This window comes from Pelodiscus sinensis, chromosome 24 (genome assembly GCF_052426305.1).
Source record: "Pelodiscus sinensis isolate ZL-2025 chromosome 24, ASM5242630v1, whole genome shotgun sequence".
In the NCBI taxonomy this organism is placed as follows: Eukaryota; Metazoa; Chordata; order Testudines; family Trionychidae; genus Pelodiscus; species Pelodiscus sinensis.
In genome coordinates this window covers 12,851,838-12,907,458 of record NC_143075.1, presented here as the reverse complement: position 1 = coordinate 12,907,458, position 55,621 = coordinate 12,851,838, and the positions used below count along the sequence as shown (strand labels likewise).

The window sequence follows — 55,621 nt, the reverse complement described above, 5'->3', positions numbered from 1 at the left end:
TTTGGCACAAAATGACTCTGCAGCTCATAGAACTCTCCCTCTATGCTAGTGGTGAATCCAGCATAGAGGAAAAAGGTGAACGTGTCCTTTCTTATACATTCCAATGGCTTAAAGGCGTGGGGAATCTAAGGCCTGGGGGCTAAATGTGCCCCCCCCCCAGCTTCCCTGGATCCAGTCCCTGAGGCTCAGGGCTTCCTCCCTCCAGCACTGGGGAGGCTGGGCTGGTGCTCCAGCCCTCCACTGCTCCCCCTGTCCCCGGAGGGCTGGAGTACACAATCTACTACTCTGGGGCCCCCTCGGTTCTGGTTTAAGAGGGGAATGTGAGGTGTCTCTTTCTCCTTGTCAGTTGGGGGGCTACATCCATGAGGGTTTGTTTGGGGGTTTTTTTGCTTCTCCCTCGTGTGCGGCCCCCGACTGATTTTTCTGGGGTCAGTGACGGGCTAGTCAAGGAGAGAGATGGACTATCCTGTCCAGCCAAGCAGAATCGAATGCACAATGGGTAGAAAATGGCCCACGGATCAGGAGCGAAGGGGGCCCAGAGTCCTTGCACAGGCCTGATTTTGCCTTTGTTTGGCAAGAGGCACCTCTCCAGGGGAGACCATCCAGCAGGGAATCAACTCGAGCCTTTACCTGGCCAGAAAATGAGGGAGGGAGGGAGCGAGTGCTTCTTAGGTGCCTTCCTATAGGGCCAGCGTTCCTGCAAGGTCAGGGATTTCAAATGCTTTTTTTACCCACCCCGCCCCCTCGCTTGCTTGTCAGAACAGCTCAGGGCTCTCCCGGTCTCATTGCAGCGCCAGGGCCCATCTGACACCGCTCCCTGAGTCCTGCCTCCCCTCCGGCAGCAGCAGGCTGCAACTTCTGCCGCTCCCGACGGGGACCCGTCTGCGGGAAGGGCGCCGCGCGGAGAGAGGTAACTTTCCGGGGCAATGCAGAACTCGGCTGGATTCGTGGCTTTGCCTCCCCGCCGGGTAGCCACGAGCCCTGTGAAAGGAGGGATCACGGTTCCTTCCCGCGGGGCGGGGGATTTCACGCAATTTGCAGAAATCAGTCGGATTTGGGACCATTCTCCTCCCCCTCCCCCCCCCCAACTTTCCCTGAGCGCTTCCTAATTCACTGCCCCGGCTCAGTTCTTTCCTGCCTGGAGCCCTCAGCGCTGGGACGGATCAGCCAGGACCGTCCAGACAGGGATTGTCCTGGCTTGGAAAGCCAGCTTCGTAGCGTGGGTAGAAGCCGTCGGGCTGCCTGTCTCCCAGGTTGCAGTGTCTTCGCTGTTGAGTTTTTCTGGGCAGGGGGGTGCCTTGAGTGTTGATCTCCGCCCTCCCCCAGTGTCTGGTGCAGTCCTGCTGCAGTCCCAGCTCCCTGGCTAACTGCAGAGACCTGGCTGCAGGACGGGGTGCATCCAAGACAGGCATTGCCTTCCCACGAAGGAAGCCGCGTGGGGGGAGGTCTCCTGGGATCCCTCCTTCCCCCACGGCCTCCCCCCAGGTACCCCTACCTGCGAGCGCTTGCAGGTTGCGCTGCAGGAGCCTGAGGGAGAAATTGGACACTGCAGCTTTAAGAGTGCCGTAATGCGAAAGCCTTTCTCCTTCAAGTGCTCTGCAGAGGAGCAGCCGGCAGGCTCAGCCAGGGGATTTCCCCCTTCCGTGGCGCTGGGCTTTCTGAGCCCTCCACGGCTACCGCCAGCCAACGGCAGCGCTGCAGTCAGGCCTTTGCATGAGCAGCCTCCAGCTTCTTCGCGTTTGCTTTTAATCGTTTTAGAAATATAAAAGGGGGGGGGGGGTAGGTCCTGTGACAGATGCAAGTTTGGACGCAGCTTCTGCCTCCAGCCCCGGGAAATTTTCATTTCTGTGTATCTGAGTTGTTGGGTTTTTGTAAGTGTTTGATTTGTGAAAGCAGGGGCTACAGAGCCCCTTGACCTTTGGGTATCAGGGCCTTGCCCCTGGCTGCAAAAGTTGAATTTACCTTGGGACCATGCTGGTACAGTCCTGGATCATCTACAGGGATGTGAGCGCCGGACCAAATCTGCTAATGGAGTGAGGTTTGGAGGATGATTTATAGTCTGTTTAAAAAAAATAAATAAACCACAATGGCCTGGCATTAGGGATGTGAGTCTTTTTTTTTCTTAACTCGTTCAGGGTTTTCTCCCCCCCAGCACAAAAATACAGCTACAGACACGCCATTAAAACTAAATGCACGTTTTGTCCGGTGCCAGTTCTGTGGGATCAATAGGCATGTGAATGGATGGGGATGGGGCACAGGGTTGAACTGGGAGCAATTGTTAATTCCAGTGAAATGTAATAACAGCAAAGTCAGCTGGTTGAAATCTTTCTAGATAAATATTTCACACGCTCCCTTAGCCCATCTAAGGGGAGAAAAGCTGCTCTGAACAGTTTTTAGAACTAACATCAAGTTAGTTTTCTGCTGCTGTAGGAAAAAGTCCTTGGTGACATTTAATGGGGCCTGCTATGGCCACATTTTTGTCTGCATTTTTGGTGATGTCATTTGGCACCAGTGGGGACGTTTCTGCAAAGAGAATCCACTGAGGGTCGAGTGAGTTGGCTGTAACTACTTCTAAAGCAGGGGTGTGTCTTTACTTGTCTTTGATCAATAATAGCACTATCTGGAAATTGTACCGCTGTCTTTCATTGAGGATTGCACGATGATTTACATATGCCTGTCCAGATCTGTGGAAAAGGTAGGTATTAGTCCCATTTTACAGAGGAGTAAACTGAGGATCAGAGGCAGAATTCCCAAGGTTGTGCAACCAGTCAGTGACAGAAGCTGGGCTAGAACCAAGGTGTCCTGAGTTTGATGCTCCTGCTTCAGTCATAACGGGTCAGATTCATAAGTGCTGGAACTATAATTGGGGATGGGGGAGGGCTGCAGCATCTCTTGGCTTAAAGTAGCTTCCATTATATACAGAGTATACAGTTTGAGTCACCAGCTCTCAGAGCCCCCACTATAAACTCTGTGCTAGCACCACTGCTCAAATTCACAGATGTTATGTTATATTAGAATTTAATTTGTCTTCATGTCTGCTCTGTCTCTCTGAGTTCTAGATGGGATGCAAAGATCCTGCTAAGCTTTTGTGCTGTGAAAAATCAAAAGTTAAAGTACCTAAAACATTAAATGACAGTAAATAACTCAGAATTGCATTGGCTTGTAGTGCATGACTTGAATGTCCCTGTGTGCTCTTATAGTTACCAAGAATTAAGCCTGGTCTCTTAAATATTAATGCACTGATATGTTTGTGTGGTTCCTTGTCAGTGGCACTGTGTAATTCATACAGATAAAGTACCATATACTAGTAATCAGATGTGTGACTAACATAAAGGCTGATGGTTATTAATAGGGGAGAGATTATTGTAGGATGAATGACTTTCCTAGCAGGCCAGATCTGCTGCAGAGTTCCAAAGCAAGGGCTGCATTGCAGAATCTGTAGGACCAGATGCTGCTGCCTTATTAAATAAGATACCTTTATAAAGAGTGGGGGGGGGGTGGAGGATTTCATCAGGAGGAGGAAAAAAATGTCCATCTGCTCAAAGCACATGAGAGCCGGGGGGATACAGAAAGAAAACAGCTTCCATGTGCCCAGGAGTTTGGCTTTATTGAAGAATATATCTACTTGGAGCTGTTCCTTCCTGCCTCCCAGCAGTGAGGGCAAGATGACCCTGCATCAGATGCTAGAGAAAAGCAGGGTGGTTTATAGAGGACAACGTGGGCCACATTTGGAACTGATGTAAGCAGATTCAACTCACACTGGAGTCTCTGGACCAACTTTGGAGGGGAAGAATAGGGTGACGTGAGTAACACTTAATCATTTATGCCTCCTGGTTAATGTGCACTAATATGGGAATGTGGCATAGGTGCAGAAGAGAAAGGAAGGAAACTAAGAGGAAGAGTGTAAGATAACTTAGCAGAAATTGCTTTATCTGACACCCCACGGTTACCCTTTCCCTGCTGGTAGAAGTCATGCTTGCTTTGATGCCGTCCTTAGCGTTAGACATCTTACCCAAGCGCACTCCACATGTCAGTTGCAGCACTTTGAGTCACCTTGGATTTTGGCTCACTCTAGCTATTATATAGAACAAACCACATGCAAGAGACATGACTATAAAGCAAGCCAGGGTATTGAATATTCTAAGCACAAACATAAATTCTGTTCCTCTCACCTGGAATTATAACCTAATAATTTCTACCCGTAGGAGACTATTGCCCCCTGCATCGCAAGCCAACACGGCTAGTCTCATGAGAGAGAGTTTTGTGAGCTATGTTATTTTGGACTAGTATGGTATTTCATTTACCCATGCAGTCATCTCTATCTTTTAGCTATGAATAAGTTTCTTTTCTGTAAGTCCTAACATGAAGTGCTAACCAAGATTCAGTGCACTATGAACCCTCTTTGCCCCGTCTGGGCTGGTGAACTTCAGCAGTGAGAGATCAGACTCCTGTCTTCATGGTCCTAGCAGCCCTGGCTGCTGGCACAGCCCCAGATGTGTTGGTTTGCATGTTTTACGAGTGGAATTTGCAGCAGATTGTGCTTGGCTGGGTTTGGAAATGGACAAGGGAGATTTTTTTTTTAAGTGGCAGCGACCTGTGCTGTTTGTGGAGTTGAAGGTCATGGATTCTATTCCTGGTCCCTCATTCACAGAAGTGTGGCCCTTAATTTATAAACTATAGAATATTTATCTCGCACACATACATCACTGCTGCTGCTGACACTTGTGTGGTGTGGTGTAAATAGAGGCAATTCACAGGCTTTTGGGATCTCGTTTATTTTGAAGTTATTGGGCTGCCCTTTACCACTCTCCCCCCCCCCCCCCCCCACCGAAACATGCATGGCAAGTTCTCCAGGCACTGTCCAGCACTGCAGCAAATGTACATTTCTGTAAATCGGTTGTTTCCACGAGTGCTGGTTGAAAGAGGTGAGAGGTGAAAGCAACCACGAAAAGGGGAGGCTCTTTGTCTAGTTCAAGAGGCGATTATAAAATGCTCTCCAAAAGCAAAGGTCTATTGGCAGTGCAGTTTCCCAGGAAGAATCTAAATGGTGCTTATGCATCCAGCACTTAGACTTGCCTGTTCTCCCGCAAACCTGGAAGGCTTGGAGCAGGGCCTGGGAGTGGGGGAGTTGAACTTTTAGTGCCGCTTCTCTCAAAACCTCTGCAGAGTCTTCGGGTTGGCTGTTTTGCTGCAGAATCCAGAGTGATCTCAGCCTCTCTCTCCCTCCCACTCCCTTGCATCTGTCTCGGTTGTGCAGTGTAATGCACCAATGTTTAAATTTTAAAAAAGTACGTCAGCAGCTACTGTAAGTTGTTTGATTTCCAGGCTTGGGTCTAACTGTCCTTCAGAGGTAACTTTTCCATTTCAGCTCTTGGAATCTCTGATTGTGCTGTGAGTGCTAAGCGATGGCAGGTATACCATCCAGTTACTCTTCTCTAGCATTTCCCCTCATCTTCTGCCAAGAGAGAGGGCCCATTTATCAGACAGAACTACTGAGATTAGGCAAATGGTATTTTTAGCCACATCAACAATCTGCAACCAGAAGTGTGTGCGTATGGAACTGGGACAAAGAACTTCTGACTACAAACTTGCTTTACTGTAATAAATGTAAAGTCATCCACTCTTGCTGCGTTTATATGTAGCTAAAGGAAAAAAAATGCATTAAGGGGATATTTCTTGGGTACAGATTTACCCCGCCCTTTGGTTAGAACCAGAAAGTGAAACTAATTAAAAACAGAAATGAAACTGACCAGTCTGTTTTTTATAGTTTGATAGCACCTAAAGGCCCCAGCCAAGGTTGCTTTGGGTCCCTTGGGAGCAGGGTAGAAGATTGGCAGTCTGGTGGTTTTAGGCAGTAAACTTTTGAGGGCAGGGACAAACAGGTATAGGCAGATTACTCTCTTTGTTGTTAAAAGCACAGCGCTAACCTACAATACAGCTTCCATATTTCACAAATTGAGATGGAAAGGAATAGTGGATTAAAAATGTTCATGGTTTTTAATTTACCAACCTTCAGTATTTTCCTTCTAACAACCCGCTCTTTAAAAACCAACCAGTCGTTATGGAGCAGACCCAGCACCTAGTGGTCATGTTTGGACTAGGGATGTTAAAAAGCCGTTAATTAGATAATCGTGTAACTGATGAAAATCTTAGTGGTTACGTGCTGCGGGTTCTGCAGTATAAAGCTTGTACTGTAGAACCCGCAGCACTGCCGGCTCCCCAGGAGCAGGGCCAGCAGCCAGTGTGTGCTGGGAGCTGGCTCCCTGCCCCACTCCCAGGAACCAGCTGTGCCGTGGGCTCTGCAGTATAAGCTTTATAACCCAGAGGCCGGTTCACATAAGCTCCTGTCTGCCCCCCTAGTCCCGGGGAGCCGGCTGCAGTGCAGGGTGGCAACTGGTTCCCCACGAGCCGGGGCCAGGAGCCGCTATGTAACCTTTAACAGTAACTGATAAGCTCATGCTTATCAGTTAACCATTTAAACAGTTATACTATTACATCCCTAGACTGAACCACAGTATATCCTCTGTAAGGGATGATACAGACTGTTCTTGGTCCTGCCGTGAGGGCAGGGGACTGGACTTGATCTCTCAACGTCCCTTCCAGTTCTAGTGTTCTATGATTCTGTGTATGTGCAGGACATAAAACAAATCTTCACAAATGGGCAGTTACCTGTGGCCTCCGGGGAAGCTGCCAGATTTGGGGTCAGCTGAGGGCTGTGGAAGCAATTGGATTTTTTTTTTAAATGTTGCATGCTGGCAAGCCCCTGCAGGAGATCCACATGTAATTTTCAAGGGTTGAGCAGTCATGCCCACTGGACGTGTTTCAGCGAAGCATGAAGTGCGCATGAGGTGGGAAGCTCTATCTTGATCAGCTGACCTTGATTTCCTCATGCAACAGCATTGTTAGTGCGAGAGCAAGGAATGACACTACTGCCCCCAAAACTGATAGTGTGCTTCTCTAGAGCGAGTGCTACACTCCAGCGAGAGGCACGTGAAATGCTGCAGCCAAAGAGACCAGCGTGAAGCAAATCTTGGCTCCAAATGCCCTTGAACTTGGGGGGACAGTTTATTTCCAAATTTAGAAGCCGAAGCCCACCTCTACAGTTTCTTTGGCTATTGCAGCGGTGCAAAGATGGTATCCCATTGCTCCTATCAAAAAGAGGTGATCATAGCTTGAATATCAAGAAAAAAGTCCTAATGCTAAGATCTACCTGCTTGAGGAAATCAAGGGAAAAGACTGAAGTCCCAATGAAACAGCCAGACAAGGTATAATGGGCCAGAGTATATCGTCCTTTATATTTGGGTCCCTTTATGCCACCCTGACAGCATAAAGTGAATGTAAAATGACCAACAACACTTACATTCATGGTAAGAGGTAGACAGGAGCTTTAGAGTAAGACTCCGGCAACTACCAGGTCAGTTATTTTGGTTTCTTTTACCACATGTCACCAGCTAGGGGAAGAGGAGGGGGAAAAGTGATGAAGTGCAAACGCTTCTCCTTTTCAAACACCCAGCTGGCCAGCAAAGCATGATCCCCCTTTGATGCCCGGCACTGCTGCAGGAACCTGTCTGGAGAACCTTTGGGAAAGGCAACATGATGGGAGGTCATGGGGGTGGGGGAGAGGGTTAATGGCTAAAATGACCTGCCCCAATCCTTCTACATCCACGGAGCAGTCTCATGCCAAGTGTCCTTGGCGTGTCAGGACAGGTGTGCTGGGCTGTGGAGAAGTGGAAGGTGCCTATAGAAAGGAGGCATTATACATGTGGCTCACAATGGCTCGGCATACAGCAGCCGTCCCTTGGGGCGCTGTTACTGCAGACCACATGGGCTTGCACCAGGCTATTGTGGTAGAACTAGTGTTACAGAGATAAGGGCTGCTGCATTCCACTTGTGCATTACCCTGCCCCCCTTCTGGTCTGTCCCTTCAGGTGCCTCCTCCACCCCTTGGTTTGCTGAAGTGTGAGCTTCTCCCTCGCTGAGCATCCACTCCCTTGGAGTGAGCTGACACCTGCCACATCTGCCCCCGACTTCCCCCGGGGTTGCAGTGTTGGGCTGCAGAGGAAACCAGCCTAGGATTACCAGATGGGTTTCAAAAAAATACTGGACACATGTGATCTCAGAAGTGTGGGGTGGAGCTGGCTGGGGAAGGTCGGAGGGGGGAACCAGCTGGTGGGAAGCAGGGCTGGCCGGGAGGGTGTCGGGGGGAGCGGGGCTGGCTGGGGGATATTTGGGGGGGGACCGGCTGGTAGGAAGCAGGGTTGGCCAGGAGGGGGTCAGGGGGAGCAGGGCTGGCCGGGGGAGATTGGGGGGGAGGACCAGCTGACAGGAAGCAGGGTTGGCTGGGAGGATGTTGGGGGGAGTAGGGCTGGCCAGGGGAGATCGGGGATGGGGACTGGCTGGCGAGAAGCAGAGTTGGCTGGGAGGGCGTCGGGGAAATTGAGAGGGGACCAGCTGGCAGGAAGCAGGGTTGGCCGGGAGGGGGTTGAGGGGAGCAGGGCTGGCCTGGGCGCATGCAGATCCTGGGGCGCTGCCTGTCCCACGCACGGTCCCAGCGAAGCGCGTGGGCAAGTCCGGCCCCGGGGATTCCATCCTGCCCCTCCCCCGTCCCCCTCCTTTCTGCTGCGTACTGCCCGCCTGGTAGACATGCTCATGCAGTACGCAACTACATACTGATACTCCTGATAATATTAGAACTTACCTAATTAGAAAATACCGGACATTTATATGTCCGGTATTTTCTCAATTTGTTTCCCAGACAGAAAGCTCAAATACCAGACTGTCTGGTTCAAAACCGGACACCTGGCAACCCTAAACCAGCCTCTGCAGAGCCCCCTTCTCCAAGCCTTTTGTCTTTGCTCTTGTACTGTCCTCGCAGCCCCGGAGGTGGAGGACCGAGAGCTCTAGAAGCAAGGGGCCTCCATGGATCCAGGGCCCAGATGCTGCAACACGGGGCCTGCTTTCTACATTCTGAGAACGTCCTCGCTCAGAGACATCCCGGCGCACTGGGTCCAGGCCAGCCCTCTTGGCAGCGCAGCAGCATATGGCCTGACTGCTGCATCAGGAGGGAAATGTGCTGAGACCACTGTGTTCATTTCACAGGGTAACCGTGTCCCTCCTCCTGAGTAGGCAGCTCAGGCTGGTGCAGTGTCACTGGATGAAGAACAAGCAATGTTGGTTGAGTTCCCTTTGCAGAGATGGCATCTGCAGCGCAGGCCAGTGACTCAGTATGGGGACCTCATCAAAGAAAGCCATGAATAAGGGAGCTGTGGCTCTCATGACATGAGGCTTGTAGAAGGGCCTCCTGTGAGCTGGAGCCAGCTCTGTGCCCTATCCTGGGGTCAGGAATGATGAGATGCATCTCAGAGGGGTAAGGAGTTGGGAGTTAGCTATCGGTTAATTGAACGGTCGACTATCCTCATGAATTCTTAGCCCTCTGGGGGCAGGGCTGGCAGCCAGTGCAATCTAGCCCATTCCCAGGGAGCCCCCCTGTGACTCTGTGCTGCTGCCTCTGTTTCAGAGGCAGCAGCATGGGGTGCCAGGCAGGAACTGGTCAATGAGGGGAGCCAGTTTGAAAACCAGCTCCCTTCATGGACTGGCTGTCTGCAGCCCCATACTGCTGCCTCTGATACAGAGGCAGCAGCACAGGATGGCAGCAGTCCCTGTATGCAGAGGTCCAAGCTCCCTATGGACAGAGGCTGCGGGGGGCAGAGGGGGTGAGGGAGAAAAAGAGAGCTGAGAAATCAAATGCCGTGGGAGGCATGTGTGTATGCAGATGAGTTTCATGGCATTCAGCATATTACCATGTAGCTGATATTTATTTGGTAACTTTCTGTTTTACGAAATTGACCCAGCGTACTGGATCAGCACATTTCTGGGACATGAACACTAAATCAGAGCTAAGCAACTGGAGATCACGCACTGTGAGTGGCTCTATGAACTACTTAATGGGCCTAGTGTATAAAGCAAGCCACTCCAGTTGTGGACACAGAACTGGGATAAACAGTACCACCTCTGAGTTACAAACACCTCAGGAGTGGAGGTTGTTGGTCACGCTGAACAAAATGTTGTGGCTGTTCTTCCAAAGGTTTATAACCGAACATTGACTCCATGCAGCTTTGAAACTTTACTAAGCCAAAGAAATATGCTGCTTTTAATCATCTTTATTTAATTGAAACAAGCACAGAAATAGCTCCTACCTTGTCTAATGTACTTTTTAAACTTCCCCTTTATTTTTTTTTTAGCAGTTTACATTTAACATGGTCCTGTGCTGTATTTTTGGAGCTGTCTCTGCTGCTGTCAGATTGTGTATTTCCAGTTCAGAATGAGATGCATGGTGCACGGGTCAGTCGGTACCACTACCATTCATAACTCCGAGGTGCTGCTGACGTGCTCTGGCGGCTGTTTGAAAGTCAGGCATCCTGTGTCCATGTTTGTTTCTCTTCTTTCACTGTCCTGCAGACCCTAAACCGCAGCAAGTGATGTGCCCGTGAAAAGCAGCAAGTACTGGAATGTGAGTGGGTCCTGATGTCCTCCAGCCTTGCAGGATTGCCTTGGGGTCCAGAGTCCCACTAAGACTGGAAGGGATGAGACAGGATTATGGTGAGGGTAACATGTTCCACCCCTCTGCTAGGGTTTGGGGGTTCTAGAAAGTAAAGCAGGTGGGGGCCAGTATAGCATGTCGGGGTAGAAGCGAAGGGGGGATAAGGGATGAATGTTGGAGACCCTCCCTCCTGGCTCCCTTTTTCCTAGGGCTACGTCAACATTGCATCCCTCTTGCGCAAAAGCCTATGCAAATGAAGCATTGATTAGCATATTGCTGCACTTCATTTGCATAATTAATTAGGGGCCATTTTTGTGCAAAAGCTTCTTGTGCAAAAAGGAGCTGTCGCCTCACTTTTTTTTTCAGGAAGAACGGCTCTTGTGCAGGAGGGGAGTTTGCGCAATAAGGAGCTGGGTAGACAGCTCCTTTTTTGCGCAAAATCCTCTTGCGCAAAAACGGCCCCTAATTAATTATGCAAACGAAGTGCGGCAATATACTAAATCCACGCTTCATTTGCATAGGCTTTTGCTCAAGAGGGAGGCAATGGAGATGTAGCCTCTGTGTGTAAATCAGCCTGCCTCTCTACATCAATGCACCGGCCCTGCAGAGATGCGCACGTGTCTGCACCTTGGCGTGGATAACCATGTGCGCACACAGGGAAACAGAATCCTTACCCCTCTTTCTGGGCAAACTCTTCTGCTTCCACCAGCGCTGTGCAGAAAAGCCTGCAGCCTCTGTGGTTACTGGGCCTGGCCACCTGGGAGCACTCAGTCCAGATTAGTCTGCAACGGGGTGCACCATAAAATGAGAAGCATGTGATGGTGATCCTCTGTCAGAGTCCCAGCCAGGGAAGTGCTGTGACAGCTGCCAGCTTTAGAAGGAAGGGGCTATGACCATGAGGGCCTGTTAACTCTGTTTCCAAAGGAGGTCAGTGTAGTTGCCTACTTCCTGCTGCAGCCCAGTCATCTAAGTACATGCTGGAGCAAGGACATAAGGTCTTGCCTGTGCCTAATAACTCTTAGGCTGAAGAGAGGGAAAACTGCTTGTTCAGAAGGAATTGGCCTCAATTATATGGTGCCATTTGGGCATCTCCCAGCAGAGGGAGCCTACAGGACTGTAAATGTCACACTGGCTTTTGGCAAAGTGCTGCTGGTGGGAAGGGGAGCGGATGCTTTTCAGTCTTTTGAGACTAGAGCAGGGTTTCCCAAACTTTCTCAGCCGCGGAGCCCCTATGGGGTCCTGAAATTTTGACAAAATAGAATGATTTTTAATTCAATAGGTACCCAAATAAATAGATAATGGTTTGGAATTCTATTTGAAAAATGACCCTTAATTAATTATGCAAATGACGTGTGGCAATATACTAAATTCACGCTTCATTTGCATAGGCTTTTGCTCAAGAGGGGTGCAATGTAGACGTAGCCTCTGTGTGTAACTGAAAACTTCCACGCAGTGTGCAGCGGTGGTCAAAAAGGCAAATAGGATGTTAGGAATTATTAAGAAAGGGATAGAAAATAAGACACAGAATATCGTACTGCCCCTGTATAAAACTATGGTACGCCCACATCTTGAATACTGTGTACAGATGTGGTCTCCTCACCTCAAAAAAGATATTTTGGCCTTGGAAAGGGTTCAGAAAAGGGCAACTAAAATGATTAGGGGTTTGGAACGGGTCCCATATGAAGAGAGGGTAAAATGACTGGGACTCTTCAGTTTAGAAAAGAGGAGACTGAGGGGGGGATATGATAGAGGTATATAAAATCATGAGTGGTGTGGAGAGGGCGGATAAAGAAAAGTTATTTATTAGTTCCCATAATAGAAGAACTGGAGGACACCAAATGAAGTTAATGCGTAGCAGGTTTAAAACTAATAAAAGAAATAGTTGTTCACACAGCATGTAGTCAACCTGTGGAACTCCTTGCCAGAGGAAGCTGTGAAGGCTAGAACTAAAACAGAGTTTAAAGAGAAACTAGATCATTTCATGGAGGTTAGGTCCATAAAAGGCTATTAGCCAGGGGATAGAATTGGTGTCCCTGGCCTCTGTTTGTCAGAGGCTGAAGAAGGATGGCAGGAGACAAATCGCTTGATCATTGTCTTCGGTCCACCCTCTCTGGGGCACCTGGTGCTGGCCACTGTTGGCAGACAGACTACTGGGCTAGATGGACCTTTGGTCTGACCCAGTACGGCCATTCTTATGTTCTTGTATTTCTTGTATATTTCTTTTTTTTTTTTTCCAAGAGAACGATCAGAAAATTAGTGCCCAAATATCAGGGTCCTACGACTGTCATTAATATTTTCTCGCAGAGCCCCTAGACCCATTGTGTGGAGTCCCTGGGCTCTACGGCGCACACTTTGGGAAACCAAAGACACTGTGCTGTGTACTTTAAGGGATAAAGAAATTACATTCAGATGCACGCGACAAGAAAGTGTCTCCTCTGTGTAGGAAGAAAATCAGTGTCTCGTCCGGTCTCTCACACTTTTACCCCCTCCAGGGAGACCTGTTAAATGGGGGTGGAGTCCACTCCCAAGGAGAATAGTAGAAATGGCACCTCTTGAGGCATTGAAACAAGGCTGGTTGGTAAGTGAGATGGGGAATAATCCTGGATGGACAAAGGAACAGACAAGGTGGCCCATAGGGTTTTCCACGGTCTCTTAATGACCACGAGACCTAGTGCAAAAATCTCATGTCCGCTCACCTGACTGGCGTGCCTGACGCCAAGTCTCCAGCAGCTAGCCAACAGCCCTGTGCGTGTGAGCCTTGTTGTCCTTGTGAGTGACACACTGGCAAGAGGATCAGTGTCCCCATGTGGTCCTGGAGGAATGCAGACTGCAGAGAGCTCTCTCCTCAGCTGGAAAGCACCGGGTGGCTATGTCCTTCCTTCCCTGGGGCTGCAAGGGCAAGCTCCTGTACTGCAGAGAGCAGATGGGGACACAGCCAGAGTGCTATCTCTATTCCCTGTCTGCAGGTCATGCAGATCATTGCTTGGTGCCTCAGAATGACCAGTCCATGACAGAAATAGAGGGGGAAGGAAGCCAGAGACAGGGGCAGGGATGAGACATCCCCCGTCCCTCCTCTACCACGTACCAGTTCACCATGGGCAATATCTTGCCCTGCAGTTATTTATTTTCTGGCCAGAGTGGCTCACAATGGCTGCGCCCAGATGCACAGCACTGTGGCAAGGAGTTGGTCAGCAGCACAGCACTGAGCATTGGCAGTTCCATGCCACTGTCGCATACCTGTCCCCCAGCCCTGAAGTATCTGTGTGCCTGGCCGTTGTGAACTATGAGCTATGTGTGACTGTGTAGACATAGCCTGTGACTTCCCGAGATCTCCCAGGGGGTCTGTGGCGGAGCCCGGAACTGCCATCCCTGATCTTTTGACTCCCACAGCCCCCATCCAGTAGATCTCCCCACCACTGGATGCCCTTAGGAATGGAAGTGAAGGTCTTTATGGTCCACATGTATCCTAAGAACAGCCAAAGGGCCATCTACTGCAGTATCCTGTGTTCCGACAGTGGCCGATGTCCAGTGCCCCCAGTAGAAATGAACAGAACAGGGAATCCTCAAGCGATCTACCCATTGCCTATTCTCAGCTTCTGACAGACAGAGGCTAGGGACACCATTCCTGCCCATCTTGGCTAATAGCCACTGATGGACCTGTTCTCCATGAATGTATCTAGTTCTTTTTTGAGCCCTGTTATTATCTTGGGCTTCACAATACCTTATGGCAAAGAGTTCCACAAGTTGACTATGCGTGGTACGAAGAAGTACTTTCTTTTGTTTGTTTTAAACATGCTACCTATTAATTTCATTTGGTGACCCCTAATTCTTATGTTATGGGAACAAGTACATAATTTTTCCTTATTCACTTTCTCTACACCAGTCATGATTTTATAGACCCCATCATATCCCCCCTTAGTCTCCTCTTTTCTAAGCTAAAAAGTGCCAGTCTTTTAAATCTCTCTTCATATGGCAGCTGTTCCAAACCCCTAATCATTGTTGCCCTTTTCTGAACATTTTTCCAATGCTAAGATAAACTCTGAACATCAACACCTGCCCCCCCCCATTCCAATCAATTGGCACTTAGGGTGCTCAGTGCCTTATGGGATTTGGTCCCATTTAGGGAACCCTTCACTACCTAGTGTCTATATTAGCCTGCTAGCGAATTCCTCCTCTTCACCTTGCTGCTGGCTTTCTCCTGTGTACTGTCCCTCCTGGCATACAGCCAATGGGGATGGCTGACAGTCCCTCCTGTGTACTGTCCCTGACTGTCATACAGCCAATGGGGATGGCTGTGCTTGCATTGATCAGTGTATGATGTACCCTCTATGGCAATTGATAGAAAAGAGATTCATAGCAAGCAGCAAAACGACTGAGACCAGTGCTTCCTGCAAACTGAGTGCTTGGGCAGTCACCCTAGAGAGATTCAAATGCTGCCCAGCTTCATATGCCTTGGTGCACATAACAATATTTATTTTGTGCAGATGGAAAAATAGAGGGAACATTGGCTGAGACATGGTGAGATTCCCTCCTTGTCTGCTGGGTAGTAAATGTACCTGGGTGAGGACAGTAACTTTGTTCTGCACTGAGCAATGTGGGGTCCTGACCCCTGACTAGGGCTACGTCTACACTACAGATTTTGCCACAACAGTCTATGCAAATGAAGCGCGGATTCGCATTTTCTCGCACTTCATTTGCATACTCTCTTCCGATCCGTTTTTGCTCTAGGGGTTTTTGCGCAAGATCAGTATACCTCCTTTTTTGAGACATAAGGATATTGCACAAAAAGGGGGGGTTGTGCAAAAAGAAAACATCCACACTGCTTGTTTTGCGCAAAAGCCCCTAGTGCAAAAACAGATCAGAAGACAGTATGCCAATGAAACATGAGAAAATGCTAATCAATGCTTCATTTGCATATGCTCTTGCAGCAAAATTTGTAGTGTAGATATAGCCTAGGATGCATATAGTACCACTAATAAAGCACTTTCTTCACATAACATAAGCAGCTTTATTTGGATCTTCTCTGCTTCTTTCTATGCTGGCTTGGTAGGGGCAAAAACTGCCCCAGGCAAGGATGCAAAGTCTAGCTTCTTCAGCCTTTTACTCATTGGAGCCTCTCCAGTGTTAGCCATACCAAAGGGACTGCTCACCTCAGCCTCTTACAGGCTCTAATGTGTTGTTCATTTGGGGTACGTCTAGACTACAGGCTTTTGGCGACAGAAGTTTTGTCGACAGATACTGTCAACAAAGAGCGTCTAGACTACATCCAGTTCTGTTGACAAAGCAAGTCGCTTTGTCGACATGACAGTGTAGATGCAAAGGACAGTGTAGATGCAATAACTTCTTCTGTCAACAGAACTCTGTCGACAAAAAGCGTTATTCCTCGTAGAATGAGGTTTACACTCGTCGACAAAACTGCTGAGTTATGTTGTTATGGGTATGTCTACGCTACCACCCTAGTTCGAACTAGGGTGGTTAATGTAGTCATACGAACTTGCAAATGAAGCCCGGGATTTGAATTTCCCGGGCTTCATTTGCATGTTGCCGGGCGCCGCCATTTTTAAATGTCCGCTAGTGCGGACTCCGTGCCCGCAGCTACACGCGGCACGAACTAGATAGTTCGGATTAGTTCGGAATAGGAAGCCTATCTAGTTCGTGCCGCGTGTAGCTGCGGGCACGGAGTCCGCACTAGCGGACATTTAAAAATGGCAGCGCCCGGCAACATGCAAATGAAGCCCGGGAAATTCAAATCCCGGGCTTCATTTGCAAGTTCGTATGACTACCTTTACCACCCTAGTTCGAACTAGGGTGGTAGTGTAGACATACCCTATGACAACAGAACTCAGTGATAGTGTAGACGCAGGTATCGTTTCGTCAACAAAAGTCCACTTTTGTTGACAAAACCCTGTAGTTTAGACACACCCTTGCAGCCATTGGAAGCATGATCTAGTGGCTAGAGCAGGGCTCTTATCTGCTAGCTCTGGCTCCAATACTGACTCCAATACTGACTTTTTCCTTTCTAGAAAATAATTGTCCCATTCCTAATTTTGATAAGGATGCACTGACAGGTGAAATACAAGAGCTGGCTTTGCTTGACCAATTATTTTAGTATGATTTTACTAACCAATCATAACACCTTTTTCTTAAGAAAGGCACTGAACTTCTCTGCCCTTCATACTACCCATCTGTAAAATGGGGATAAAACCCACCAGATGCTCTGTTGCCTAACTAGCTAGATAGTCATGTTGGAGGGGAGACACCATAGATCAGCAGGGCTGTAACAGAGATCCAAGAGCTAACGAAAGACCATTTTTCTCTGCTAATATTAAACAGGCTCTTTGGAAATGAAATTTTGCAGTGATGGGATTAGAAACTGTATCTGAGTAGTTGCTTATTGACCCAGGTTTAATTACAGCTGAGTGACTAGAAGCGAGTGGTAGCAATTATCTGGGAGATGCTAACCATTTCCCTATGTTCGGAGATCTTTATTTCCACTCTTCTCCTTGGTTAAAGTGTGGCTTAAGAATCACAAAGGATGATGTAGTTATTTTCCAGCCCCATCACCCTTGATTTTATTTATTTTTAAGCATTTGTGTTTAGCTCGATGGCCTTTAGGGAGCACAAAGCAAATCTTTCCGCATTTGTAGCGCGGCAAGAAGGAACAAGAATCTGCATGCAGCCACATTTGTCAGAGCATTGTCAGGCAGATTCTATCATTTATCAGGCCCGAGGAGCAGGGATATGGACTTTTGTTGCCCCCCAAAACCAGCTGCTTGAGTCTGTCTCCCTTCCTAGTGCTGGCATAGCCTGTATCTGCTTAGCTTGGAGACATGCAGCTTGAAGCACTGTGGCTATACCATGTAGTTCACCAACATTGTGCTGAGATGCTTGTCAGTTTCACACCAGCTTTGGGCTGGTCTATTCAATAAGAAGTCAAGTCCCTCCTGGATCTAACCATTTCTGATGCCAATTGAAATTGAACCAGGGCTAATTTTGGCCTAGGAAATCTCTGGCACTTTGTTTGGCTCATTTGTACCCAGTGGTTTGAGTCTTACAGCAGATGCCTGTCTGGAACCTGCAAGCAGCTGCTCTGCTGAGACAGCTTTATGCAGGGCTTAGCTCAGTTCCCCAGGCTCTCCAGAATGCATATTTCCTACTCACCCATCCCCTGAGGCCAAGGGTGTTACAAGAAGGAGGGAGAAAAATTGTTCTCTTTGACCTCTGATGATAGGACAAGAAACAATGGGCTTAAATTGCAGCAAGGGAGGTTTAGGTTGGACATTAGGAAAAACTTCCTATCGGGGTGGTTGAACACTGGAATAAATTGCCTAGGAAGGTTGTGGAATCTCCATCTCTGGAGACGAGCAGGTTAGATGGACATCTATTAGGGATGATCTAGATGGTGCTTGATCCTGCCGGGAGGGCAGGGGACTGGACTCGATGACCTCTCAAGGTCCCTTCCAATTCTAAAGTTCTATGATTCTATGTCTCTACACACAGTGCCCTGGATTTTCCAGAGCAACCATAGCGAAGCCTTGATTTCCAGAAAGAAACATTCCCCCAGCAAGCCCATGGTTAATGACTTTGCAGCAAAGAGTGAATGCTTTTGCCCCTTACGGGAATAGATTATTCCACGGTTTGTCAAACTTTGGGTTGCGGCTGCCACTAGCTGGCTGCGAGATGCTTTGTGTACCTGAGCTTCCTCGGGTATGGCCTCTGCTAGCTCCCAGTGGCTGTGATTTGCTATTCTTGGCCAATGGGAGCTGCAGGAAGTGGTGGTCCAGCCCAAACCAATTCCTATGGCTTCAATTGGCCAGGAAAAGTGTACTGCAACCACTGGGAACTGCGAACGGCCACGTCTGTGGATGCTCAGTTTTTAAAGTGTCTTGTGGCCAGCTAACGGCTTACCCTTACAAGCCGCCACTCCAGGATTGAAAACCCCTGGCTTACTCTATAGCCACTCTGCTCTCTGCCAGTATAACTTTGGAGTACCCAGGGCTACCTCGTTGGAAGAGAGATTGCTGGGACTGGCTTGTGTTCCCACTTTGCTGGCTCCATTTCTAATGTTCCAAGTGATGGGGGTTCCACCCACCAGGTTCCTGGGGGAGCCTCTTTCAGCCTCATTACTGATTCAATGCAGGCTATCCCTCTGCCCTGCTCCCTGAAGGGAGTCTCTTCCCAGGAGCTACCAAAAAGGTCCCCCCTCAGTGCTTAGTGGTTGACAGAATCCTACAGTCTGCAGGACTTGCAAGCAGGTTGGTTGTGAGACGGATGGGGAGGCCTAAGCTGACTTCATTCACCGGTTGGTGTTATGCCCTCAGAGAGGGGGCCGGCCCCGCTGTTGAGGAAAAAGTAAAACAAATGGCTGAAGTCTGTCTCGTTTGCACTAACGATTTGAGAGCCTTGTTAGTTTTCCAGAAGTGAAAGTAGCTTACCCGTGACCATGACACTCGGATGAAAGAGTCCATTCAGCCTGTTTGTTTGGCCATTTCACCACCGCACATATGGCTACTTGTGTTGGGGCAGCAGATGTTCTAAGACATGCAACACTCGAGGATGTGTTTCTGCCTCCCCATCTTCATCCAGCGCTGCACAGTGCACCTCTGTTGGCGGTGCAATCTGAGTTAGAGAGAATTCTACGAGCTGCTTTATAATGGAAGCTTGCTGCTGTTCAACACTCTCCTTTGCACAAGGCAGTTGAATCTGGTTTTACCACAGACCTGTCTACAGTGATTGAACTGATAGCAAGGGTGAGGATTTGGAAATAGGACAGCATCGGTAAAAGAAAAACATAAGACACAAATTAGAGCCACAGTCAGTGTTCCCTGTAAGCTGAGTCCTTGGGTGGCCACCCAGCAGAGATTCAAATGTTGCCCAGATGATTAGCACAGAGCCCACAGCCGGCAGTATATGTTTCTACTGGTGGGGGTGGTGCACATCTGCACATGTGTTGGCGCATATAACAACATTTATTCTGTACATGGATATGTAGTCGTGCCCAAACAGAGGCTAGTGACACCATTCCTACCCATCCGGATAATAAGTATTGATGGACCTAACCTCTATGATTTTATCTCGTTCTTTTTTGAACGCTGTTAAAGTTCTGGTCTTCACAACTTCCTCTGGCAAGGAGTTCCACAGGTTAACTGTGCACTCTGCATGAAGAAAAACATCCTTTTGTTTGTTTTAAACTTGATACCTATTAAGACATGTCCGGGCATGTCTTTGTCACATCTGCTGCAGGTATGGGGACAATCTGAGTGCTGAGCTCTCTGCCCCTGCCTACACTGTTTCAAACCTGCAGCTAGAACAGAGTTGCAGGCAGATGCTATTCCTGCTCATCTTTCAGCAAAACTCGTCTGGACTGAGCTCTGGATTTTCATTGCGAGCCCAACTGTGATGCTGTTGCTACCCACAGGGATTAAAAGAATCTATTGCCCGTAGCATGGCAGGGTGCCAGTTTTCCTGCCGGGAATTGTGCCTATGTGGTGGCGGGCTGCCAGGATGCCTATGGGGAGCCTGGGTTTGCTTGCGTTAAAATGGGAGCAGTTTAAAGAGATCATTTAGCTTAATCTCCCGCAGCTGTGAAATAAATCAAGTGGCGCAGTACTAACAAGTTTCTGGGCAGTGACCCAGAGTTCTCTCGTCCCTGCCCAGATACAGCCGCGTTTGCAGCTCAGAAGCGAAGTCGAGTGGCATCCCCTGCTATTGAAAGCAGATTGAGGACGTCTTAGACCGATCCCCACTTAGCCCTGCTCAGTCTCAAGCATTTGGTCCTTCCCTGAGTTCTCCTCATTTCTGGTGATGCCAGAGGAAGCACGTCCCAAATCCACGTGCTGCACAGCTGGGTACCAAGAAGGCTAAAGCGGTCGCAGAGTCGTCATGTGAGGATGCCCATTCCTGCTGCAGCCTGTGCACCAGAATAACTCCTCGGCCGTCCAGTGCAATGTTGGTGCTTGTCTAGGAAGCTGCATCTGGGCTGGGAGAGAGAGCGGCATGGGATCTCCGATCACGGAGGAAAGGAAAGCAACAGGTGATCCGGTATCTAAGGATACCTGAGGACCAAAGCAGGGATTCATCCCATCTCCCTCCTGACAGATAGTTCCTAACAGGCCACATTATAATTTTCTGATTTGTGCTGTTAATTCTTCAGAGGCAGAGCAGGAGCTAAGAGGAGGCAACCGACCTTCAGGGCAGAAACAGGCTCCTCGGAGAGTTATGGTGGAGGGCACACGTGGGAGGAAATGGGGCTAGGAGCCAACCCTATCTCAAAGGGAAGGAATGCTTCAGTGCAGAAAACTGATGCCCCAAATCTGGTGAGGGGCTCTCTGTGGGAGCAAGGATCAGTGAGTCACCCTCTCTCCTTCCATGCTCTCCTTTCAAAATGGGTCTTGTTAGGGGAGGGTCCAAGTTTTTGATCCTGAGACAGGAAGGATGAATCACAAGCTGCCTGTAATTGCGGCGTGAATAGCCCAGCAAAAGTCCCCTTCTGGGTCTCTGCATCTCACAAAAGTTTCATGCCTTAAAAAAGGCTGGAATTATTTGTGACTATCTTGGGGTGAGTTCTTCGATACGTGTCGTGTCTCTGCTGAAGTCAGTGGGGTTGCACTGGATGGCAGGGGGCAATTTGACCCAATATGCCGGGGTGAGAAACCTAAGGCCGGGGGGCCCGATGCAATGCCCAGCTTGCCTGCATCCAGCCCCCAAGGCTCAGGCCCCTCCCCCAGCATTGGGGAGCCTGTGCTGGCACTCCAGCATTGGGGAACACACAAAATCTACTAGGCTGGGCCCCCCCTAGGCTCTGGTGTGCAAGGGGAACGTGAGGAGTATCTTTCTCCTTCTCAGGCGGGGCCACGTCAGCCAGGGGTTTGGAGGGTTTTTTTGTTTTGTTTTGTTTTTTGCTTCTCACTTGTGTGTGGCTCCCAACTGATCTTCCTTTGAGTCAGCAACCCTCAACCCAAAAAAGGCTCTTCACCCTTGCAATATGTAATATATCGATGGCCTAGAATTTTTGAAAGTAACGTCACTTGGGGGTTTTCTTTTCTTTCTTTCTTTCTTTCTCCTTCTCCTTCTCCTTCTCCTTCTCCTTCTCCTTCTCCTTCTCCTTCTCCTTCTCCTTCTCCCTCCCCAAATGTTTTAAAGGGGCCTGATTGTCAGAGGGTGGGTACTCAGCACTCAATATCGGCTTCTTTTTAAGCAGATTGGAAATTCAAAACCCATAGCAGCTTTGGCAAATCTAAGTAGAAAAAAAAACGCTGTTAGCTTTGAGTCCCGGTTACTAGATTGTGTGTCACCCCCCGCAAACCATAACAAGCAAGGGAAGAAGTAATTGAGAACTGGACTACTCATCCCCTCGTCAGTTCCCCTTCTCAACCTCAGTTCTTATCCTTCCGCTGCCCCCCAGAACCACATTTCCGCCCTTATGCTGGGAGCCCAGTAAGCCCCCTTGAACTCTGACTGTGGTTGTGGATGACTTGTTCCTTGACCAGGTGACTAATCCAGGGATGGCGTGACTTTCGCAGATGACAACACCGGTAACCCACAGGTGACTCTTGCAATGTGTCCTGTGGTGCCTGGGGGAGGGAAAAGTGTGAATGGAGATCAAAATTAGAAAGTATTCAAAGTCTGGTATGAATTTTTTCTAAATGAGGCAAAATCCCTGTTTTTGTCTGCAGTGTTGTACTGATATTTCATGGCATAGTGAAGGCTGTGCACTTGAGTGGGAAAGAAGCAGGTGGTAGGAGGGAAGATTTGGGGAGCTAACGTAGAAATTCTATTGCTGTTTTGACACAGCAGTACTGGACTCCCTAAGCTGCCTGCACATAAGCATCACCTCTCTTCTAAGCCCCTCCTGCTACCTACTTCCAAGCCAGATGTCACCCCCTCAGTCCCAGCTGGCCAGCCTCCCTCCATGCCTTGCTGGAGGCATTCACAGGACATTCCAGGTAGGGATGTTTGTGGGTAAATGACTAACCGTTTAACCTATAAGTGGAGGCTTATTGGTTAACGGTGTTGGTTACAGTCAGCAAAGCCTCCTCCCCGGAAACTGGGCAGACTAGGACTGCCAGCTCCACTCCTGGGGAGCCTTCCCTGCGGGCTCGGCTGTATAAAACAAAGCTTTGTAGTGCAGAGCCCACAGCGCATGTAACTACAAAAGATTTTCAGCGGTTACACGGTTACCCTAATACACAATTTTTAACCTCCCTAATTCCAGTGAGACAAAGATCTGACCAGGGAAAAGCAAAGTATCAAACTTGGACAAAAAATGAAAATGTCTGTGAATTCCCACCCACACATGCCCATTCCCCTGCTGCCGAACTGTAGTCAAGAACTCCCAAGTGGCAACATTGGAAACCGGAGAAGCCAATGGACTTTGGCTAATCTCAGTTAGTTGCCCTGAATAAGAGGAGCTTCCCCGAGAATGTTCAGTGTTTTCCCCATGGATCAGTGCTTAGGAAAAGGGGAATGGGTCATTGGAAGCTGTTTTGACACCTCCAAACAAGGCTCTTTCAGAGTGCCAAGTTGGCTCCCTAAAAATGGCCCTGGGGGAATCATGGTGTGAAAGGGAAGGAAGGGGACAAAGAATTCAAAGGCACTTCACATTGATCCTTTTTGAGGCCTTGGGGGTGGGGAAAGGGGAGTCCTTAGCTAAGAGCAGTTTGCATAGACACCTGTCAGAGGTGATCAAGATCAGTGGTTCCCAAACTTTTTGGCATCACACCTCCTTTTTGATTTTTGAAAAACCCTCACCTCCCCCCAAAAAATAGCAAAAAAAGGGGGGGGGAACTGTCCGGGGTAGCAAAACTTGATTGGGTGGGGGGGGGGAGCTGGTCTCCTTGAGCCCCCCCTGGACTTTGTTCACGCCCCCCAGGGGGGCACGTCCTCCAGTTTGGGAACCCATGATAGATGGTGCTTGGTTCTGCTGGGAGGGCAGGGACTGGACTTGACGACCTCTCGAAGTCCCTTCCAGTTCTAGTGTTCTATGATTCTATGATTCTCTTTGTAACAAGTTTTTAACAGTGGACTGAGTGGAGTTTGCAGAGAACGGAATCTCCAAGGCACAGGGACTGGGAAAGGAGGCAAAGTTGGTTGTTTTTTTAAGATAAGGGTAAATTTTATGTTTTCTGAAAATAATTTCAAGAGACAATTCAGCTGCCTTCTGAATTAAATCACCAGATGTAGCACACACACTCACTCTTATTAATATGTAAAAAAAGAGGGGGGGAGAAACTTTTATCTTTAAGTAGAAAGTACAGGGCACCCTTATATCTGAAGTCACTACTAACTATGGGTATGTCTACACTACCCCGCTAGTTCGAACTAGCGGGGTAATGTATGCATACCGCACTTGCTAATGAAGCCCGGGATTTGAATTTCCCGGGCTTCATTAGCATAAGCGGGGAGCCGCCATTTTTAAATCCCCGCTGCTTCGAACCCCGTGAAACGAGGTGTACCGGTAGTTCGGAATAGGCACCCTAGTCCGAACTACCTAGTTCGAGCCCCGTGTAGCCGCGCTGCACGGGGTTCGAAGCAGCGGGGATTTAAAAATGGCGGCTCCCCGCATATGCTAATGAAGCCCGGGAAATTCAAATCCCGGGCTTCATTAGCAAGTGCGGTATGCATACATTACCCTCCTAGTTCGAACTAGGAGGGTAGTGTAGACATACCCTAAGTGTGTGTGTGTGTTTCTTCTCTCCTTCATTGATGCACTACAGCTGATTGGGAAAAGGTGGGGGTGGTTGGTATGTCAGATTGTCCCTACTGAAGAACTTAGTCTGTTCAAAAAAACACCCCGAAAATCAAGTCAAAATATTTTCAGCAACTGAAAACATTTCCCAAAAAACTTTTCTTCTAATAAAGAAACTTTTTGAGGACAGTGGACATTTTACCTGAAAAAAATTAATATGTCAAAAACCCCATTTTTGCATCTGAGAAAAAGTTTTCATGGAAAAGTATTGACCAGCCCTAATAGGTACCCAACTCCTAAAGCAACTATCCATAATAGAAGCCGAGGGTGTGACACTAAATCCTAGCATCCAGGATTTGGACCAGGCAAGATCAGGTCTCTTGCTCCACTTGCTCTGAGTCCCCTGGAATTTTGTACATCTTCATTGGTTGCATTGTGCCAAATTCTGCCTCTGGCGGTGCTCATGGTACCTCTCGCAAATCAAGGTGGGCTTCCCAGGAATAACAGACGATATAATTATTCCATGTGGCCACTTCTATTCTGTATTTCACTGGCTTCCATCACGGTACCTCCATGTCCTTGAAGAGTCTGTCAGGCTGCCCAATTGCTCTGAATTTTAATATATTCCTAATGTCTAGCGAAAGTTCTCCTTCCTTCACTTCATCCATTATTGCTTGTTCTGCTCTCTTCGGAGAATCTGAATAATTCCCTTCTTTCCTTTAGGCTGTTACCTTGGTGGTATTTATAGACTGTGTGTGCGCATGTCTCTCTCTGTTCTGCATTCTTCTCTTTACTGGAGCCTGTGTCACTGTAACGAACTGGATAAATATCCTAGATCTTGTGATTGCAGACTGTGCTTTCTTTTCATATGCACTTCTTGATGGCTTGTTCCATGTTTATAATAAATAGGGGACTTCCAGCTGATGGATTTTGTTCTGATTTTTTTTTGGCAGCTTAGTCTTTAGCACATTATGGATCTATTTTAGAGGATTTAGCGGAAGTTGAGCTAATGTTGTAGGGTTTGTTTTTAAAGTGGGGATTTTAAAATACGTTTCCTCCAATTATATCAAAATACCCCCCTCCCTTAGGCTCAACTCCCAGCAAGCTGCAGAGATCCCTCTGGGGCCAACTTTCAATCTTTCAGTGCTGAGAAAATGCAAACCTTTGGGTGTATGTGTGTGTGATCTTCAGTATAAGCTGCCTCTATGAAACTCACAGTAGGACAAGCTGCAGTTCTGAGAGTGAGGCACGGGGAGGTGGAAAATATTGGGATCAGCCCCCGCAACTGCAAAGATTCTCCGCTGTGCCAGGGTTTGCAGTGGGAAGGGGCAGCTCTATGGGAGGAGGTTTCTTTTTTATTGAGCCCATGGAGTCGTGCCTGTCTGCATTGGGGGAAAGAAGGGAAATGCTAGTTCCTGAGATTAACTGTTTCCATGATGGGGCTCTTCATAGCTTAACGGTCATTTTATAAATCTGTTCTTGCAAGGGGAATTGTAAATGTTAGAGATGGAGGATCCCTAATCGGTGAGAGGCCAGTGCTGGACTGCCTCTATTGTATATCTCCTACTATGTCCTGTCTACCTACAAAACGTCTCCCATGAGACTCTCTGTGCACTGACTCCGTGATCTATACCAGTGGTTTTCATACTACGGGTCACGACCTAGTACTAGGTGGTGGAATGTCAGGCACCGGGTCACCTTGCTGCAGGGGGATCAGGTGACCAGTGGGGGTGCTAATGCCTGTCCTGGCACTGCAGACTGTGCAGAGCCCCAGAAGCTGCCGGCAACAGGCCCGGCTGCTTGGTGTGTGTATGGAGGGGAAGAATACAGGGCTCTATGCATGGGCCCTACTCCGAACATTAACTCCGCACTCCCACTGGCTGCGAACCTGCTGCTGGCTGCTTCTGGGGCGCAGCATGGTCTGCGGTGCCAGCAGAGGCAGGAAACCTGCCTTAGCGCCCCTGCTGCACCACTGACCAGCAGCCACTCAAGGTAAGCCCCTCCTGCCTCAGACCTGACCCCCTCTCCCCAAGCCAGAGCTTCCTCTTATACCCCAACGCTCCTCCTCAGCCCCGCCCTGGAGCCCACACTCTAGTCAAATTGTGTTGGGTGGTAGCATCAATAGTGGGTCATGAGAAGAAAAGTGTGAAACCCCAGCTAGTAAAGGGAAAGATCAGGGTAGGCTCAAGCCCTCACATTGCAAACCCGGAGAGGAATCATTTGCTTGCAATTTTTGTAGCCCTTCTAAAACTGGAACAAGCCTGAAATTCACACGCTTGGAAACGGCACTTGGTTCCCCTGCCTTCGGCTCCCCACATCACTCCTTATCTCTGGCCTGGGGAAGCGGGGGTGGGTCCCACACCCTTCGCCCTCCCAGCCCTTTGCCCTGGATGTCCTGAGCATGATGAATCTCAGGCTACCTTTCCCCCACGCGCATGCACGCACTAGCACTCTCCCCACGAGGTGGCATTCCCCTTTAAAAGTCCCAGCACATGCTGAGCTGCGGCGCTCCTGCAGGCTGTGTTGCGGCACTGAGGGACTCTGCTGAGCTGTGCAGTTTGAGCTGCCAGAGATCCCGAACAATGTCATTGTGATCAAAAGGCACTGCAGCACGCAACTTTCTCCGGGGCTCTCCTCGCCGCTCTCCTTCCCCGCCGGCTTTCCCAGGCTGCCAGGCAAGCAGCGCAAAGCAAGTAAGTGATACAGCCCTTTGGCAAACAGCTTCCCTTGAATCCTGGCCTTAGCGCTAGATAGTCCAGGGTTTCGGTCTCTGGTTCCTACCGAGACTGGTGCCTGTGCTTTAACCTTTCTGCGGTCGCTGGGAAGGAATGTGTCATACAGCAGCTTCACCAGCAAACTATGCTAGAACTTCAGGGCAGAGTAGCCTACTGATAGCAGAGGCTTCCAAATTCTCTCCATTTTGGCAAATCAGATGACTGTGCACAGAAGTTCTTATTCACTAGTGAGGCATTGGAAGGTACCTTCCATGGCCAGGCGCACACAGCGCTGCAGGTGTCCCCTTTATGATGTTTAAAGGTTTCTTTTTTTTTAATGATCAGTGTCTTAATGTCATTACAACCTAGATACCTATAGCCAGGACTGGCTCTGAGCCACTCCGTCTCTTTGCAAGTCATAGGGAAAGAGCAGAGAGAGCAGCTGCAAGAAGGGTTAGTGTACAAGCAAGTTCGGATGATCTTTGTGACCTCTGGCCGTGTCAGTGGGAATTTTTTATTCCTTGCTGCCTAAGAATCACAACGTTGGGTGTTTTTGACATAGTTGTCATTTAGTATAGATGGCTGGATTTGAGGGGCCTGTCCCTGTGTTCTGTTACACAGCTGTGCAAAAGCCAAGTAACTCAGTTGAAGTCTCTGGAGTTGCACTCACCTGAGAGCAGAATCCAGCTTAGCAGCCTTGTCAATACATAAAAATAAATGTGACCATCCCCTGATAGGGGAAGGGGGGATGGGAAATATTGGCTTTGTGAGACAGCAGAGGGGAAGCTACTGCAGCTGTGTGTCTGATGGGTTCTTTATTAATTAGCCGGGTGTGCTGCAATGAATGAGGAGCAGGGTGCTCAGCTCCAAAGTGTCTTCTCTCGACCTCTTCCCTCTTGGAGCACAGCTAGTGTGAGAAGAACAGAACGGTGCTGGCTGGGTGGGCAAGAACTGGAGAGGGCAGGAGGAGGGAATCCGGTGGAACCTGCCGGAGGGATCGGTCGCTCACGTGCGTGCCTGAAACCCGGCTTCCCTGCATGGTTGGTTTGGTGATGTCATTGCTGCAGTATGTCTTGGCAGTTGGCTCTTTCTAGTTACTAAAGCCTCCAACGTGAGTGCACAGTTTGTGGGTTACGCTCCTTTTCCAGGAGAAACCCCGGCATTCTTCTTGTCACCGGTGTCTTTCAACACAGTGGATCAAATTCTGCACTGGGGCAACTCACCTGAGTGATCTATACCTGCCTCTGTCCGCAGGCTGTGTGCTCCTGGTAGCGTGACAGGCCGCCTGCGGTACCCAGCTTCAGGGCACTTAAGACTGATCAGTCTCTTTCTCTCTCCTCTCTAACCAGCAGGATTAGGAAGTGGCTTCGCTTGGGCTTGTCTGGGCTTGTTCAGGCCTCAGCCTGCCTCTGTCGGTGATCAGAAGGATCGGGGGTGGCTCTAAAGGAAACTTGCCTCATAGCTTTGCAGCCACTGCGCTGGCCTCAGAGCTTCCGACAAGCCAGCCAAAGAAATCTGCTTGCCTTTCTGCTGGGTCCTTTATCCAGGTAAATAAGAAGGTGTGTGTGTCTGTCTGTCTGTCTGTCACATGCATGTCTGCAAGTATGATGTACTCGGTGCACATGCCTGCTTCATGCATACCGTGTGCGGCTCGGTGTACTCGCGTGTGGACAGCGTGTGGTACGTGCAGTGGGAGCGGCACAAAGTCTCACCTGAAATGGACTTACCGAAACTGAGGTCACTAAGCCACCTGGAAAGAGTTTACACAGTAACGCTCCTCAGCCCATCCCTACAACAGCGTTAGGGAACCCCTTGGGCGCCTACCCCACCCTTCTGCCCCTTCCCCTCCCCCAGATCCCCTGCTTCCGGGCTCGAAGGTCGGCGAGGGGCCTGCGTGAAAGCACACAGGGAGAGGATGGGGAGTCTGGAGGCCAGGTGCTCTCAGTGCTGAGCAGAGGGACAGTCCTATAGGGGCCAATGGCAGGGGAGTCCCTGTTTTTCAGAAGGGGTGAAGCAGTTCTGTCGGCAGGGAGCAGAATTTGAACGTTCCCCAGGGCTTGGGGGGGGGGGGGGGGGCTGGCATTGGTGCTCTTGCCCTTAGCTGCTGGGATCTGAGGACTTGGTGATTTTATAGAGGATTTGCTCCTTGTGTCACCAGCTTCAGAGGGCTGCTTTGATGGCCTGTCTTTACCTGGGACTGTGTCCTGTATGGAACTGATTCCGTTCTGCCTCCAGCTCCTTGCAAGGTCTTTTCCTCTCCCATTTCTCCCCCTCCCCCCAGCTCTCTCACACTCCCTGCTTTGCTTGGCTTAGCAGCGGTACCTGCTCCATCAGCTTGCCCCAATATCTGTTGGGACATGGAATCGCTGGCAGTAATTGTGTCTGTGTCCTGTGCTCAGATGTGACTAAATGCTGATCTCCCTCTCATTCTGAGCTCTGGAGAGGTGAAACCTTATGGCGCCCTGTGTATTGCCTACCTATTTATCCCGAGGTTTCAGATGTCTGTGGATTCTCTGGTATCTAGGTAGCGATTCGATTACATGAGAGAGGAGTGAGGAGTGCACGCTGGAAGACAAGAATTCAAAAGACAGCAAGGAGCCGCCAGGCGTTACCCCTGCTTCTTGGCTGCTAATTCAGACTCTTTGCTGGGCCTTTCTCTGAGTTGCCCCACTTGGACCCAAAACCCATTGGAGCTGATATTTCTGCAGCGGGTTCCTTCCTCTGAGATTTGGGAGGCATCCCCAATACCAGCCTTATAATAGTCCCTGATCTTAGCACGGTCCAAAAAACGTGCTTAATTCATTTTATTAATGATCTCTCAGGATCCTTTAGCTATTTCTCCCCTTGCTCCACACTGTAGTTTCTAATGTGGTATCTAAACTCTGTTTCTCTTTAACTGTCATCTTCCCTCCCCATTTCACTTGCACATGCACAAACTGGTTTGTCATTGTCGGGTTGCTTTGTAGTGTTGCGCTAAGCACACCTGTGTGTTTGTCACAATCCTCCCAGAGGCAGGCTAGTTTGCATGCAGGTTTATTGTAGAACCAGTCTTTTTTTTGTAGGGGAAAGAGTGAGGTAGGTTGGGGTTTTATTGTTGTTTTTAGGGTAAATGAAAGGATAAAAAAATTTCACTGAAACATGTATTTCCTGCTTTGCAAAACATACTTAATACTCCACACACGTAGTTTTCCTCCCTAGTTGCTGGTCTGCAGATAACAACCTACTACTGCTTCAGGTACCAGTAGGGTAGAGGTCAGTGCTGTGCTGAAGAACCTAGATTTATTGTGAGCTAAGGGTTGTTCCACTTGTACAAATATTTACACGTTTGCAGACAGGCAAAAGGAGTTTAATTTGGGTCCTAGCAGACTTTCATTACTACTGATAGTGCTGTACAATGTAGTTGTAAGCGTGTCGGTCCCATGGTATTAGAAAGATAAAGTGGGTGAAGCTCTATATTGTACTGGAGCAACTTCCGGCAGCAACACCCTTGCATACAACAATGGAAGATATTGAAGGTAGCTGTCTGAAATGCAAATGCCACACCAGGAACAAAAAGGAAGCAAAACTTAACAGCAACATCTACTTCCTGAGTAAATGCAAGAAACAAACCAACATCCCGGGAGGTCTCACCATCTATAGCCTAGGGATGTGAAATCCTAGTTAGTTAGTTAACCAGTTAAATGTTAGGTTTGCCTATTTTTTAACTGGTTAACTGACTAAAGAGGGATCTCAGGCTGGGGACTGCTCCAACCTGGCTGGATTGCCCCATCCCCGCACTGGGGCTGGAGCTGTTCCCAGCTGGAGCAGTCCCTGCCTGCATGTCACCTGGGTCCACCATGGACAAGCGCTGTTCCAGACAAGAGCAGTCCTGTTCATGGCAGGCCCCCTGCAATGCTGGAGCAGCCCTTTGCCCAGGGTAAGCGGAAGCTGCTTCAGCCCACCCTCTCATCCCCGATCCTAGTTAACCAGAACCGGTAAACATTACCCGTTTAGGGTGATGCTTCCAGGTTAACCGGGTAACCAATTAGCCTTTCTCATCCTACTAGAACAGAAGTTGGTCCAATAACAGATACTACCTCACCCACCTTGTCTCTGTACATACAGTGCTGTCAGTGAGCATGGTATTGGACAAACAGCACAGCTCTTTCTCCTGAGGCGTTTATGTTCTAAAGACATTTGCAGTGTAGTGCATAGTTGAGTGATGAGAAGGCATTAATAACAACAACATGCAGGCTCCTATGGCATCCTTGGGCTTTTTTAAAGTTGGGGATGAACTGAGCTCCTCATTCCAGGAGGAGTAACAATCAATTTGAACTAAGGACTTAGTTCGAATTACCGTTTCACTGCCGCGTGTAGCCGTGGGGAGTTACTTCGGGCTAGTGGAATTTCAAAATGGCGACCGGACAGGAACATGCAAATAAAGCCCTGGATATTTAAATCCCGGGCTTCATTTGCAAGTTTGAATGCCTACATTAGCCTCCCTACTTCAACCTAGGGGGCTAGTGTAGACATACCCTATGTGTGTGGGATCCTAGATCAGAATTTCCCAAAGTTTTGGGGGCGTGGGGTAGGGGATGAGGTTGAGTGTTTTGGCTTAGGCCTCTCTCCCGGAATTCATCAACCAAGCATGTTCTTTGTAAAACTGCGACAGCAAGTGTTCTGCAGAGACTGCTGATTCCAAGGATGTGCAGGGCACTGGAGGCCCAATTAATAATATTTCCCCCACTCCAACTTCGTAGGGTTACCAGGTGTCTGGTATTCACCCGGACAGTCCGGTATTTTCGCCTTCTGTCCGGTAAAAAAAAATTTCAGAGAATACCGGACACCTGAGATGTCCGTTATTTTCTGAATTTTTCCCCGGCCCGGAGGCGAAAATGCCGGGCATCTGGCAACCCTACAAACACTCAGCGCCTGGCCTCCTCCCAGCTCCCAACACCCCCCAACTCCAGCCCCCATGCTTAGCTGGTTCCTCAAGGCTGCCAGCACAAAATGGCTGCTGGCCAAAACCCTAGGGGAAGCAATGCTTTCTCCTGGGTCTTAGTGCTCAACTGCTCCCCATTTCCTATCCCTACACTAACTCTTAAAGAGGACATGCTGTTTTAATGCTGTTTTTTTTGTTTGTTTTTTGTTCAACAACTTTGGTCTCCTCCCCTCCCCTTTTTTTCCCCTTCAACAGAATTTTTCCCCCGGTTTTTGTGTGTGGCGGGGGGGGGGGGGGGGGGAGGGGGACATGTTCGGTATTTTTGTTTCAACCATCTGGCAACCCTAATTCCAAGTGGAGTATGCAGCTCCCACTGAGTGCAGTAGAATTTCTGAGGGCCAATGCCTCTGGAAACTTGAGTCTTATAATGTGTTTCTTAATGCAGATAAAAAGTTATTTGAGTATTAAATGGCTATGAAATGCCTAGGCACAGATAATAGAAGAGGCAGGGTGAACATTGAAAGTTACTGCTGTAGTTATTTAGAGCGCCAAATTCAACAGTGTTTTTTACACCAGGGATGCTTGGGTCTGTCCTGATATTGAGTTAAAATTCTGGCAAACTAGTTTAGTGTTCATGTTTTGTTTTTTAAAAACATTCCTCTGATTCCCATTGCAAAAATCTTTGTGCCAATAACATCCATCTAGGGAAATTTTTAAATGCAGGATCAGCTCTTCTGATGGTCACTCACTGGAGAAGTAGCATGGGCAGACAAGTTAATACCTAATATAATGCTTCATGAATAAGCCATTACTCTTGTGAATAAACTATTGTATCAGGTGTTACCTTTCTTTCTGTTGTCAGGTGTTATGTATTGCTGGTGCGTGGCCAAGCTGATAACATAGATGAGATAATAGTGGCTTTAATGGCATTAATGAGAGAGAACAATAAAACCGCTCCCTCTATTTCTTTAAAAGGAGGCGGGGGGAGGGGGGAGGATGCGGGGAGAGAATTTCATCCTCCTATAAAAGTTACCTTTAGACGCTTCTAAACCAAAATCAGCCCTCCTTATGCTCCTGCAGAATGGGAGACTGTGGAATTCCCACATCCTCGAAAACAGTGCAGAAATTATCTTGGTTTTAACATTTGTTCAAAAGATTCTGATCCCTTAAACTATGTGGGATGCTGTTTATCTTCTCAGGAAGCTGAGTCACACCTGCAGGGATATTGAATGTGTGTTTGTGGGACCTCCAGCTCTTGCAAGCTGAGGGTAAAATTTTCAAGGGCTCCTAAATGACTCAGGAGACAAAGTCCAGTTTTCAAAGTGACGTAGTCATTTTGGGAGGCAGCGTCTTAATGAAAGGCAGTGGGATTCCATCTCCTAAGTCCCTTTGGTGCTCTTGAAAATGTTACCTGGACCCTTCAGCATGGGATTTTCCAAAGCATTTATTTTGTAGGTTCTAATATTGCCCTCATGGTGTCTGAGGGCCTATCTCCAAGGGCTTGTGTTCCACAAGGGCTTTTGAAAAATCCCACCCATCAGACTCACTATAAACTCCCCTGGAGGCAATTCTGTACTCCCAGGGAGTGTAGCTGGAACATTTTGGATTCCTAAGGAGGCCTCCTCTTTAAACAAAGAAATCAGAACATTTAGTTCTCCCTGCTGCTCCCCCGAACATAGAGTCCTGATGAGATGGTACAACATTCCATCCCAATTAGGGATGTAAAATCCCGTTTAATTAGTTAACTGGTTAAACGTTAAGTTTAACCATCAAGAAAAATAACCCTGGCTATAGGTACAGTATGATGGGGGCTAATTTGGCTATGACAAATCAGGAAAGAGATCTTGGAGTTATCATGGATAGTTCTCTGAAAACTTCCACACAGTGTGCAGCGGCGGTCAAAAAGGCAAATAGGATGCTAGGAATTATTAAGAAAGGGATAGAAAATAAGACACAGAGTATCTTGCTGCCCCTGTATAAAACTATGGTACGCCCACATCTTGAATACTGTGTACTGACGTGGTCTCCTCACCTCAAAAAAGATATTTTGGCCTTGGAAAGGGTTCAGAAAAGGGCAACTAAAATGATTAGGTGTTTGGAACGGGTCCCATATGAAGAGAGGGTAAAACGACTGGGACTTTTCAGTTTAGAAAAGAGGAGACTGAGGGTGGGGGATATGATAGAGGTATATAAAATCATGAGTGGTGTGGAGAGGGCGGATAAGAACATAAGAACGGCCGTACTGGGTCAGACCAAAGGTCCATCTAGCCCAGTATCCTGTCTGCCGACAGTGGCCAACACCAGATGCCCTAGAGAGGGTGGACCGAAGACAATGATCAAGTGATTTGTCTCCTGCCATCCTTCTCAAGCCTCTGACAAACAGAGGCCAAGGACACCATTTTATCCCCTGGCTAATAGCCTTTTATGGACCTAACCTCCATGAAATTATCTAGCTTCTCTTTAAACTCTATTATAGTCCTAGCCTTTGGTCTGACCCAGTACGGCTGTTCTTATGTTCTTATGTAACTAATAAAACAGGGGTGGTCCAGGAGCCCCATGCTGTGGGCAGGATCTAGACACAGGAGGGTGGGGAGAGCTCCCAGCCTTCAGCCTGCACTGCATCATGGTCTGGGAGTCAACAGGCTTGTGCGGGGCAGAAGCATCACCATTACGAGTGATACTTACCAGTAACTAGCTAACCGGTTACCTATGCACAACCCTAGTCATAAATCCCCTTAGAAATGCAATTAACGTACTCTCCCTCCTCCCTGCATGGTGCCTGACCTTTCTCTTCTCTGTAGCTGTGCCTGTGATGATGACTTGCTCAGCCAGTTCTCTTTGGCCCTATGTCTACACTGGCACGATCTTGTGCCAGAGATATGCAAACGAGGCTAAGCGTGGAATATCGCTGAGCCTCATTTGCATACCTAATGAACTGCCATTTTGCGGAAGAGGCTCTTGCGCTAGAAGAACCCTCTTGTGCAATGCCATTATACTGTCTTCGTGTGCCAAGTGTTGGTAAGTAAAGGGGAAAAAGCCAATAGTCCCCCCAACCCTCCCAACTAACCCCCCCTAATTTTATCCACCTCAAGGATAAAGCTGCTGAATTTCTCCCTCTTCTCACCCCAGGGCCAGTGGGCTGCTTTCGTTTGGCTAGACCTTGATGTTCGCCTGGCGGTACCTCCACTTACACTAATACACCTTTAGCCCCTTTCCACACCTGCAGCCGCGTGTCCCCCAGATAATCCACCCTGGTGCTGTTAGTGCAGCAAAGCCAGGCAGCATGGATCCAAGCATTCGCCCAAGAGGCCTGTTGGCTGCAGAGGGGCAGGCTCTACTCGGCAGAGGGAAGGGCATGGACGGGGACTAGAGCAAGAGGGCAGTGTTGCTGGGGAGGGCAACCTCTTTAGACAGCATCCCAGCCTCTTCACCAGGCTGTCTCTGCATAGGGTGTATCCTTCGCTTCCCTGCTAGGCAGGGGTGGCGGGTATAATAGGCAGGGGAAGGCTCTGCTTTCCCAAACTGCCAACCTGGCCCCCCCCCCCCACATCCCTCCCCTCCCTGCCCCGCAGAACGCCTGCTGTAGGTGTAATGCGGGCTGGAGTGTTGCTGCCCCCGAGTGCCTGCCCTCCCTGTGCTTTGGGGCTGGGGGGGGGGGCTGGGGCCGTGAGCCACCCCACCTTCCCCTGGTGCTCTGAGCAGGGGGGTGGGCTTATCTCCTGTGGGGGCGGGGCTTGGGCAGAAGGGGCGGGGCCGGGGGGCTTACCTCCCTCAGCCCTGCTTTCACCCACTCCTCATGCTGCGAGGGCACAAGAGCCAAGCAAAGAGCTGCTGGAAACTCCTCAGAACTTGCCTACATGCTTAGTGCATGACTGGCACCTGCCAGCAAAGAGCAGGGGAACGAGCGGGAGTTTCCAAAGCTCTGTCTGTGACGGTGAGTGGCTGGCCAAGTAGGCCTGCACGCAGCAGGCCAGATGGCTTAGTACGGTCCATCCTAAAGACAAGTGCAGCAAGCGATTGGCCCGTTGGGCCGTATCTGCCATAGGATGGATGGAGGATTCAGGACTCCAGTTTCCAGGAACATGCTGTTCTGGGTCCTGCTAGCAGAGGCGGGTCCTGAGCTGGCCCAGGCCCTGGATGCATCAGTACATTGGTCAGGAAGGTGTCCTGAGCTTAGCCAATGGCAGCGTACAGAGCTGCTCTGACCAATGAAGTGATGGCCCTACAACTCAGCCACAGCAGCATGAGCCTGCAGGACTGTGGGTGGCTTGTGTGTTTCAGACCCTAGGATGGATGACTTTAATCAGTGGTGTGCAGCCAAACCCGGCGTGCGAACAGCAAGGCCCCTGGGTGTAGGTGGCAGCCGCTGTCACCAGTCCTGCCAGCTACTGACTCTGGGTTATTGCCTGATGCTGTCTCTATCAGTCTGCTGGGTTAATAAGTCACGGGTGCATTAGGTGGGGCTTAAAGTCCTCTGGAAAATGTGCAGGGGCCTGGACTCTGCCCAGGCCTCTCCTGGGATTCTGAGTCACAGCGGGGTTGCCGAATGGACGGGCCTCCAGCTGCAGACTTGGCACTCAGCAAGGGACCTAGAGCCGAGCCAGCTAGGAGACGGGATGACCCTGCTTCCAGGAGCTAGGCAGTATTACACAGGCCGTGGAGAATTTGCTTTCAGCTTGACTTTGCATGAGCTTCTCCTACACGCCCCTGCCCTGCAGGCTCTGGGTGTGTTAGTGCCCCAAGAAGAAGAGGATTTCTGTGCTCTGGGTCAGTGGGCATTGCATCTGCAACCACTAGTGTAAAAGTGTGTGCAAGTGCTCTGCCTATGGGCTTCCTGGTAGGGATGTAAGAGGTTAACCAGTGGGGGCTGGAACAACTCTCCGCCCGCTGTGGCTGCTGCAACCTGGCGGGGCCTGCCGCAAACAGGGGCGCTCCAGACCTGTTCGACCAGTCCCTGTCCCTGGTGGGCCCAGGCGTGTCGCAAGTAGAGGCTGCTCTGGCCAGCCTGGAGCAGCCCTTCCCTGTAATGTGGGGGCCGCTCCAGCCTGGCCACGTCTTGCAGGGAGGCCTGTCAGCCCAGCTGGGCTGGAGCAGCCCTCCTGCCCGCCCCCCCTTTAATCAGGTAACTAGTTAACCATCACATTTAACCAATTAAACAGGATTTTACATCCCTACTTCTTGGCCTTCAGCCTGTCCTCCCGACTCCTGTCCATCCTCTAATGGAGTTCATTGCTCTCCGTGGGAGATGCTTGTGAACGAGCTTCATTGCCCTGTGCCTTCCTTCCCTACCGTCAGGTTCTGGCCATTACAAATAGGGCCACTTTGGAGGGGTGAAGCTAGAACTGAAAGGCCCTGTATCCTCCTGCCAGCCTCCTGCACCATCCAGTTCTCCTCAGACGAGCCAACTTCAGCACCTTCAGATAGCTGGGATCCTCGGGCAAGACCCACAGTGCAGGCATGAAGGGAGGGGATGCTGACCCGGTCCTGGGCATTGGGCTGGTCCCGGTGTGTTGGCAAGTGTGTGCTAGGCCACCCTGTTCCAACATAAAGGTACACCAATGGTGGTCCCCACCTCCCAGCATATGGCGTAAGGGAAATGGGGAAGCAGCAGCCATGCGTGGCAATTTGGAGCTGTGTGTTTGGTCCCATTGTTCGTGGTGGTGTTGGGACTGGAATTAAGTGCAGCTCCAAGGCACGAGTGGGGTGGGAGAGGAGAGAGGGACTGGTTGCTTCTTCCTCTCCTGGCCAGAGAAAGCAGGAGAGGGATGCTTCTGAGGTGCGGCAGCAGGCTGAGGATCGCAGAATCATAGAAGAGGAAGGAACAATCTAATCTAAGGAGGGTCATCTAATCCAACCCCCTGCTCAAAGCAGGACCAACCCCACTGGAAGGAGGGGATGCAGATGTCAGACAAGCAAGGGGGGAAAAGCTCCCTGCCTTCCCCTGTGTGCTCTGTGCTGTAACTAGGGCTGTCCCTCCTCTTCCACTCCATGGACTCGAGGCTGGGTCTTCTCTTCTCCCTGTATGTTAGCTTCCCTGTCTGCCTGCCTGTGTGCCCCATGCCCAGAGCACAGGTCAAGCCTGCCCAGAGAACACCAAAGGGCGAGGCTCCCTGTTTACCCTCTGATACAGTAAAGGGGCTGGCACAGTGGGGAAAGTGAAGTTTTGTGTAGCTGAGGAATGTGTGTGCAGCCAGCTCCAGATACTCTTCCCAGCTGACGGGAAGTTGGCACTAACTCTGCTGCACTCCCATAGGCTGCTGCTGCTGGCCCACACTCTGTATCCCAGCCTCAGGAGCACGGATGCTTGCTGATTTGCTGTGACTACCGGTCCCTGGAGGAAGCTGGGGTGTTGAGTCTCTCAGTTCTTACTGTGTGGACGCAAGGAGGTGACTGGGGAATTCCAGATGCCGGGGGGGTCTCAGCTTTCTCCAGATAACGCAGCTCACGTCCTTGATTTTATTCTATCGGGTTTTTTGTGCCCCAAATCATTTGTTCCGGGATGACTTTAAATCTTGGATTCCCCCACATTCTCTCGGAGAATACCTGGCATGCTCCTAGTGCTTTCACCGTCTAAGAATTGTACACATGTTCCTTATTTGACCATGTCTCACTTCCCCATGGGGTGTAGGCCACCATCATTGCTCCCATTTGGACAGGTGGGGAAACAGAGGCAGAGACCGGTTAAGCAGCTTGCCCGAGGTTTCATGGAGTGAGTGAAGGAGCTGGGAGTTCCTATGCATGATACATGAGACCTTCCCCCCTTCTCTGTTCCTTCTGAGGGAAGTACTCAGAAGTGTGGGGAGACATCGGATGTGGGTTGGAGACCAGTGTCTCGTTAGCAGAGATTGGGAGGGGAAGGTGGCGGGGGAGGGGGAATGTCCTATCACAGAAGTTCTCTTAGTTGAGTCACACAAGGGAAAGACAAATGTAAACCATTCTGAAAACGATAGCTCAACCGTTGGTCTTAACACAGTGGGATTGTGTGAGTTCTGGGCCTGATCGGAAGCCCGTTGAGGTCAATGGCAGACTTTCCCCATTGACTCAAGAAGCTGTTAGTGCCAATCCTGGCAAACAAAGGCCTAATCTTATCCACTGAACAGATGCAGCTGTGTAAGCTTCCCCCTTCCCCGTGTTACCTCAGCCCTGATCTCAAGGGACCCATTTCTGAGGTGGATGGATTAGCTATGGCCCATTCAAACCTTGACACCTCTTCCAATTGGTTTTGGTTGTATTGGCAGAGATGCGGTAACTGGGACATGGAGCAAGATGTCGCTCAATTTCGGTTGTCTCAGTGCTTGTATATGTTCATGGTGGTGTTGGGACTGGAAAGTCCTCCAAAATGTGGACTTTTTAGAGACATTTCTTTGTCCTGTGTCCCTGTGTGGATACAGTGCTGATAATCACAGAGGACTGTGGCTCTGATTCTGCAAAATGCTTGTGCACACACTAAAGGGCTTTGCGGAATAAGACTAGGCTCACCCATGTGCTTTGCTAGAGCCAGGCCTGAAAGCAGATGTCCTTTGTCAGGAATCCTGGTATGTGGGTGGCCTCACATGCCGATCTTGGGGTGGGAGGATGTGTGGTAGCGTGGAGCTGTCTTAAAATGTGGAACCTTTGTTACTGTTAGTGCAATTCCACCAATGTACTAGACACTCCTTGGTCAAATGAGTTCATATGCCCACCCTGAAGCGTTTGCAGTCTGAGGCTAGGTCTACACTATAGAGTTTTTGTGCAAAAACAGCCTTCACACCTCAAGTGTATTTTTGCACAAGTAAAATGAAAGAACAGAGGGGTTTTTCTGGTGTAGGTATTCCTCTTTCTACGAGGAATAACTCCTTTTTGAACAAGAGCTCTTGTGCAAAAAGACGTGTGTGGATGGGGAACAGGGTTTTTTTTTTTCAAAAAGAGGCAATCGAAAAAAGCACAGGTGCCCTGGTGGCCATTCTGTAAATAGTGATCAGAGTTTCCTTTCGAGAGAGCGTCCATGCAGTCTGGACGCTCTCTTGCGCAAAAGCGCAGCGCTTTTTCGATGTGCTTTTGCGGTGTGGACGCACTCTTGCGCAAGAAGTTTTCTGCAAAAAGCTTCTTGTGCAAGAAGAAGCCTGTAATGTAGACCTAGCCTGAGTGACCGCCTGATAAGATGAGGGAGGGCGGAGCTGGGCTACACTATAGCAACAGCTCCCTGCAACTGCGTTGGTTCGGAATGGTGTCTCTTGAAGGATTTTTGTTAAGGGTGAGATTGTTCTAAAGAGTGGGTCTGAGCCGAGGTTAGACTGGTGTGAGTGTGAGCCGCCACACTGGCAAACCCTGCTCGAGTTACTGTGTTCACCCTGCTGCTACACCCACTGGGGAAGGAGCTAAGGCTTTTCTGGGAGCAGGGCTCTTAGCACTGCAGTGAGCTGAGGGGCTCTAGGATTCTCTCCCCATAATTGGGGGGGAAACTTGTCAGTCCTCCAGTGCCTTCCCACAATTCCCTCTGCATTCCCAGAAGGACAGTGGGCACTGGAGTGGGTTAGCCTGTGTCCTCACAACAAAGCAGCCCAAGTGCACACAGCACCTGGTCTTTAGTCAGTCACCCCAGATGGGTCAGCTAGTTTGGCTATGAAGCCCCACTTCACCCAGACAGGTAAGAGTCAGGTTAATTGCCAGGAAGAGCAGCCGGATCAGCAGTAAAATAGCTCTTTCCCCTCTCCTGACTTGCCGGCAGCTGCATTTAGTGCCACTTCCCACTAGGTTTTGGCCTGTTGCCTCCTGGCTGAGGTGGAGTCCGTCAGGATCGGGTGGCAGGGCTTGGCAGTGGTGAGGCGGTACCAACGGCTCGAGCATGTGTCCAGGAGAACCAGTGCTCCCTCCCTGCCTTCGGGGGGAAGGCCGAGAGAGGGAGGTCAGCCTCTGGTGTTGCCAGGAGACTTAGTGTAGGGGCCTGAGATGTTAGTACCGCTGTGCCTCAGCTGCCGAAATGTGGGCATGGTCTCCAGCTGCCAGGAGGGCCACAGTGCTCTTCAGCCCTTGCTTTTCTCAAGGGTAATGCGACGGTGAGCCCTGTGCAGAGCCAGCACAGCCTTTGCACACACACTCCCGCCCTGGTCTCTGGGCCTCAGCCGGTTTGAAATAGCTTCTGGGGCCGGGCCCGTGCGCAGGCCTGAACTTCACCTGACGGGCTCTGCCTGCAGGGTGGAGGTGGAGGCAGCCAGCCAGAGAGGAACCCAAGTTCTTCCTGGTGACTTCAACCTGCTGGGGGCGTGTGATCAACAAGTGAGAGCAGGTGAGCCCGGGGCCGCCCTCTGCTCAGATCTCTCTCTGTTCCTCCTTCTCCTTGCCTGCCAGCAGCGTGGGCAGCCCAGAGGGCGGTGTCTGGGTCAGCTACCCCGCTGAAGTGCCAGGATGAAACTACCTTCCTGAAATAGCTGCATGTGGGGAGAAGAGTCCATTTGATGTTGGGCAGATTGGACCCTGCTCTGATCGCGCCTCTGTAATTTCTCCTCCGCCCTGTCCTTCCCCATCATGCTCCCTTTCCCCAGGTCCCTGTGTGTCTAGCAGCCCATCTCCGACACCGGCTGTCTCTGCCCATCGCATTCTCCCCTTCGCCTCACAGGGAGAGTTGCGGGCGCTGTCTCTCCTCTTTCCCTTCGTTTCTGATTTCGTTCCAGAAGACAAATGACTCACTGCAAAGGTATCTCCCCAGTTTTCTCATTTGTTCCCAGGTTCCCTGACAGGCAGGTGACGAGGGGCGGGGCCGCTGCTGCACAAACAATGCTGATCTAGGAGAGTGACCGCACGGTGCAACCGGTGCAGGCAGACGGCGCTGGGCTCAGGTGCTGCAGTGCCTGTCTCACAGGCAGGAGAATGAAGGTTAGTGGGGGAGCTAGGACAGACTCGCTGGGCTAGCTCAGGGCAAGGGGGGAACGGACCCAGGAGAGCCTTACGAAACTGGTAAATGTCTCTCCTAGGACAATTTACGTGTCTCCGAAGGGAAGTTTGTGTGGTGGATTTAAAAAAAAAATCTGTCCAAGAGGAAGATGTTAAACCCTTTTCACTTACTGGCAGGGAATTTGGGTGCTGTGGGAAATGGAGGTGGAGACGTCAAGATATGATGCTAATAAGCGCTTGGAAAAGGACAGTGCCAGACCGTGGTTGGCTTGGTGGCAATTCCAGGATGCAGAGTCAGTTTTCTAAACCACCTGCCATGCAGCACGGAAGAGAAAACTCTGAGGAGAAGCTGAACCAAAACCCTGGGTCCAAATGTCCCAGTGTTTTGAGGGAATTCCGATTGGAGTCGGGGGTGAGGGGAAGGGAATTCCGATTGGGGTCAGGGAGGAGGGAAAGGGAATTCCGATTGAGGTCAGAGAGGAGGGGAAGGGAATTCCGACTGAGGTCAGGGAGGAGGGGAAGGGAATTCCGATTGGGGTCAGGGAGGAGGGGAAGGGAATTCCGATTGAGGTCAGGGAGGAGGGGGAAGTTTTGTGGCTCAAACTTCTCAGGGTTTGTTTTTTAAGTGGACATAGTGTTTGAACTTGCAGGTGGCAAGAATCCAAGAGGGCCTTTTGCTAGCCTGTTGAAAAAGGAAAATTGACTGGAAGGCTGGGTCTTGTCTGGAGCCTCTGTCTGCTAGCTCAAAAGAGGGAGGTCAAATGGCAACTGCTTTATTGGGGTGGAGGCTGGTAGTTTGTTGGGAAGGGGTTGATGTGTCTGTCTTCCTGCGCCCATAACTTTTTTATTTTGTGTAGCCTGTTTCTGATGCCCACCTATGCAGAGTATGGCTATGTCTATACTACACTTTTTTTTCGGAAAAAGGTATGCAAATTGCACTCCACAATTTCCGTAACTTTTTCCAACTGTTTTTTCAGAAGAGGCTTTTCCGAAATTTGGCCCGTCTACACTGGACCAAATTTTGGAAAAACCTCCTCTTTCGGAACAGCCCTTCTTCCTCATGAAACGAGGTTTACAGGGCTTCTGAAATAGTGTGTCTGCTCTTCCGCAAAAAAATATCAGAAGAGCAGACGCGTTCCCTGGATGAGGTGGAGTTTTTCCGGGATACCGGTGGTATCCTGGAAAAACCCCGTAGTACAGACATAGCCTGCATGTCTGTGGTTTGTACGGGGAGAGAATTGGTCAGAAAGGCTAAATCAATCTCTATAGAATAGGAATTGCTTTAAATAGTCATCTGACAATCTTGGGGTGCGTGATCGCCTCTGGTAATCCTGGGTTCCACCCACAAACTGATGGGCTAATGTTAGCCTCATAGGTGTTCTGGCCTGATTAGAAACAGGAAGTATTGGAATCCTCCATGGGGAAGGATCTCTCCTCATGAAAATCCCAGCAAGATTAACTCTTCAGAGGAGCATCTGAACATCTCTGAAACTTGTCCCATCACTGCAAGAGGCTGGCCACAGGACCCTAATATATCCAGTTCCTAAGCTGTGATTTCTGGCCAGTTCAGTCATTTGGGTCCAAAGTCATCTCGGGTAATTCTACAGACTTGAGTACAATGGTGAGATGTTGGAAATGAACTTGGCCCTTTCTTGGTTTATTTGTTAAAGGGAGGTTTTCAGCAGCAGGGGGAATACCGTGCACATTCCTGCACATCTCTTTTGGAACTGACTCCCACATTCCTTCTTGCACTAAAGGGTTGATCCAATAGCATCTTCTCCCCTGCCTCTTGGGGTGTGTCTGCACTGCCAGGCAAACCAAACACTGCAATGAGGCTCAGAACCTGGGTCTACAGACTGAGCTTGTACGGCTCCTGCAGTGGTGCCAAACGTAGCATCATAGACATTCCTGTTCTGTGTCTTGGATCCACTCCCTTGCTGGGTTTCAGAGTTCTAGCCCGAGCAGGAACATCTACAGTTCTATTTTTAGGGCCATCATGTGAGCCCTACCAACCTGAGTCAGTAGATCTGGGCTCTGAAAGTCGCTGCTGAGGCTGTTAGAAGTTTGAGAGACGGAGCATGGCTCCCAGGAGCCAGGGACTGGAGCTTCAGCCCTGCTCCTGCTGAAGCCCTGAGTCCTGGCAGGTGCACTCTGCTGGACAGAAGCCCCAAGACAGTGGGCAGAAGCCCCTATCAGACCACCCTGCTGCAAGACAGAGATACCAAGTTCCTCCTACCACCTCAGTGTAGTAGTCAGAGAATGGGAGGTAGCGCTGCAAGCGACACTTTCATAGTAAAAGAGCTGCATGTGACTCACAAATCCCAGTCTATGTCTATACTGCGCTCCCTTGCGCAAGAAAATATGCAAATGAGGTGAAGTGGTGAATATCGCTGCGCTTCATTTGCATACTTAATGAGCCGCCATTTTGCACAAGGGGCTTTTGCACCAAAAGGAGCCATCTACACGGATCCGTTTTGCGCAAAAAAACCCTCTTGTGCAAGAGCCATTCTCCCTGAAAAAAAGTGGCAGAACGGCTCTTGCGCAAGAGGGGGGCGGTTTGTGCAAAACGGAGCCGTGTAGAGGGCTGCTTTTTGCGTAACAGCCCCTACTGCAAAAATGGCGGCTCATTAAGTATGCAAAGGAGGCATGGCGTTATTCACCAATTCGCCTCATTTGCATGTTTTCTTCCACAAAAGAGCGCAGTATAGACGCAGCCCATGTGTGGCCGCCCCATAATAGAGTGACTCACACTCATTTTCTCTTTGTGGGTTAATCTGTTGTATTGTGACATGATCCACAAGCAGTTTCTTCCTGCTCGCTAGTCCACCACCCAGACTGGTAAGGCAAGGGTGGAGCATGGAAGCTTCCAGTTCTGTGTCCTTCTAATATCTCAAATGCAGGGGAGCCGACAGCCTGCATGGGCCCCTGGGCAAGGTGTGACAAGGCCCAGCTCCGCATTCCCAGAAGTGGCAGGGCCCCGGGTGAAAGGGGCAAGGCCAGAGGCAGCCACCCCTTCACTTCCTTCATCGAAGAGTAGCAGCAATGGTGGCCGGAAGCCCTGAGCCCCTTTGTAGCTCCAGGCCCCAGGGCAACTGCTCCCTTTGTCCCCTCCCTGTGCCCCCCGTCAGCAGGTCTGCTCCAATGAACAGCCAAGGCCCACCAAAGAAAGCAATAGATTGGGATCTAAATCCAGAGTTGGTGTGAGCTGGTGTAATTTGCGCACCAAAGAGCTGAGTTGTACTAGGAAAGGCAACTGGAAGTGGGGGGTTACATCTTTCTTGCATCCTTTCCCCCACAAATCCTGGTTGGCAGCCTTTCCAGAGGGAACCCCTGTGTTTCTGTGCACGACTTAACCCCATTGAAGTTTCACCAGCATCTCTGTTGCCTTTGCTCCACAGTAGTCATGCTATAAAACACACACCACCGTGAAAACATTAGATGGGAAATTGGAGTACATTAGAGGGGGAGTAAGTTAGATGGGAACTTGGAGCAGTGGGGAGTGAAACAATGGCTGCTTGGACAAAGGAAATACAGTCACTTCAGTGACTGTCCAGGACCAACACTGCCAAGCAAAACTCTTCCAGTTCTCTTTCTACACGAGTGAGCTTTGTTTTGTGCCACAGCTGGTTCTTGGGCAGCCCACCAGAGAGAACCTCCATCTGGCTGGAAATGAAAGAGCAAACAAATTCCCTCTTACACGTCACAAATGCCCGCCTTTTCTGCAGCAGCATGGGGCACAGTGTGAATGAAATGACCCTGGCTCTTTGCAAAGGAAGATGATGCTTCCCCTCCTACCCCTTCACTTCCTTCACACAGCTTTTAAAATATACATGGATCAATGACATTTAGGCCACAATTTCTGGTGACAAATCCCCTCCAGTGTCCATGGAGGAGGCATATATGTTTCCTGCTTATGAGAAATCCAGACATCCCAGACTCAGAGTATGGCATAAAGATTTTAGTGGCATGCCATCAGATATTCCGTGTGTGTCCGTGTGTGTGTGTGCACTCAGTTGCCTTCATGGCACTCTGATCTTAGGTCCAACCTAAGAGGGAAAAATTACCTTTTTTGAATAACTCTTAATAGACTGGAAAGAGGAGCTAACATATTGTTCGGGATGTCCTAATGCCTTCTAGATATTCAGAGATTTATATTGTAAGCTCTTTTGTGCAAGACTGTTCTTTCCAGGTATGTCTCTGCACAGCATCTAGCACCATCTTGCAGGTGGGCTGCGGGCTTGGGGCTCACCCCCTTCCCTGCAGTGGGGAGTCCATGATGACACTCCTGCTCCTTCCTTCCCCCCCCCCCTCGCCGCCCTGCGAAGTTGGAGTGCCAGCTCCAGCTTCCTACGGTGGGGAGGGGTGAGTCTCACAAGCTGAATCCGGCTAATGGGGGCAGGAAGCGGCTCCAAGGGGGAATGGCAGCGCAGGAAACTGCTCGCCTGGAGGCTTTGCCCACTGCTCCCATTGGCTGGAATCATGGCAAATGGGAGCAGCAGGGGGTGGTGCCTGGGAGTGGCTGGAGGCACAGAGCCAAGTAAATGCCCCCAACACTTTCATGCTCCCTCCCACTGAGACCCCACATCCCCACTCTGCTCCTGCACCCTCTGTCCCACCCAGGTCCTCCCACCATCAGTCCGCTCCTGCATCTTACCTCTGATAAAGAGGCAGCAGTGCTTGTCTGGGGGGGGTCTGAGCTCCCAGACCTGGTGCAAGCCAAAACTGAGTCAGGCTGCTGGCCAGCCTGCTAAAAAATTTACTGGCAAGGGGTGGGAGAGGGAAATGCATGTAGTCTATAGCATTAACCTATAAGCTTTTGCTTATTGGTTAATCGGTTAATTGACTACACTATTACATCCCTAGCTGAGGATCATCATTGACCGGGCAAAATAATTTTGCGTAGATTACTCGTATAGGAAAGTTCAAGAAATTAAATATATGTAATAGAATTCTTTATTAATGTGCTGTAGGATTTCAACTTCAAACATTATTCATTTTATTTAATAATTACCATGATAGTAAATTTGAATCAAACATGTAATGCTTCCATTATTCTTTCCGTAACGAATTTCAATTATTTTATGATTTCTAACAGTACACATTTTCTTTGCACTAAAATGACAGTTGAATAGGCAACTCGATTTTAATTTTGTTAGCAAATATTTTTATGAACTCTAATCATAATAGTCATGACTTTTTTCCCAATGAAAAATAAATATAATTATTTAAACCCTTCACCCAGCATATTCTGGTGTAAAAAGTAGTGCATTCAGCTAATTTAAGTGGCAGGATTGTTCATGCAAAATTTGGAATCTGTAGGTAATCGCGAAGTATGACTTTATTTTGCACAAACAAATCCACAAACAAACGCTTCAAAATATAATACATAGGCAAAATATAATACATTGCAACCACATATCTCTGCGGGTTCATCGTTATTTCTGGACATATAACATAGCCCCATCCAACAGCATATTTCAAAGTTCTTCCTGTGGTTGCAGAGGGACTCTCATTCACCCAAATCAAGCTCCTTCTTCCCACCTCAACTGGAGTTTCCCCTCTCCAGTCCTCATGTGCACACAATTAAAGAGCAGATTGGCTCTGCCAGTCCCAAACCCATGAGCTGCAGCATCTGATTTGACCTTCCGAGACCCTGGGGACTTGGGAGATCTTCTGCTGGTTTCTTGCATTAGGTGCTGCATTATGATCTAAAATGTATTGGCTTCTGGTGCTCTTGGCAAAGATGAAACAAAACCCCAAGCAGAGATCTCTGCATGTCTTCCTGGAGCTAGATTCCAACTAGTTAGACCTAATGGAGAGATTAAATCATGTCAAACTTGGTTCCAGCAACTTGTAGTTGAATGCTTGAGTAGATTAGCCCTAAATAGCTGAGAGACAGCGATGCCTTGTTCTCCACCTCCTCGTCCCCACTTTGGTGGTGCAGCATGTGCATTCAATTGAACTGCTCATCCATGGAGGTTTGAGTAGAAGTCTGTAAGGCAACGATGGCCAACCTAGACTAGTGGGTGGGCCACATAAGTGGCCCACCTTCATCCCAGTGGGCCACAAGATTGTTGTAACCAAGACGTTCTCCCGGGATAGGGTAGTTTTGCTCACTGCATTCGCATGTCTAGTATTTGCGGACTGTGCCGATTGAACCGTAGCAGCGCTTTGATTGGATGCAGAGGGAGCACACGGATCTCAGTCAGTGTCGTGTGCAAGCAGTACGCACCTCCCTTCATGTGGTCTGGCTTTACATGCGTGTCACTTTAGTAACACCAGTAGGGAAAAAAAGCTATATGGACAGAAACCAATGGAATCTGACAACTCCGTGTGTGGCCATACTGGGGCTATGTCTAGACTGCAGGCTTCTTTCGGAAGAAGCTTTTCCAGAAGAGATCATAGGAAAAAAATTCTTCCGAAACAGAGCATCTGCATAGCAAAAGCACATTGAAAAAGCAATCTGCTTTTTTGAAATATAGAGTCCACACTGAATGGACATTATCTCGCATGAAAGCTGTGATTACTATGGATGGAGTGGCCACCAGGGCACCTGTGCTTTTTCCTTTTTCCTCTTCTTTCGAAATAACTCCTCTTCCCCATCCACACATGCCTTTTTCCGAAAGAGCTCTTTTGGAAAAAGGCTTCTTCCTCGTAGAAGGAGGTTTACCAGTGTTGGAAAAACACCTCTGTTCTTTGGAGTTTTTTTGAAAGAACACAATTGCAGTGTGGATGTAAGTGAAGTTTTTCCGGAAAAATGGCTGTTTTTCAAAACAAAAAAAACAAAACAAAAAAAACCCCAAAAAACTGCAATGTGGACATACCCTGAGTCAGACCAAATGTCCATCTAGCCCAGTATCCTGTCTTTTGACAGTGTCCAATGCCAGATGCCTCAAAGGGAGTTAAGAGAACAGGAAATCATCAAGTGATCCCTTTCCTGTCATCCATTTCCAGCCACTGACAAACGGAGGCTAGCGACACCATTCCTACCCATTTTGGCTCATAAGTATTGATGGACCTAACCTCCATGAATTTAATTCTTTCTTGGACCCTGTTAAAGTCCTGGTCTTCACAACCTCCTATGGCAAGGAGTTCCACAGGTTACTGTGTGCTGCATGAAGAAAAACTTCCTTTTGTTTGTTTTAAACCTGCTGCCTATTAATTTCATTTGGTGACCCCTAGTTCTTATGTTATGGGAACAAGAAATAACTTTTCCTTATTCACTTTCTCCACACCTGTCATGATTTTATGATCTCTATCATATCCTGCCTTAGTCTCCTCTTTTCTAAGATTAAAAGTTCCAGTCTTTTTAATCTCCCACATATGACACTTGCTCCAACTTCCTAAACTGTTTTGCTTCCAAACAGTAACAAAATATCTCACAGGCCACGCACACAACCTCGCAGGTTGCCCACCACTGTGATAGAGAGTTATCATGTTGGCTCATATTCCCCACAGCACTAGCAGAGTTGGATTATTGGCACCCTCCCTTGTCAGAGCACTTTGAGCTCTGCAGATGAAAAGCATTATAGATCTACATCTAGACTGCATGCTTCTTGCACAAGAGCGCGTCCACACTGCAAAAGTGCATCAGAAAAGCAATGCACTTTTGTGCAAGAGAATGTCCAGACTGCATGGATGCTCTTCTGCAAGAAAGATCTGATTGCCATTAACAGAATGGTCACCAGGGCACCTGTGCTTCTTTCTATAGGCTGTTTTTGTGCAAAAAAAACCCATTTCCCATCCACACACACCATTTTGCGCAAGAGCTCTTTCACAAAAAGGCTTATTCCTCATAGAAAGAGGAATAACTATTGTGAAAAAAGCCCTCTCTTCTTCTGATTTACTGTAAATTTTCTTGCACAAAAATGCGCTTGTAGTGTGGACACTCCGTAAGTTTTTGCTCAAAACCAGCTGTTTTTGGTGCAAAAACTCTGCAGTCTAGAAGTAGTCTAGAAGAGCTAAGCATTTGCTGGCTTTAATCTGCCCAAATCATTGCACTAAGTAGCCCAGAGATATGAAACTGACTAGGTCAACTAGCCTGCACCTCTTGCCCTACCCATACAAAATTTTCTCCTGGAGTTTGTCCTGTCCAGTTTTCAGAAGCCCAAGTGATGGGGCTTCTACCATTTCTCCAGAGAAGCTATTCCAGTCTCACAGACATCACAGAGAAGGTGACTTGAAATACCAGTGTCCCCTCCTCCCATTTCTGCATTTGACTGCTTTGTGCCCCAGGAAGGCACATCAGTGAACTATTTGCTTTTGAGATAAAGTCTGACTTGTTTTGATACTGACAAGGCATACTGGAGTGCCGGTTAGATCACTATTCAAACAAAGCAGCTAGTTCCAGATTTTGGGCTGTCTGGGTGCTAGGGAAGGGGCAGATCACTCACCAGCCTGGGAGGTGATTGTTATACCGCTTGTTTGACCCTCTGACTTTCTTGCTGGGGTGATTCAGCTGCTTAAATAACAATTGCCTCCTCTGGGATGGACTGGTTGCACTGCTGGTCACCCCTGCTCTTTGCTGCACTGGTTTTATTGGAGTGCAGTTACTATTGCTCACTCCATCAGTTGACCTCCTCAGACAGACCATTTGCAGAGCTGGATTTATGCCTCTACGCGCCCCTAGGCACAGCATCTTCAGTACTCCCTCCCCACCACTTGCAGCCGACATTCATGTTTTCTATTTAAAAAAATGCAGCTTTTAATCCACTTTTAATTTCGGGGTGTCCTTCGAACTAGGGTTGTTAAAATGTGTTTAATTAAGTAATTGTGTAACCACTGAAAATTTCAGCGATTATGCAATTTACATGTGGGGGCAGGCAGCTCCACGGGAACCGGTATGCGTGGGGAGTTGGTTAGAAAGCTGGCTCCCCGCGTGTGCAAGCTCCTGTCTGCCTCCTGCTGCTGCCTCTGATACAGAGGCAGCAGCACAGGGGTGGGGAAGAGGCTGCATGTAACTGTGCACATTAACCAATGAGCCCAGGCTCATCGGTTAACTGTATACATGGTTACACTTTCATATCCCTACCTAGAACACCAGCGCCCAGAGGCATGTGCCTAATTGGAAATCCAACCCTGACCATTCAAAGAGTTAACATAGTTAAGAGTTAAGATGACGGTTAAGACCTCCAGCTTAACACAGGCTACAGAACTTCAACCAGTGATTCCACCATCAAGCCCAATAATGGACTGGACCTGGGGATGCTTTTTAGGAAGACATCCAGTCTCGATATAATGCCTCCAAGTGCCAAGAGACTGCCACATCCCTTGGTAATCTGCACCAGAGCCTAAATACTCAAGATATAGTTTGTTGATTTTAAAGTCTTATTTCCTGTTTAAAATTTTCTAGCCTCAATTTCTGACAAGTTAAAAAGATTTGGTTTTGGACCCAAGAAGATGTGGTTTCTCTGGGAGCAAAACTGGGTCACTAAAAGAAGTCACTGTGGCAGTGCTCCTAGTTCAGCTACTGTCCACACACACAAACCTCCGCTCACATCCAAGGTTGGGACTCTAACCCAGGCCAACAGGGAAGTCAGAGGTAAGATAGAGGGAGTAGAGGATATTCTATAGCATTACCAGCTGACCATGCAATGGAAAATAGACAGGAAAATCTGTACAGAAGAAAGGATGGGCTGCCATATAGCACATCCTGTTGTTGCACTGGGGTGTTAACCCTAGTACCAAAGGCCCTTAGGGAAGGCTCACAGCATTTAGGATTAGACCTTAAGGGTAAACTTTCTTTTTAAGTAATCAAAGTTGACATTTTCGTTCTCATTCTGGCTGGGTAAAGGGAAGTGATAGTGGACTTAGTGTAAATAAGAATGGGGCCCTTTTTCTGTTTCATTTGCAGATGGATCTGCTCAGAGTGAGTTCTTCTCCAATCCTGAGCATGGCTCAAAAATGGCCGTGTGCACTTAAGGGAAACCACACATGTGTCTCAGAAGCTGTGTGTTAGGCATTTGGAAATGAGTAATATTTCCATTCTCCTGAAGGAGGCTCTCTGGAACTAGAGGACTAAGGTAGGTAAGTACGGAATCCAAACAGGAGCTGGCTTTCTTTGATGTTTCAACAGGCTGTATCTGAGATTATGTTGCATGTCTAATTTTGAATCTCTCTGGAGAGTCACACTTTTTTTCCTCGCTGTTTTAGCTGTTTATTGATTGTTTCTTTGTCCCCAGATTCACCTACCGTTTTTCAGTCAGAGAAAGAAAAAGGGAGACAGAATAACCTGCCACAGCTCCCATCTCGTCAGTTAATGCCAGCTGTGAGTGTTTCTTTGGCAGTGTCTTAGCTGGTTGTTGTGAGCAATAATCAAGGAAGCAATCAGCAAGTATACTGCCCTAGAAGTGCTGCACGTTGGGCCCACATCACATCTCGACGACACACAAGGAGGCTGCCCATCTGGAGTGGAATGCGGCCCCGTTGGTCCCCTCTCCTTTGTGCTGGGTTGCAGAATGGTGTGGTGGGAGCAGAAGACGGAGGTGAGAGGTGCTGAAGGATGCCAAGATAACATGGTGATTGTATCAGAGGTGCCAAAAGCAGCTGAACTGAGCATTGCAAGGGGGTGCTTGCTCATTTTCCCCTCTATCCTCCTACCCATCTCCACCACTGCTTCAATTATGCCTGTTAGTGATGCAGCAAAAACCTCTGGCTATTGGGAAGAGTCTCTTTGGGTTCAGGGCCTGGAGAAGGAAAAGTTGAGACTGATTTTGGCCCTAGTGTTGCTTGTTCCTGTAGTCATTGCAGTGCCAAGGCCCTGTTCAGCAGGGAGGACAAGCTGTGGAACAGGCCAAGCAAGGTGTCACCCAAAGACCCCGGGCCTGGCTGTGCTGCCACGCCTTGCCATTCTGTTCAACAGCAAAGTCATTCGGGTCACAGCCATAAGAATCACATGATAGATAAGTGCAAGCCATGCGGAGGCATGAGGAAGTGGAGGGGTTGTCAGATTTACATTGCCCCATGCCCTGTGCAAGCTGTCTTTGCACTGGATCCTAGGCACTAAAGAGCCCATGTGTAAAAGCACTTTTCAGCTGTTCCATGTTTTCGCCTGTATAGGCAGGATACTTCTCTAAACGCTGGCAGCTGGCATTAGAACTCCCCTGCCTGATGGTTTTTAGGGTATACACAGCTGTTTCTCAGCCTGAGACATGCCACTCTTATATATGTAGATCCTGCCAGGACAGAGTTAGGTGGGTTTTACTGTGGACTTATTAATCCACCTGGATATAAGGAATACAGGGAGTGGCTTTATGGAGGTAAGGGATCTAGGGTGTGGGCTGAGCAGTTCTGAGGGAGGAACCCTAAGAACAGCCAAGATCAGGGAGAAGAATGGAACTGAACGTTATCTGTGTCTGATGGTAAAACAAACTCCAGGAAAGGGATGAGAGTGCAGGTTGTCAAAGGCTCTCCAAGAACTGGAGGCCAGGGACTCAACAGCTGGAATCCCAGCTCTAAATGGACTCTCACTGTGATCTGGGGTGAGTCTTAACTTTTGTATCTCAGTTTCCCTTGATTTTAAAATGGGGATGATTGTTCAACCTGCCTGACAGAGCAGGTTGTGAAGCTTTAAGGTATGAATGTTCGTAATGCAATTTTGAGATCAGAGAGTGTAAGATGCTAGAGAAATAGGAAGTCGTGTTTTGTTGCAGCTGTTCTGGAACACTGGACTATGCCTTGTTCGAGACCATAAGAGGTCTGGTGGGGGAGAATTGGGACCAATACTTCACCTCTCAAATGGCAGACACTGTCCAGAAATCTTCTCGGGACAGGGGTTTTCCTAATTGCAACGCAAAAGCTGCAGTTAGTCCCTGTGTTTGATTACCCAGGTGACAGTATTCTGAGCATTCTTTTATGTAAATCCCTAAAGAAACAAGAGTTCTGTCTTTCATGAAACACCATTTCTCAGTGCTCCCCTTCTCTTTACCCCACCCTCAACCCCCTTCCCAAAACTCCACTGCCCTGCATGCTTGAGTTCCACCAAGCTGGGTGTTGGCTGAATGGAACTGATACAATGTGTGGAATGTGGGTTAGGATGACAGTCAGACACTTAAGGCCTGGATCTACTCTTACTTATGCGGGTGTAAAGCCATAATAACTCCACTGATGTAACAAACCAGTGCGGCTCCATTTACAGCAGCCAGTAAAATTCCAGCCCCTTTTATGATTTTTCTGTAAATACCTTCTAGAGTTGACTTATGTTTAGTGGTATGGACTGTACTCAGCTGAGAGTACATGGTAGGAATGACACAGCAGAAATAAACTGGATTGTAACTGGGCTCCTCCTGTGCTCTGTACAACCTCGATGGAAACATAGCGCACTGCTACGTCCAGGTGCAATGATGCTGGGGGCAGAGCCGAGCTGGCAGCTAGGAGCTCTGCGTTTGCTGGGACGATTACTTACGTGCCAGCCTATCTGAGGGTCATGCCTATTTGATGGCAAATTGGAGTGTTCAGAAACCATCCTCGGGCGGGGAGACGGGAGGAGAGTCAGCTCATTTATAATTCATCCGGCACTTTTCCTGCAGCTTTTCATTAAGAGGTAAATGAAGGGAGCAACCGGCCCTTTGTTGCTGTTTAACACTCACAGAGTCAGCTGGGGCACAGAATTCTGGACCAGGGCCCTGCATTAAAAGCCATTGGATGCTGAGATATTATCAAAGGTGAAAGCAAGCTGGTGCGCCCCAGTGCAGCACACTGACAAGAGACTAGCCAACTTGGGCAGGGCTCAGTGGTCACCAACCAGTAGATCAGGATCTAGGAGCCTCTGACAGGTGATCTTGGCTGGGAGGCTGTCAAGTGTCAACTCTTCAACTGTGGCTCCCTCCACTGCCCTGCTGCTCCTGCCCAGAGACTCAGAGCTGCCCCCTGGGAGCCTCCTGCTTGGTGTGCAAGGTGGAGGAGACCAAGGCAGGAGGGCGCTGACCTCACTCTGTCCCCCTCTCCTGTGCCCCATCTTCACAGAGTGAGGGGGTGGGGTGGCACTACGGGGGCTCCACTGCCCCCGTCTCCTGCACCCCCGTAGTGCCACGAACAGACTCTGCCAGCCAGTAGAATAGAGGGAGTTTACTGCTTCTCCAGGATACATCGCAGCATAGATGTAATCTGGTTACAGGGCAAGCCTAGGGTGCCTCAGCCCCCATGAGATGGGGGAGACTGGGCCCCTAAATCCCAGCCCCTTCCTCAGGCTGCTTCCTCCATGATACCAGACAGAAACTAAAAACCTCTCTTCCAGCCCTGCCCCCCAGCCAGGTGCTGGTCTCCGCCTTCCTCCCTTTGTGTCTCTCCCTGGGAGGCTGAGCCTGGGTGTCTGGGTTAATCCACATTTGGGAGAGTCAGTGAGAATCTCCCATCACTGCGCAGGGGGACCCCGGGTCACAGAGCAGACAGCCCCCCCCCCCACTCCACCACAGGGGCCTCAGCGAAGGGCCGGGGCACGGGCAGGCCCTTGGAGAAGGGGCGGGGGCAGGGGTATTTGGGTTCCTGAACTGACTTAAATTCAAAAAGTGATCTTGTGCTTAAAAAGGTTGGAGACCACTGGATGCTGCCGGCACCCCGGGCGGTGGGGCCACAGCCCACGCAGGCTCCAGCCCTGGTGCTTGGGTGGTTGGGCAGCATGATCCCCACTGCCCTGCCCAACCCCGGGGGTCTCACAGCCAGGCAGTGCAGTGACCTCGTTCCCTGCCTTGAGCTCCACCCCGCCACCCAACTGCTTTCCTTGAGTCCTCCCTAACCGCCTGTCCTGACTCCTGCACACTACTGCCTTAACCCCCTCACCCTCCACCCGCGTTGACTCCTACACCCCCAACCCAACCCCCTGCCCTGACTCCTGCCATCCCCCAAATCACCAAGCTCCCACACTCCTCAGACACCTACCGTGAGCTCCCACA

At 49.3% G+C, this 55,621-nt stretch overlaps 1 long non-coding RNA gene across 1 annotated transcript; it reads left to right on the top strand.

The window, feature by feature from the left end:
- Positions 1-26,085: 26,085 nt before the first annotated feature.
- LOC112546414 (uncharacterized) lies at positions 26,086-54,010 on the top strand. The gene is made up of 5 exons (XR_012897278.2): positions 26,086-26,920; positions 28,291-28,488; positions 41,567-41,714; positions 51,586-51,758; positions 51,914-54,010. It is a non-coding gene; the product is annotated as an uncharacterized LOC112546414 (long non-coding RNA).
- The last annotated feature ends 1,611 nt before the right edge of the window (positions 54,011-55,621 follow it).